Here is a 72,089-nt window from a genome sequence, read left to right on the forward strand (position 1 = left end):
TCTTCACTTATGTAAACAGTTGAATTGCAAATAGTGTCTGTTTGGCTTATGTCTTGCAGTACTGATTTTTCTGTACTTTGAATTATACTTCTGTTTTTTTCTAAAGTAAGTAGACATTTTTATAGTGTTAATGTCTGTGATCCCTAATCACAGTCTGATAATTTTCAATCATATATACTCTAGTTTCTAACTATTTTACTTTATTTGTGAACTTCTATTGAAATCTAGTTTTTGTTTTTTACTTTTTCTAGTTCATATTTTCATATCCTGCAGTTGCCACTATAGGAATATGCAAGCCAGTAATGACTACTGTTGCTTTCCAAGGCTTTCAGGGAAACAACCTATTTACGTAATAAAGTAGATCACTTACCAAATATTTCTCAGTTCCAGATGCTCTTCTTAAAATCTTGGCAATATTTAAAGTACTGAATAAATACTAAGATTCAAGACAAACAAAAGGAGGTGTACAAGACACGGGAACTAAAAGTTTATGTGTTTGCAAGAGGAGACTAGACAATTACATGAAAGAGTTGTTGAAAGCTATGACATACCTTCTGGCCTGGATATACTTTCCGTGTATCTGTACTGTGTGCTGGCAGAGGCTGGGAGAGTATTTGCATATCGTCTCTTTTACGTCCTCCCTGCATGCTTGTGTTTTGTCTCTTTTCAGACACAGGACTCTAAGGCTAGACTGACCCATTGCAGCCATAGTCGTGAGGACAGCAAGGCATGCAGCTTGTGGTTTCAGACTAAGATCTTTTTGCCTTAGGTTTATGGTGGAGTAGTTGTGGACATCAATGGAATAATTCAATAGTAATAAAATCATATGTTGCATTTGAATTTGGAAAGATTGATACTAGTATAAGTCAAAATAAAGCACTGGCTCTTTCTTTTTAGACAATGTTACAGGAATCTTATTCTGTGAATGCCTTCCACTAGCATCAGTTTCATAGTGGTCAACATCCCTAGCTGATTGCATGGGTTTTCATAAAATTAAATGCTCTTGAAGAGAGTTACATCATAACAGAACTGACAGAAGTGGTAACAAAACTTGGCAGGCTAGCTGATGTTTTCTATTCTTTCAGGAAAACACTTTCTTTTTTTATCTATCTCAAAACCTTATGTTTACTCAGTATATCCTGGTAAGGTATCTAAATTTATGAAATGTCTGAAATTGAGCTGACTGGTGCTTGTATACGCTGTTAACCTAAGATGAGTATGTTCTTTGTCTATGTACTTAGCTGAGGGCAGCTTAGAGACTTAATTCTAATGGTGATTATGTGAGACTAAGGAATTCAGATCAGAAGAAATGACTTTAAACTGCATGTGTAAAAGCTCTATACAGGGTTCTAAAATGTAAAGGTAAAAATTCTCTACTTTGCATAGGAGTAGACTCCCAGTCTGGATAAGTTTTTTCAAAGATATACCCTTCCTCTGTGATAAGCTCTGTGTTGCAAGGTTTTGTGCTCTATAAAGGATTGTTGATTGTGTTGAACTGTGAGGCTGGACGCCTTACCAGTTGGACATTCCTCTTAMGTATCTGTATTGGTTACAAAAAGGGGCACACAGAAAAGACAGCTATTTAGAAGAAATTTACTTTTTCTAGGGAAAAGTAAAGACTTTTAATCAGGAATGATTGAAATGTCTGAGCAGACTCTTGCATAGTGAAAACTGCAAAGCTGCCTAACACCAGCTAAAGAAAGATCTGCCTGGGATAAATTGCTCAGTTCCTCCTCTACATATATGGTAACATGTCTGTGCCTTGCACCATCCACATTGCCACTGTTGTTTCATTCTGTGAAGATTATCCTCTTTTTCTGTGTAGCCTATGTATTGTTTATTGTGGTACAATAAACCTAGAACCTACAGTGATGAACTGATTTGTTGAATGAATGTACGTCTGTGGATGCATATTTCACATTTGCTTCTTCCCTGTGCATAAATCGTATTTTTTTTGATTGTTTGTAGTTAAAGAAAGTGTCTTAGATTTTCTGATGCTTGCTGATGACAATTTATCCAAAAGGGCAAATTATTATGCCTGGGAGCAACACCAGTAACCACAGTCTAGTCCACCCTCTTTTGAAACAGCAGAGAAATGCTGAGGTTTTATGCTTTGTTGATAACAGCAAATGTGGTTTCAGCTAAGCTGTGGCTTAAAATGCTCTATTTATAAGACTAAAATGTAGCCAAGACACAGACTACATTGTTAGCTGTGACATGATCTGCTGGGTGTCCATATCGTTATATGGTAATAGTCTTGATATGTGAAATTCTCTGAGACTGCCAAGACCTAAGGGTGTGATTTTGTCATCTTTTCTGGATTAAAAAAGAAAGTATGGATAAACTTTTAGTTGTTTAATAAAGCATTCTTGATGCACTCCTCCTAGCTTCAAGACCATTTCTTTCCAGATTCTTACTGGTGTTTTTATTTGTTCAAGTATATGTGTTTGTGTATATATATATATCTGTGTGTATATGTATCTGTGTGTACATATATATGTGTGTACATATATAGAGATATACATATACACGCACACACATATCTATATATATATTTTCTTTTTCATTTGGCCCTGGCAGGTAGGCCTTACGTAAACAGTGAAGCTTGATGGCTTAGGTGTATTATCCAGCAGAGCGGCAAATGCAGTTTGAGTCAGTGGGAGATTGCCTGTCCTAAGTGTTTTCTGAAGGCAAACCTTTGGCAAGCTAAATACTTGGCARAAGTGAAAAAAGTCACTGGACAACAGGTTTTAAAGTGATGAAAGAAAAGCTTTTATTTAAACTAGCATGTCATGACCTTGGTGCTGACATCTCTAGTACTTTCCAGTCACTTCTAAAGAAATTCATAGAACAAAACTAAAATTACTGGGAAATCCTGGTTCTCACACAGGAACTAAACGGAGAGATTGTTTTCAGTGACAGTTGAGTTCAATGAATACAGCACATTGTAACTCAAAGTGGCAAGTCAAAACGATTTACTTAAGTGCTTTTAAAAAATATTATAGTTTTCATGTTCAGTAAGTAATCCTTTTTGGTTGTGTTTGCTGGGAAGATTAAATGGTGAAAGTTTGAAAAAAAAAACTTGGCAAGTGTTCTAAGTCACATTTCAACAAACTAAATTTCATAGTAGTTTTTCAACTCGTGCAATTGAATGAACTCATCTATCTGGCTTTAATATGTAAAAATGATTTAAAAGATACTTCTGATTGTAACTTTATCTGAAAAGTTACGATTATTTTTTTCCAGTTTCAGAATGTCAATGTGACAGCTAGTATGCTTTTAAAATACATTATTTTGGAGATATAACTAGGCCTCTTTTCCCTTTATTCTCATAGTATGTCTCTCTTAGGGCCAAAGAATGAGATCCTGGATCCCCAGGTTCTGTGAGAAGGTGAGCAGAGCCTGTTTAGTGGATGACATTTAGAAACAAAATAAGATTTCAGTAACAAGTAACTACAATCCACAGAGTTACTTGATTTTTTTTTTCTCTAATCAAAAAAGAGATCTTTAATGGCAGATGCAGTCTTGACCTGACTGTGAAAGGAATGCATATTTGTGTGGCCATCACCATGTCTCATGAAATGGTTATTTGTGCTGCACTCTTCCGTGGTAATAAGGAAAGGGAGAGAAGCACTAAAGCTTTCTTACTTCTTCCCTCCACATTGATTGCTATCAATGACTAATTGATGCAATATGGCTAGGATTGTTATTGGCATCTGAGGGATTGTACATCCAATACCCTCAAACTTGATTGATGATTTCAGTGTATCTTTTCTTTTCTTTTTCTTTCTTTCTTTCTTTCTTTTTTTCTTATTTATTTATTTATTTGTGAAATGTAGTTGCCTGTCTGCTGGAGAAATACCACCTTATTTCTCCATTCAGATGAAAAATGTTAGAATGAGTGACTGTGCGCTGTGTAATAGACTTTTTATTTTGTTGTTTGTTTTTGACTGGAAAATACATGTTTTTTGCTATTTGTGTGTAGGGAGRCAAAGTTAATGGAGACATGTTCTCCAGAGAGAGCACAAGAGATGATATGGTCTTTCACTTTTGCCTAGATGTAATTTTAATGGTATGGTAAAATGGTACTGCTTAAACATATGAAAGCATAGTGAGTAGATACACAAAAGCAAGATGCCTTTTATATCAGCATTCTTTGCTGACTGCAGCAAGGTGAAGTCAAGGTGGAAGCTTTGCTTAAATGGGATGCATGAAGCCTAAAGTAGAGCTGATGGACTGAATTTTGCTTTAATTATACCTCGGGTGGTTCCATTGAAGTCAGCAGGGAGACGGATCAAAGCAGGACTTTGCTGCTAAATAATAGGGTGCTCAAAATTGCTCATGCCATCATTCTGCAAGCTTGGTTGGAATCCTCAAGAAAAAATTAGAGTTACCGTATCTAGTACAAAAATAGCATTTTCCATGGAAAATGTTGAAAAAGTTGTTTAGAAAAAGAATTTAAAATGAAAATACTAAAATATTAAACATTTACTAAAAGATTAAATATTTCAAATGGGAACTCTGGGTTTTTGACTTGATATTTTTGGCTGAGGGTACACACATGTTCAGATGAAAAGGGACTGTGAATCATCTTCCAGCAGTATACTTTTAGAAGAAGTTAAGAGGTGGAGGGAGGGAATGAGACAGGTCATTTTGGTGCTGTTGACCTACTTGCCATGCCTCCTTCACYGTATTAGCTAGGCAATTAAAAGAGCTCTCTCCTAAGTCACTGGTGTGATGGAGCGTGCACAGAAAGTGTTGGCATGAAGCGAGGCGTGGGCAGAACACGCTGCTCTGGAGAGCCAGGCTGGGACCGGGGGCTGAGGGTCCGGGGCATTAGCTAGTGTTTCCCCATTCCCATGGAGGAAGTGATTATTTAGAGTGCTGTCCCTCCCCCCGCCGCTCCTGGCAGCGTGCTTGGCCTTCCTCGCCTTGGCCTTCACCAGGCAGAGAGAGAGGAGTGTTGCACGTGGGAGGCTAGYGCCCCTGTGAATCCAGGCGTTATTCCTGGACGGGGAGGCCGCCGGGTTTGCTAGCTCTCCAGGGAAGCAGCCTTAGGCGTTACACTTCACGGCTACCTGCAGCTCTCAGGACTCAKTCTGAAGAAGAAGGTGGGACACAGGAAAAAAAGCATCTTCCATGAAACAGCACGGAGYGTGCTTTAAGCGTATGCTTGCTTAAAGTGGGACTATGTGCTGAAGCATAGCCAAACACTGACTATCACATGGCTTCTGGATGCAGACTGGCTTGTTTACAACCARTTCGAGGCACAGAAGACTGGTTTATCTGCAACCTGCTCTGCAAACATTGCCTCAGGTACCTCTAACCTGTTATTTTCCTATTTTACTCTATGGTCTTCGTTGCTGTGTKTTAACTACCACCACTGACTAACTTTGTTAACGTCAAATGTACAGTTTGTTTTGTAAGAGTAATTCTTAGAGCAGTGTTGCACTACAACTCATTTATTTTGTAATAAAAAATGTCTTAAAACTATCTCTGCTTGCTGTAGGCCCTTATATCCAGCTATATGGTATATTTAACATGAAGACAAWTTTAATTTCGTCTTCATTGTACACAATACTGACTTAAAAGGCAGTATTCAGGTATGTATCCGTAARGCACTGAAAATTTTGGGTAATGCCRCACTCTCCTGTATATTGCTATGTGAYAGCAGATCAACAAAAGGAAACCTGATCATCCAGGGTACCTGCTTGATGGGGATTTGTTGGAACATCTTTAGAAGTTCCAACTTCAAGAAAGGCAGGTTTAGAAAAACAACTAAAGGCTTAGAAAACTAACATACAAACTATGTACCAATAATTCTCAGCTTTCCTCTGCAGCCTAAGCACTCCTTGTTCCTCCAGCCTCTGTCCTAAGAAGGCAAGAACCCGCTCTCCGTCTCTGTCTCATTAGCCATCACGTAACACCAGTGTTTCCAGCTTTGCAAGGAGTGCTTCTGTGTGCTGCAGTGTATTTTGGCCTGATGTAAATGTACGTGTCAGAGTCAGAGGCCAGGAGATGGGGCAGCTACCTTGAGAACCCAGGACAGCTTTCTCTCAGACTTCAGACTGCTGCCCTCAAGTGATACGTGCCATGGTCCATTTTCCAGGATTTATCATTGATAATAAAATATTCCAGTCCTGCCAAAGCTGCTGGCATCAAAGAAATAGATCTAAAATGGTTATGATTTTCTCAGCCTGAATGTCAAGTATTGATGGAAATCTATTCCTTTGACTTCTCCCTGAATTTTAATGGCTTTCCCAGGACTGCTTGTGTCTTGTGAGAAAGTATAGACTGAAGTTTTCCAGCATTTTGATTGTATCTACTTCTGTCTGCTAATGTGAAAAGCACCAGTTCCTAGGTCTTTCTTCACTGAGATAGAATAAATAATTGGCTAAAGCCATACTGGACAAGAATGAACTAATGATAGCAGAAATAAATCTTTTCCAAAGAGTAGTGTTTTTTATTGTAAACATTATGGTTAAAATTAATCTGGATCTAGAGAGAAGATATTTTTTCCTCTAGTGTTTTCTCCTCCTATGTAGCTGCGGCAATAAAGAACTTTGTGTTCCACCACTTCTGCTCAGATTATTAGCGTAAAATAGCAAGAACATAGCAYATTTTTATTAAATGTTATTGATGATCTCCACTGATTTATGAMTCAACTTCATTATTACACTCTGTAGGTTAAGAAGGAAGCCTTTCATTCCCAAAGCACTAACTCCTCTACAGTACTCCGGCTAAAATTGTCTCCTCAGTAAAATCAAAACTCATTTAAATTCTTTGTCCTGATTCATCAAAGCTAGCCCAGCCACAGAACTGGGCCTAGTTTCTGAGGGAAATCACCTCTCCCTGGGTAACCGTGTCTTCATAAAACAGTCGAGTTCAGCTGAGATCAGGAAGCACACCCTCGGGATGACAAAGCTGTCAAAGCCAGATGAAAGGAGACTCTCTCACTGACTCCCTTAGAACGATAGAAAAGCAGAATGACTGTGGATTGCAAACCTTTTTGAACAAGTTAAAAACTTACTTTGACATAGCTTTGCTTTGACCAGTTGATGCAAAATACTTAAGTACAGCCATCTAAGTGATCTTCTCAAGTGACTATGAATAAAGGAACATTATTGATGCCATTTTCTGTATTTAATTGCAGTAATAGAAGTACGAGTAGAAGTGAGAGAGGTGAGAGGAAAAGTTGGTCTCTTGTGTCTTGGTTTCTAAAGTAGAGGGGAGGAGAACCCTGAAGCCATGTAGCTGTTGTGAGCAATCAAGGGAAAACAGTGTCTAGGAACTGGTGATACCACAAAGTCTCTTCATCCAAGCAAATCTATTAGATTGTCCCACTATCTGTCTACTCATTTGAACAGCACTAATCTCTGTACCCTGGTTTGTGTGCCTGTCATGGCGTAAACTCTGGAAGTTTATTCAGCCTTGAATGCCGAGTGACTGCTAAAATCAATTTTATTTAAAAACTAGCACTAATCTCCTTGGCAACATCTGGAATTTTTTTGGGGTTACGTAATAAAAATATTGTTATATACTTGCTTGTTTCAGCCAAAATTCGAAGTAGTCTTGAGATACAGTTTCATGATTTATTGCTTGATGAAAAGAGTCTGAAGAGACATGATGATCACAMATAAGATGTACACACACTCTCTATAAACTAAAATCCTATACAGCATAACAGAACTTTCTTTACAAGCCTGCAATAAAATAACTCGAGGAGAGAGATACATGAACTTTCAGAACTCAATAAAGCTGGTAATATTGAAAGTTGGAGAAATCAACCATTCCTGAGGAACATATAGAGCTAGATTATACCTTGACTCATTGTGCTGTAGTTCCATTAATTTTAGTAGTAGAGTACAGCATGTAAATCAGAATGAGATTTTACCTTAACATATAGCAGAGGAAGAAAGGACAGATTTGCCATATGCCAAATTTCTCTATTCAAATAATTTATTAGACAGATAATCCAAACCTCTGGAGTAGGTGAAAATATTTCTAGATCCTCCTGGGATCTAGAAAAATCTAGATCTATACATGCTGGGATGTGTATTATAGATTACTCCTCTGATATTAACACAGTCTGAGTAAATGGTTAGGGAGACCCTCCCACAGCTGTTTCCTCTATACAGCTATTTTGAAATTCTCTTCCTGTCTCAAAACAGTGAAGAGAGAGTCTTCTGACTTAGTATTTCAAAGACCCTTCCTTCCTGCTTTCCTGCCTTGTTTTCTGCCTCTTTGTAKCTCTCTTTTCCCTTWTTCTTTTTTCTCTCCTTTTTTCTTTTTTTTTCCAATTCTAAGTTTAACTGCAATTAGAACTTTGTTCTCACAATTATATTTTATTGAAATATTGCTCTGTGTAATTGGTCATTTGAGATGGTTATTTGCACTAGCATATAAGCAAGCTAGGAAAATGTATATAATACATGAAATGACCARGAATTTTGGATAATTTTAAAATATTAATTTTTTGCTTTTTTGGATCCTTTTGCTTATGGTGAGACAAAAGAATCTTAAATTATGAATGCTAAAAATATTCAACGTGTTCATCCAGGCTTATTTTCCATTCTCCAAAACCAGCTCCCCACAGACACATTTGTATAAACAGAAGCATACTAATTAAAATTGCCAGGGAGACATGATCTATTTAGAGTCTCAAAGCACAATTTTACTTTTAGGCTTCATAATGTGATAGTGCAAAGGAGCAAAGTTTCTCTTCAAKGTGTAAATCTAATGAAGTGAAAGTTTTGGTTAAATATGTGGCATTTGGCTGCATGCTGCTCTTATCTCCACTAACATGCACCTGATTTCTTTCTTCTGTTCGTTGTTAAATCTCCAGTGGTCTTTCATGTTTTTTAAAGGACTGCAAAACTCATTAAAACTTTGCAATTGTTTATTTCCTTATGCTCTCTCATTTAACCCTCCCTTCCCAGTTCCTTCAGTTTGACGTAAAGTAACAAACATGAAACAGTTTAGCTATATTACTATCTCTAATGAAGATATTTACATGTCTATTTATTATAAACCTGTGTATTTCCACTGCCAAAGTGTATGCTTAGATCTGATGTGCCTTTTTTCACTATAATATCTTAATTTTCCAGAAGAGAATCATATAATTCTGTTTCTTCTGTTCCACAATAACGGTCATCACATTTTCCAGGATGACAGTTCCCTTATGCTTTTTTTCCTTATACCTTCTCCAAGACAYGCTGAATCAAAGTCTGCCCTTAGTGACACTTGTAAAGCTCAAAAGCTAAGTATATTTGAACCTAATTTCTTAGGTCTTTGGAGGAAGAAATTCTCCAGTATTTATATAAAGGGGCATATTCACTCCTTTAGCCTGAATATTCAAGCCAGAAAACTTAGGTTTATTACGGAGGAAAGTGTTCCCATGTTCCCTGTAATGTAGCATGTTCGTGCAGTACATGTAGACAGGTACTAGCCCAGCACTCAGGAGGGTGCCGCTGGGGAAGGAGCGTCTCAAGAACAGAAACKCTGCAGAAGTCCTACCTGTCCTACTGCAGTGGAGACCTGTACCTCCTGGGATGTGTATTACGGGTTACTCCTGTGATGTGAACACAGTCTGAGTAAATGATCTATCCAGGATATACAGATCAACCTTTCCAGGCCCAAAATCCACCTACAGGATGAAGTGCTCTGTTTGCACAGTGATGTGTAGCTTACGCTTTTTGGCTAGATCCTCTGAAGCGGGCAGAATTTTTAGGCCCTCGTCAAAAACATGTGTAACGGCCAGTTTGGGATGTGTGTGGCACTGGCTGCGAAATGGGAACTCTGAGACGAGCATCAGCCGCTTCGGTGGGTGGTAACTCAGTTGGCTGCGGGGACAGGAGGAAGCAAGAGGGAAGAGTGAATGACTAGCACATACCTATCCAAAACAAATAACTGGCTTAAAGGTTATGAACACAAACAATTGGCATTGGGAAACATGCAGGTTCAGAACATATGCTTGTGCCTGGAGCACAGGAAAGTACTTTCTCTTGGAATATTACTGCAGTAGCATTTTTTAAAATATGAATAAATTCTTTCCTGACAGTTYGGAAACTCCTGGTTTTACTCAATGTGCATATGAAACACATGGCACCACAATGCCCAGTTCACTGTGCTTTTTGATTTGAGATCTTTATTTTATGTTTTGAGATGTATATTTGTATTTTTAGTATAACTGAAGTGAACTTGATCCATTTTACCTTACAATATAGAGTCTGAAAGGATTTTTCTGAAAGGATTTATTAATAGTCTCTACCTCTCTGCACTCCTATCTGAAGTGCAGGGCAAGCCTGGAGGTAWTCCTTCAGATTATTAGACTGTGGCCACAAATCTTTGATCCCATGGTTTCACGATACTGTGACTTTGGCAGTGAAGCAGGTTTGAGGAATTTAAGGAGTTTCTGCCAATTCAGGTTGCTTTTTTCTACCTCTGCATCACTACTTTATCTCTGAGCATATATGCAATAGTGGGGCTTTGCTGTATGCCAGATCACTGGACGTGAGGGAGAAAGTCCGGAGAAGGKAAGWCTTTCCTTTGGTTGAGGAGGATAGGATTAGAGACCTCCTGGGCAGGCTAGACATCCACAAATCCATGGACCCGGATGGGATGCACCAACGGGTCCTGAGGGAGCTGGCAGATGTTGTTGCCAGGCAACTCTCCATCATCTTTGAAAGGTCCTGGAGGACTGGAGAGGTGMCTGAGGACTGGAAGAAAGCCAGTGTCACTCCAGTCTTCAAGTGCAAGAAGGAGGACCCAGGCAACTATAGGCCAGTCAGCCTCACCTCCGTCCCTGGAAAGGGGATGGAACAGCTCATTCTGGATGTCATCTCCAGACATATGGAGGGAAAGAAGGTGATCAGGAGTAGCCGGCATGGATTCACCAAGGGGAAATCCTGCTTAACCAACCTGATAGCCTTCTCTAATGGAATGACTGGCTGGGTAGATGAGGGGAGAGCAGTGGACGTTGTGTCCCTTGACTTCAGCAAGGCTTTTGACCCTGTCTCCCATGGCATCCTCGTAGAGAAGCTCAGGAAGTGTGGGTTAGACGAGTGGACAGTGAGGTGGACTGAGAACTGGCTGAAAGGCAGAGCTCAGAGGGTCGTCATCGGTGGCACAGAGTCTAGTTGGAGGCCTGTGGCTAGTGGCATCCCCCAGGGCTCAGTACTGGGTCCCATCCTGATCAACTTCTTCATCTGTGACCTGGATGAGGGGACAGAGTGCCTCCTCAGCAAGTTTGCCGATGATACCAAGCTGGGAGAAGGGGCTGACACACCCGAGGGCTGTGCTGCCATTCAGAGAGACCTGGACAGGCTGGAGAGTTGGGCAGAGAGGAACCCCCWGAGGTTCAACAAGGGCAAGTGCAGAGTCCTGCCCCTCRGGAARAATAACCCTAGGCACCAGTACAAGCTGGGGGCTGACCTTGTGGAGAGCAGCTCTGCAGAGAAGGACCTRGGAGTGCTGGTGGATGACAAGCTTACCATGAGCCAGCAATGTGCCCTTGTGGCCCAGAAGGCCAATGGTCTCCTGGTGTGCATTGGGAAGAGGGTTGCCAGCAGGCGGAGGGAGGTGTTCCTGTCCCTCTGCTCAGCCCTGGGGAGGCCTTATCTCGAGTMCTGTRTCCAGTTCTGGGCTCCCCAGTCCAAGAGAGACATGGAGCTACTGGAGAGAGTCYAGCGYAGGSCTAYGAAGATGATCAGAGGGCTGGAGCAYCTGYCCYATGAGGAACGGCTGTGAGAGCTGGGCCTSTTCAGCCTGGGGAAGAGCAGACTGAGGGGGGATCTTATCAATGTGTACAAGTACCTGAAGGGAGGAGTGGTAGGGGGACAGAGGCAAACTCTTTTCAGTTGTCCCATGTGACAGGACARGAGGYAATGGGCAGAAATTGAAGCACAGGAAGTTCCGCCTGACCGTGAGGGGGAATTTCTTCCCTGTGAGAGTGACAGAGCACTGGACCAGGTTGCCCAGAGAGGTGGTGGAGTCTCCTTCTCTGGAGATCTTCAAGGCCCGCCTGGATGCAACCCTGTCTACCATGCTGTAGGTAACCCTGCAGAGCAGGGAGGTTGGACTAGATGATCTCCAGAGATCTCTTCCAACCTTACTGATTCTATGATTCTATGATTCTACGATTCTACGTTAAAAATATCTTCATCCTCTGCAGAAAAGAGGCCTGTAAGAATTTATTGACTTGAATTACAGTAGGGATCGACAACAGGCAAAATTTCGTTGTGCTGCAGGCACAGGGGTAGGGAGGTATGATTGAGAGGTGGGAGAAGGGCAGGAGCTCCCTAAGACACTTAAAAGTTGAGCATGGTGCAGCGTGGTTTAAAGCAGTGGTTAGAGGCTAATGATGTAATTAATACTAGTCTACACAAGAGCTTGTAGGGTCATACAAAAATAATCTCTCTCCAAACCTATTCTAACTTTCTTAGAGGGAGAGCTGCACTGGGTGGCATACAATCTCTTAAGACCAAGGTCCTGTGTCCGGTGGACTCTTGCAATAACTGCTGATTGCAGCAGTCTCAGGTTAATAGAAAACTGTGACATTTTGCTTTTATTTTGATCCCGAATGAAAAATGCATTTCCAATATCTGAAAAAAGAGTATTTTCAAACTTAAAGTTTGGGATTATATTTTTACATGTCTTTAGCAGTGCACACTATGCATGTYGAGTTGAAAGAGCCTCTTATATTTCTAAAAGAAGGCAAAGCAAATATCTCCTTGATTTTGTTCTCCTTTATTCTGCCTTGTAAGTATGGAAAGGAATTAGCAGCAGAAAGTAGCGATTGCCTGATATTCCTGGTAAAGTAAGAAGTTGTTCTCATGAGCTACTTGAAAGTAGTCTGCTTTCCTATAGATTAATCCAGAAATTGATTGTCTTTGATGTTTAAGAAGATGTGAGCTCTGATTTGAAGTTTCTCCTGTGGCCAAAGCCACAGGAGGTCCCTCTTCCACGTGGATTTTCTGTTAGCTAATAAGCGCTGATATGCTGCATACCCCCTCTTAGGGTACTAACAGAGTCCCTCTCTCCCTTCCCTTGCCATTCAGTTTTAGAGAACTTGTAGGAACTCCCTCTCTTTGAGACTTTGTCCTTGTCAGCTTTGACTGAAACGAGCCTGTAGGTTCAGAAATTATTACGGATACACTTTCAGACGTGGTTCCCATTTGCTTGTTTCCATATGAAGCCAGGCAATAAATATCCGGGCTGTTCTGAGACATCTTTTACCCCCTGTGGTTCCACTGCTGCCCTGTCCCTTATAGGTACAGTTCACATCATTTTCATGCCATGTATTGGAAGTGAAAGCTCACCGTTGCAAACACAGTCACTACTGAACTTCAAGCCCTGCGTTGTGTTTGCGATTGTGCTTGTGCGCTCCCCGTGCACGGGCCGTGCAACTCGTGTCGGTGTTTCCCACGCGTTTCCCAGCAGCCAGGGCCCTACCTTGCACCTTTGCAGCCCTCGGGAGGCACTGCGCCACTCCAGTGCTGAGCAGCAACATGCCCTCCTGCTGCAGCCTAGCATTAYGGGCTGTCCCCACCAATGACCCCATATGGATCCCTCACACCACCAGAGGACCCTGTTTATTGGCTGTTCCCTGACATCTAGTTAATAGGACCTCGTAAGCTGAAGCCAGCAAAGCTGGAGATCTGCTGACTGAATATATTTCTTGCTTTGTCAGCTATTTTTCTTCCACAGATAACATTTTGTAAATACAGACTCCTGGTTTGGCTAGGCAAATTAAGAGCAGAAGTGACATCCGGAGTCTGTTGAAGTTAATGGCAAAATTCCCACTGATTTCAGTAGAGCCTGGATGGTACTGCAAGTGCTTCTTTCTCTAACTTGTGTTGCTACCTTCCATTTTGTCAGCAGATGGCAATATCTACTTTTCATCGGAACTTCAGAAAAGTTTTGTGCAGAAAACACAAACTCTTTTTATTCAAATAGATGCTTCTACTTTGCAGAGCATATTCTGACTGGGAGCTAGGTAAGTTCTCATTCCAAATCTCTTAACATTTAAGTGCTTACTCAGTCATCAATATATTATTGAAAGCACAACTTTAAAAGCCTATTGCTGGATGATAGTTCCTTTCCACAGCTTTCAATTACATGCAGGAACTCATACAACGCAAAACCAGAATATATAAATTCATTTGTGTATATCTTATTTTCTACTGTGAACCGTAGACCTTAGTTAATATGCCAGTACACAAACTTCAAACTTGCATGTTCCAGCATCTAGACTTAACATGACTTATTAAAATTTCATAAATCTTGTAAACAACTGCTATGAACTGTAGATATTACAGACCTCAAGAAAAAAATACTAGTATTTCCATGCCTGTTGTTAAGTGTTTTCCTGGCCTATTAGCTCCAAGCAATCTAATGTCCTTTCCTTGTGGAACAGTTGGCCAATAATATACCCAAGGTCAGCCAGTCCTTGAGCTCTCTGCTGTGTAAGTGCCAGTCTTGCAAAGCAGAYCTGTGTGAGGCTATTTCACTATTGACATCCCCTTTCCCTGCCCCATTCTGAGACCTCTTTTGCATACCATATTGTAGAGCAGTGCATGGTTTAATGTGAAAATGAATGAATACTGATTTGTTTGCCTAAGCTCAGTGGGAAATTTGAATTTCTCTTTGAAATCATGAGAGAAATATATAAGTCTTTTCACAACAGGTATTTTAGCCTGACAGTCTGAGGGACACAGCAAACTAAAATACCTTGTTGCTTGCTGTCTATTAGCAGTGACAATAAAAGATATTGTTCATTGTCTAACTGTCATTTACTCTGTAGTATTAATACCTAGAATCTGCTATTTAAATACAGTCAATATTCCGAAAGCTTGAGGAAATTTGATGARGATAATTAGGAAATTAAGTTAGGTTACAGCTAAGTTAAACAATTCCACTAAGGGCATGCAGTCCACTAGAGCAAATGAACCTGCACAGGTTCATTAAGTCTGTTGGTTGAAAACAGAATATGAAACATTATTTTTGTTCAGTTAAAAAAGTAGTGGTGGCCTTCTGGAGTCTATGTACTTATAGGAACAGCAGAAGAAAAAAATGCAGGTCACTCCATTTTCAAATGTAATTTCAGTCTTTCGAAAAGAGTTGCTATTTTTAAGAATCTCGTCTACTTTGTTTATGACCTGCCTCATCTCTCTACCTACCTCTGGATGTATTTATGCACTACTCATTATGATATCTCAGTGCCTTATCCCCTGGCAGGCTTTGTAATCYGAGTTTGCTGCAGGCAGGCAGCCTAAGGTTTCCATGCAGAAGCTGAGTCACCCGGGCTTGGACTGAAATAMCCGAGTGCCATTAGCGATGGAAGCCTGCAGATGCATGGGGCACTGCGTCACCCTTGAGTCCTGTGATCTGTGCTGGGAGCTGCTTTGCAATTTYCATGTTGTCCCTTAGGTAATTGATCCAGGTGTTTGGATAACACGGTGACAACTTCTGTGAAGACAGATAAGTAGGAATGTTTGCTGACTTAAAAGGAGTGGAATATTGAGGCCTTGAAGTATTGCTGTTCTGAGGCAGCACTTGAGCAAATGTTTTAAATGTGTATACATTTTGGTGAGGGAGGTTGTGCAGTCTCTGTTCAGTTTGGCCAGAGGGATTGTGTAGACTCCATCACTGGAGGTTTTCAAGACGCAACTGGATAAAACCCTGAGCAACCTGGCCTGGTCTCACAGCTGACCCTGCTTTGAGTAGTAGGTTGGACTAGAGATTTCACAAGGTCCCTTCCTGCCCGAGCAGTTCTGTGGTCTTGCACATGTACTGCCATGTCTCCGTGAGGCTTGAACTTGGTCAAAGCCCTGTTGTGCCTCAGTCCTGGCCCTAAGAATAACACTTTTGCAAGTACTGTCCATTTTCAAGGTGTGTTTCAGAAAACAATTGACCTTCAGGAGCTCTGTGAGCTATTATCTTGTATTACTCCACATAAACTGTGGAGAAGGTGACTCTTGCTGAAGGTCCCCGGGCGAGGCAAGTGCTGAAACTAGAATTTGGTAATGGAGCTGGAGAAGCAACTCTTTTCTTACCCCATTTTATTTCCTGTTTTGGACTAGAGTGAAATCAGGACATTTCAAAAGAAAGATAAAGAGAGACACTTTTCAAAGAACCAGAAATAATTAATAACCAATTGGGCAGGTCACTTCTGGGACATAGGAGAGACCAAGTTAGGATCCCTGGTCCAATGAGGCACATACAGATCTCTTGACTTCTGAGCGTTCCCAGATTGTCTAGTCTTTTTTTAGCGGTGACCAGAAGTTTCTGCAGGGAAGGGAAAAACAACTTTGCTTTTTTTTTTTTTTTTTTTTTTTTTTTCCTCTGAAAACAATATAATTCAATTAAAAATTTCCCTTATAATTAGTTTGGCTTTTTGTTAGAATATGTCCTTTATTACATTCCATACCACTTTTACTTGGGAGAAACCAGCTCTTAATCATGAGCTGAGAGCATTAGACAGCATAGTCTCTTTCACCAGAAATGGCATTGCTTGAACTAGGTGTCACATGTAGGTGGAAATCACGGTTCATTTGAACTAGCAACTCTGGTTGTCAGTAAATGAAATCCAGACACCAGAGAGTTTAGCAGATTCAGCATTCAGGTGAATTAATATCCCTTAAACTCAAGTCTTGCTCTATTTCTGGTTTGCCTACAGACATTTAATGCAGTAATCACTCCCTCTAAGAGTGAAAGACAAAACATCCCTTTTCTGATTGGAGCGATTTGCCTGTAATGCAAAACAGAACAACCTCAAGACAACTGCTCTTGTCTTTTACACATTTCTTTTTAATTTCCTTTTGAATGTACTCTTTGGTGCAGAATATTTCCTTAAAAATACATAAAAATCACATCTAGTCATCCTTTTCCAGCAATTTGTTCATGCAGTTATACTGTCTTGGTAGTAGATCACATTCAAAATCTAACTGCAGGGTCTTTTCCTGAGGCAGTGTCAGGTTCTACAAAGGGGTTTCAGGTGAGTTTGAACTAAATGAGCGCTAAATGGTCACAGATTTCTCTCYCATATTTGGGCCTAAGAAAGGCAAAATGGGTTATAATGAAAGAGGCTCACTAGGAATCGATTCGGGTGGATTCCCCTGATGCCATGCATTGATAAATGTTTGCTATGGTACCAAAGGGAAAAATACTGGCTTCCTGAAGGAATTTTTAAGACAGAACACATAGCAACAGTCACCAGTACTGGTAAAGGAAGTATCAGAAGAGAGAATCAAGTATTAGTCATGGGACTCATCTGTTTCTTACTTTCATTAATGCTTTCTTCCCAACACAATGACTGCCCAGAGTTAGGGGGCTCTGTTAATACAAAAGGACTGGGATAGTATATGGAAGTGAGAACTGAAATAAGAGGAATGGGATGAAATTCAGTAGTCCAAAATGCAGTGTCATAATAGTATACAAATTTTCCTCACCTAAAGTTTATCATTTTAAAATGCCTGAGGAGGAGAAAGATCCAGGCATACTACTTGGATATCTTGTCTTCTAATCTGATGAATCTATGAAAAAAAAAGAAATCTGTGATGCATCCAAAGGAGTGTTTCCAGTGGAGATAGSGAATATTCTGGAAGAACTGAATACTGGAAGGGAATGTGATTGCTCTCTATAACTGTGTGGTAATAGGTGTCCGTGACTGGTTCAAACTGCTGCTGTAGGCATCGTTTCCTATGGAAACGCTATCATTTGAAAACTCAAGCTTCATGCTTTTGCAGAAAGCTCACTAGAGTCAGAGGTCTGTGAAAAGGGGACAGATTTGCTCAGGGTTTTGCTACCTATTCTCTTTCTGGAGCCTGTTCAGGAAACTTTGGAAGATGAACCATGCAGAGTTTCATGAAAATTCTTCTCCCACAGGAGTGGAACAGTTTGACTAAGCCTCAGGTTCATTAACTTTTGGGTGACCTTTTCACAGTAGATACATGGCTGTTGCAGAAGCAGGTAATGAAATGCTAATAATTTTGCAAACCTAGAAAACATTCCATAAATGTGGCCAGAGGCAACAATGTGAAATCTGAAAAAATAGGTTTTTTTTAACTTAGTTCAGAAAACAAAGCTGAATGCAAAGACAAATCAAATTGTGCTAGATGATGAATATGATTTAAAGAGTACCGGTGCTGTTAGAGCTTTGTTTTGTACTTAGCATGGGGACAGAGTATTTTCATTAAACGGATGAATAATAAACGGATTAACCTGTCAGCGAGGCGAATGGCATACTATGCTCAAATTCTACAGCTATTTTGGGAAAGGTGACAAATAAGTGAGTGGTGATTAGGATTTTTTTTTTAACCCCCTTTCCCCCTCTCCAAAAGATCCAGTGTAACTGCAAGCAGAAAAGATAGACGTTTGCAGGAAGGTGGGAGTAACTGTGGATGTATATATTATTTTTTAATGGGAGCACTTGCTTGTAAGTAGGAGGTGACATCTTCAGTAACCTAGAATTCCAGGAACACAAGAACAGGAACATGCAGTGCTACAGAGCATCTGATTATATCCTTATCAGGAAGAGCCCCACAGATCTCTTCTCTTTGACAGGGCTTGCTGACGCTGTGCATCTAGCAAGGCACACCAATGATTAGTGTAGCCCAAAACTTACAAATCCAAGGTATGTCTATTTATTCTTGTGGCCAGCAATATGCAACAGAACCATCAGCAAATTTACATTTTCCATSTGTTTGAGCCCAGTGAACCAGAAGTCATTAAAATACATTAAATATGATGTAAAGCGCATTTTTAGCTGTCCTGTTTTAAGTAGAATAATTATTTTAATTTAAAGAAGTGGTATCTCCAAGGTATTCTTTGTTTGCAATGGGTCTGGGAAAGGGTTGAAAAATTCTAGTCTGACTCATGTACATTTTTATATGCAACTTCTTAGGAATTAAAGGAAAGAAATACATCTGCTATCCTCTACTCCTATAACAAGAAGTTTTAAAGAGCTCTCTTCCATCAGTGAAATTCCATTTAGGGCATCGTAAGTAAGTGTGAAGGTTTTATGGGTTTAGGATTCTCCTGTAGAATTCGGAGGTCTGCTCTGAAATTTGGTGGAATGATACACAGGTCCTTGGGGAATGGATCTTTTGCTGTAAATTCTGCAGATTTATCATAATAGAACAGTGTTTCCACTGCAGTGAAAGGAAACTCTGATAGCCTGATTATTATCATTCAGGTCACAATCATCAAAATACTAAAATTTCTACTTTTAAAAATTAATAAAAAATGTGCAACTATAGTCAGAGGTGGGTCTGAGACATTGTCTCTGACCTCTGGGGAGCCTTTGGCTGAGGCTGTGTTGATCAGCCTTCTCACCACAGGTTTTCAAGCAGGAAAGAATGCATTTAATGTGGAAGAGAGAGGAAAAGGGATTACAAAAATCCCAGTGAGCCATCCTAGATTTCACATTAGTTCATTTAGTTTACTTGTCCTGAGTGACTCTGTGGGCAATGGCTAAGAAATGTTATAAGTGTCACCTTTTGTGACCAGACCATTTTTGGTTTTTATTTGTAGCTGAATTCGTTATAGAATGAGCTATATGGTGGTAATTGGCCCTTTAAAAAACTTTCCCTGAAGTGTTCCTCTCCTAGGAACATTTTGGGTTGAATTGGTTACAACGTGTTAGCAACCTTAAAAGCGGAACTTGCAGCTTCCACTATATCCTTCACAAGCTTTTTTCGTGTTATACTGAAGGCTCATAAGTTTTATAGCCTCCTAATTCAGAGTTCTAAATTGCTGTGTAAGAATATTGAAAACAAATTGAACCGCATTCAATCCCTGTGTGAATGTTCTCAGCCCTAATTTAAGTGCCTTGAATTTTCTTGGCAAAGTACAGCAAGGGTAAGTCAACATAGATGAATTCAATAAATCCAAGCCCCTCTGCCTTCACAAGTGGGCTGTATGGCAACGTTAGCCGCTCGGGCATTGATYGCACTGCTCTAAGCTTTGTCAAGATGCTTTGTGGATCAGAGCTGGTTCATGTTCACTCAGTTCAAGCATGGGCAGAGAATTTCAGGGACTCCATGGTAAACATGGGCCAAGCACCTGCTTTAGGCTATGTTTGTGCAGTTTGTTAAGCTCTGGTTTGGACCCTGGGCTTTGGTCCAGCAACCTTACTGAARCAGTTATTGCATCCTCAGACACAGGTCTCAGCTGGGAGGAGATTGGTATCTAATATATGATTCAGGCATAACTTTGAGTATGCTAGAAAACTAACTCTTTCCTGACATGCTGATGCACATTTCTAGGTCTGAAATTTGGTGTTTGCTTTTGTTCTTTCTTTTTCTTTAAGTTTTGAAACCAATTTTTCATTGCAGCCAAGGAGAGCTTTTAATGAAACAAAATTAAATTCTGACTGCTGAGTCACTTGCCAGATTGGACCCTAAGCGGGGATCTTGTCTTTAGTACAACAGTATGCAGGTTTTCAACATTTTAAAAATATTTTGATTGTTTTAGAAAAATAATGCCTAGTTATAACAACAATGAGCTCCTTTAGAAATACACTTCATTAAACCTGAAAATTTTAAGAAAAATATATACAAGAGATGTTAATAGGCTATGTCCTACAAGGGTGTTCTATAGATGTTTTGTGATGACATATAAGATGGTCCATTTTTGCATGGGGGCAAAAGGACTCACATTTTTAGGACATACCTGGAGATAATCACAACCCTGTTAATGTCAGGGCAGGAAGGTGGAATTGAACTGGGCATAGATGAGTGACTAGAGAATAGAAACTCATTAAAGGCAGTGATGTCCTAATGGACAGGAATTAAAGAGGGCAGAAGAAAATTAGTGGGTGGCTGTATAAAAGAAAATCCTACTTGGAAGAGGATTGTGGAGCTCTGCTTTTATAAAGAGGTTGGGCTTTTACCAGTCTTTTTTGTAGCAAAGAATGAGGAGAATTTGCTTTTTTATTTGCTTAATGGGATCATATCACGGTGAGACTAGAGAAAGTAAGGTTTATTTTCCACTTGAAAGTTTTCTCTTCACAGCTGAAAATCCATGTTGTAGCTCTCTGCTTYGTTTCCTCACCCTCTGATCCTCCTGCTCCAGATTGCATCCTTGTTGCCTGTCTAAAACTAGAATTAAGCACAAATAATGTTAGAGAGAATGGAATTTTGCTCTGCAGTAAACTTACACAGGCATTGCCAGATGGCTTTTACAGTCCAGTTTGGCCCACGAGCGTTTGCTCGTGTGAGTGCATGTGTGTATTTAAAAAAAACAAAACCAAAATCTAGTAGCTGCTGGTAACCGGACCATCTGGTAGCTGTTCTCTCCAGTATAATGTCATTTACTTTTTTGCTTTTCAAGCAGGTCTGTTTTTAAATGGCTTATTTTAATCACCAGAAACCACATATGTGCCAGTCAGTCGTCTAGTAGTTCGCAGCACTCGTCCCTCTRTGCAGCCTCCTTCTGTCAGCTGGGGTTTTCCCCAAGATGCCACTCACACTGATACCAACTTTGTCTTTTCCCCTAGGCATCTTCCAGTTTTGCATATGTGGTACATTCTTTCTAGCAGAAAGCAGTTTCTGTCTCTGTCGTTTCCTCTTTGAAAAGAAAATGTCTATTCCTTCCTAAACACAAATATCTTTTAGCAACAATTGTTTGGTCTCATTCTTTCTTAGGATGGGATCTGATCTCATCTACCCCGGTAAGTGCTTTAAAAATTTAAACAATGACACACATGTTTCTCATAGCTTTCCCTACGTGCAGCTGAACCAGTTACAGACCGYGCAAGTCTCCAAAGCAGGTGCACAGAGAATCATCCCTAACTGCTTTTATTGGTGGGGAAAAACGTTTCAGTAAGCAGATCAGGAGAAAGGCATAAATGGCCGTTGGCTAGAGAGTTTCTCCCATATCACCCTTGAGCAAGCTCAAGCTCGAGCACCTGAGGTTTCAGTAATGCTATCGTTTAACTGCTTGTGCTCTTCCCTAATAGATTTAACAGCATTCAGGGTCTTGCAAGGAACGCCTAAAGTCAGTATGCTTTCCTGTCTGATCAGACTATATGCTCTAGCTTCTTCACGTGTCACACATGCATTTAGTGTCTGCGAGACTTTGCTAAGTCATACTTCCCGTCGGTGGAAGAAAGCTTCCAGAATGGGGCTTCTACTGGGAGCATTTCTTTTTGACTTTCCCAGATACAGACAGGGAAGAGGACTCTCAAATTAGATACCTGCTGTATGTCTTTGGATGCCTTAGATCGTTACTCTTATTTCTAAACAGCACAGCAGATTTCAGATTCTGCTTATTCTTGAAAAAATACACCATTGCAGGAAATTTTGTTAACAGGGCTCAGGATATATTTTCTTCTTCCTTTCAGTCTACCTGTAATTTTTATTAGCAAAATACTGTGAAAGGCTTGTGAACATGGCTGTACCTTTGGTATACTCTCACCCTGCAGTATCCCTGCAGTCACGGCACCGGGCTGTGTGATGCAGAGGTTGTAATGCGCAGTGTAGCTCCTAGGATCTGCTGTCTTGATTTAACAACTCYGCATTACTAGCTTACCCATAGGCAAGTGTGGGCTATATCAGCCACCCCGGTTTACCTTTCTTAAACTATATGATTTCTAAAAGTAAACAGGAWGGATGATTGTTTGAAGTAGAAAACCAAGAATTTGGAAACCTTCATTTTTAGACAGTCTCTGTAGGATAGCAGGTAATAATAATCTGAATTTGATACTCTGCTAATATTTTCTCCATTGTAACATATATAATTTCATGTTAATATATTATATGAGTTCTTTAGTTTAGTCAAGGGAAACTGTGTGCCATTTTGACATTTATTCACATAAAATACTTTTCATAACACATATTTTTAATTTTTATTTCCTCTCAAAAGCTAGCATTATTGTCAATATTCTAGTATTGCAAGAAAAACTGAAATACATGATTGCAGTTCCATATTTTATTTTAAACCATGTAATGTTTTATCTTTCTGTGTGAAGACAAAGTTCATGTTGAATGAATATAAGATTAGATAATTATAAGTTGAAAAATATATCCTAGGATGGAACTATATGAAGTAATTTTTATAAGCAAGCTTCTTAACAACAGCTCTCACTGTTATTAAAATACCATGGCATTACTATGAAATAGAAATGCATTTTTTTCTTACTATTCACAGCATTGTCCAAGACAATCAACTGCTATCAAGAATTTGAATTGCCGACATATTGTATTTATCACACTGAACCATTATTTAAGCTGAAAATTATAGCTGATTCATTTAGGAAAAGGATTCATGAAAGTTTTCATTTATGAAAAATATTCTAGCTGTAATTCTGAAGAAATGTGTGTAGGCTGATGCATTTGCTGGTATCTGGAAGAAATCGATGAGTGCAGGTCCATTGCTTTGTATATGTATATATGTGTGTTGTCTAGCAATTACATGTACATCTCTTTCATCAAAATGTAGTCCTCATTTTAGATGAGATAAYCACTGGTGTAAGAAGCTACCATTCTAAAAATATGCTTCTACTGCTTTTGTGGTATTTATGAGCAAATTACCCATAGTGTATGGCCTTAAATTATTGTTAATAATAGTCTCAATAGGTGAAATCTAATTTTCAACATCTACTGTGGTAGACAGAACTTGAAGGAGAAAGTTGAAGTTCTTCACTATGTATTTTTGCAAAGCATGGATGTATGCAGAAAAAAGTAAAAAGAATCAAATTTGGATCTTAAATACAGACTGTTACATAAAGTTACAGTTCTCAAATGAAATAAAAGATGCTGAAATAATAATTATAGCAGTATATGTTCATCAAAAATAACTTTTTTCCAGAACTCAGAAATGAAAGCAATATTTGGCTGTTATATTGTGTCTGCTATTTCCCTAATGCTGAAAGTTTCATTTACATACACTCAATCCAGAATAAATGCAGCATTATATCACAAATTATCTCTGAGAAATATATATGAAGCATTATATCTGATGCTAGTTGCCAAAAAGAGATAATAAACTGTAAAAAATTGGGTTCTCTTAAAAAAACCCAGCAGTGTGAGCATGCATTGTATACAATATTTAACAGCAAAAGCCTTGAGGACTAAATCTGAGACCTAACAGCAGGCCCCACAAGACTTGTTCACTTGGAGAGTCCCTGAAGGATTAATTCTCTTTTCCATCCTGTTTAACAATATTTACAGCCACAGAAGCTGGTTAGACCATAGACACCTGTTAGACAATAAACACCTGTCTATTATCTAATCAGCCTCAATGGGTCTATTGTCTAACCAGCCTCCGTGGCTGTAAATGTGCCAGCCATATGTAGATGTCAAAAAGCTCTAATGAGCTCTTGCGTATCAACATAGTGGTAAATAATGCTTTCYGCCATCTCCAGTTATCTTGAGGACCATAGCTCATCCTCAAGATCGTTGGCCAGTTCCCMATGACTCATACCTTTCTCCATTTTTATGTAGATAGGGGCAATCCAATGAGCCTCTGCAGAATGGCTTGGCACTGTGGACGTTCCAGCAAGCATAGAAAGGAGCAATGTCCTGCCACAGCAACACCATCTGCCATGACCCCATATAGTCTATATCTTTTCTCTTTCCCAATCCAATCTATAGAGTTCCAAATAAAATTCAAGGCTTTAGATCTCATATTCCAGGTTTCCAGTGGCTGAGATTCAGTTTACGTGTAATGTTTCGATAAATACTGTACTCAAGTATTCTACTTCTCTGGCAAAACAAAGCTTTCCACAGATAAAKGTTAAGTTTGGCTATGTTGGATATAGAGTTTTTCTTGATAGGCTAAGATTAGGCTGAACACCCACAGAAAGTGAAGATCAACYCAAGCCTATTATCTTCTACCTCAGTGCAAGTCTTTCTTCTTGTCTTCTCTAAGGGACATAACAACATTTAGAGATGATGTATATAAAGTCCTACCAAAATGTAACACTGAACACATACACAATATGTGTGCACAGTATTTCAGGGGATGGAGTGAGAGAGCAAATGGTCTGTGACTCCCTCACCTAGGACACTTCYGCTTGGAGCTCACCTAGAACTGTGTGTGCAGTACGGTCCCAGTCCTTCTTGCAGCAGGACTGGAGGGAGATGGCAAAGGACAACGAATAATAAGCAGCATATGAAAAATCTGTCTTAAGATAAGTCTGTTAACATTTCAGTATGTTGCTGGGGTCTGTAATCCCCCTCTCTTTTCAATTTATGGCACCCTCTTTCACTTTAATCTCAGACCTCTTACTCCTGTCAGACTTTTAGTGCATACTCTCATTTTCCCACCATATTCCCGTGTTTATATAGATCCATGTTTCTAGATTGGCTCCCCCTTCTCTCTCACTGGGACACGCTCATGTCCCTTTTTAACATCATGTTCCTTCCAGTCTTGCTTCCACTTCTGTTTCCCCAAGTTCTGCTTCTCCCACCCATGCTTTGTGGGAGGGAACCCTCTCGGTTCCTCATTTACTCTGCCTTCCTAAACTGGGGTGCTCCTGCATTCTCCCCACCCTGTGTCCCCTTCTAGGGGTGTGTGTCCCTGCAAAGCAAACAGAAGCCCRGTGTATTGCTTATATCAGAAAACATATGAGAAGAACAATAAACTACTGAGGGAAGAGTTAGAAAATAGTGTGCATTACCTGCTCCCTAGAACTGGCCCTGTACGGCTCTTGGCACACCCSCAGTATAGTGGTAATTCCTCCGATAGCTAAATTACTCTGTATTTACAATGGAGTTTCTATTACAACCCRGTTTGCTAACCCGTTGTTAGCCTTCATGTGGAAAAGGTTTCGTTTTCAGATGATAAAAAGAAGATACAACAATTTATAACATTTCCATAATGAGRTATCATTCTGTTCCATGCCTTGAGGCAGTTTAAAAGAGGCAGACTATCAATTCTCTTCTGGGAAAATCCTATAGATATTAGTTCAGGGTTTTGTGTAACCATTTTACATAGTCTTTTGAGATTTTTTTTCACTGCTGAATCCCTTGCAGGTTTGTGAGGACCAGGCTTTGCCCAGTTTGCACCTTTCTATAGTCTTTTCATCAGCATAAAGAAATGAAAAAAAYCTAGCCCAAAAGAAGTATAAAAGGAAGCTTCCTTTATCCCTTTGTATATAAAAAATACTCTGCTTTAGAAATCTCTTAGTTTTAATCATGCAAGAAAGGGTTGTTCTACCTCAACAGTCACATCCCTATTTCATCCATTCTATGGATGGTTAGAACAAGGGGAGCTGAAATCAAGCAGTTCTTCCAGTGAATTACAAGAATGTCTGTTCTGAGCCAGCAAGCTATAAAAATGAGCAAAATGATATAAAAACCTATTAGAGGTAGCAAGAGATAATGATGATAATATCCATAATGTACTGTTTCTGCCACTTCATTCYGCTTTAGAGACTATTGTTGAGAATGATCTGCCTCACCAGGTTCCTGGCTACTCTGCTTCTTGCGTGACTGCAGAGACTTGCATTCGTTCAGTGTACCGTTCACTGACCAGACACAGTAAATCATAACTGCTCTGTTGAACCCAAGATGGCACATGCTGTAGGTAGATGGTACAATGCTATTTATTTCATACRGCATCTGCCAGACAAAGGATCAAAGAGATTAACTGATAGTGGGTCCAGTCCAGGTGCAGACCTACAGAGCTCTGTATTGTTTGCATCCCCAGAGGAGAAAACGTCCTCTTAAAGCTATTTTGCGTCTTTCCTTAAGTGCTAGAGCCAATTACCTACCTACCTGATTGTTTCATGGTTGATATTTTCTAAGGATCTCAGCTTCTTAGAAGTTGGGCTTCTGTTTCTTTTCATGAACAATATGCATATGTGTGTTGTGTAGCCTATATATGGTGATTATTGCAAATGAGAGAAGTTTTACATACGATTTTACACTGATATGATGTGGACAGTAATACCATAATCCAGGTAGGTGTAGCACTTAACGCAGAATGTCCAATGCAGTAAAGATAGTGCATATAAGCAGTAAAACCAAAAAGTGTTAAGCTTTTTCTGCARACACTGTAGTCAATCCATATACCAGAAATTTGTATTTTCCAGAATTTCCAGATAGCCTCAGCTACCACAGCTAATTGAATTTGCCAGGCATTTCAGGAAACTCTTCTTTTTCTGCCTAGGCTTGTGGTAGTCCAACTTCTTTTTTTTTTTTGGGGGGGGGGGCAGATATCTTTGGAGAAGAGGAGACTGCACAGTCTAAAGATCCCATCAGACTGACAGCTCTGAAATGGAACTGAACAGGGCAGCAGAGGCTCACTGAAATATCACCCAGCTTCCAATCAAGGAAAGGGAAGAAATAAAGGAGAGTCTCCCACTTCTGCCCAACTTTTCTCAAAGGCAAACTTTGGTAATTAACTGTAAAGCAAAAAGATCTTCAAGCTCACTTGATCTCTTTGCCTACTGGATATGAAACCGCTATAGCTGTTAGGTAAAAGGCTGTTAGGACATGGAGGTTTTGAGAGATCAAGAGCTCAGTGGCAGCACTGTACCTACTGAAAGGGCTGGATTAGGGAGCTGAACAAGTACTGAAGTTCTCTAAGAGGTCATGAAGGTCCTAACTTTCTTTACTAAGATAAATTGGTTAGCTAAACTGAGATTACAGAAGACAGCTCCAAAAGAATGATTTTTATATGCTCAGAATGCTTTTTCAGCCCACATTTTGTTGTTTATTGTATGTCAGAAGAAATCCAATAGTTTTGTCTCACATGTTTGTAAAACCAAGTACAATATTGGTTAAATTTCTGTTTCGCAATAGCTAGTGTAGTAACTTTTGAAGCAATTTATAAGCAAGAGTCTGTAAGTGACTATACACATTTTTGTTGGTGCGTTTTTTCTCCCAGCTACCCTACATCATGCAGATAGTTCCATGGCTAAGCTCATAAATCCTACAGAGATTTGGGAGAATTTAAAAGAAACCTGGAATGGCCCGAGATGGAATGGCTTGTAATAGGCCATCCTTCMTCTACCCATTTAACTACCCTTGGAGGTCCCAAGTAGGGATTGCTTCTCAGGTCTTAGAGACGCTGGCAACTTCAGAGCCAGCGAAAGGCTGCTGGAACTTGGCTATAGGATTTTAACAGTATGAACTGAAAGACAACATGCAATGTTCTTGTACAGCTTCTGGAAGAGAACTGAACTGTGTGTGCCCAACACTGCGGAAAGAGGAATCGGCCTGCCTGCACCCACAAGTAAGTTTTATCCTTGCCTTGGCAATCAGCAGACATGAATCTTAATCCTGCCTTTTTTTGGTATTAGCCTACAGGCTGCATACATATATTTACCATAAATGCATCATTTCTGTTCTCTGTGCCTCTGCTTGCTGTACTTTCTGTTGGCTGTTACATATATTCCTATATGTCTACAGTTTTTTCTCTCCAACGTGGCTATTTCAAAACTGACACTGTATTTGTGTAGAAGCTACTGTAATATATTAATTAAAAAAATGTAATCAGCATTAAAAGCTATTTGCCCTTCACAGGAGTTCCATCTGAAAGACAGAGGGAGAGGGTGTGTTCAGGCTGTGGTGTTGTTTGGGGGTATTGTTTTGTAAGTGTCATTGTAAGTGTTATTAAGATACGTATCATTAAATTCTGGATTCACCTCCTTTAATTACCCAGCTAAAAGGACTCACACCTAAACTACTAATCTAAGTTGTGTTTGAATTGCAATATATAGCCCTGCAGTGCACTCCGCTGTCCTGTCCTCAGCTGTCTGCATCCCAGCCTCATCTTGGGGTGACACCTGAGTGCTGGCTGTCCCTCTGGGTGCGCTGGCTGTTTCTGAAGGAGACCCTGGGCCCATGGGCTGGGAAGGAGCCACAGGAGCTCCAGTAGTTCTCCAGGCAGACCATAGGGTGACCAGGACTAAAGGACATGCCATGGATTGTAGCTGTCTTGCAGCACAGACRTGCCCAAAGTTGGCTGCTCTCAAAGAGAGAAAGAAACATCTCCAAACCATGAATCATCCGATCTTAAGGCATGTATCTGAGCTGCATGGGATAAATTGTCCCCTGGAAGTGTCTTTGTACTGACAATTGAGAAACATAGGTCCCTTTGAACAGGCACCTAAATTTCAGGCAGCTGAAATTAGATGAGGTGAAACCCAGCCCAGCTGACCAGATGTAYTGTTTTTAATGGCCCACTGAGAGAATAAGAGAGACAAGTGTGAAATGTGTGACTCTGGTTTGATTTTGCTATTGATTTTTATTGCCAGTGGCTGTTCTCCAAGTGTCCTAGCTTGATGCTTTGGGTCTTTTTCTGAGAAATTGGTTATATAAGCAGCAGAGATTTGAACATATTTCCCTTGATAGCCAATGTGAATGATCCAATCAGTATGCTGTCTGCTGTGTTTCGGGTACTTCTTGTCAGGACCCTGTAGGGCCTCACCAGTGAGAGAAACAGGGAAACTTAATGTGTGAATCCTGCTGRGAATTAGGTATGAGTTATATGCTGAGCTCTTCATTTCTCAGCACAGTTTTTTGCTTAGAAGCAAAATGCTACACGCCTTGGGGAGGTTATTGAGAGCAGCTRAAAGGCTTCAGGACTAGGTAGGAACTTTCAAAATTTGTTCTGGGTGTATACAGCTCTCAACGGATGTTGCCCTCAGCTGCTTTCTGGGAAGCTCCTCTTCTTTTCAATGGCCAGTTATTGTCGGTCTCTTGGGTTTCTGCCCCTTTCCTGTGTAACACCTGCTATTACTACCTTCTCCCATATCAGGCATGTAGGAATTTGTTGGAGTCCTTATAACTTTTTTATACGTTTTGTCACCTGAGAATGAGGACTGACGCTGTCTTTTACTACTTACAATCTGAGGCAATAAATCAAGTCCACTGTCACACAAAACAATCCTCTTGGTTTTGTCGCTGTCTGCTTTGTAGTTCAGCTCTGACTGGATGTTATTTCTGACATTATACCAAGTGCAACAATTAGATGCTTGCTACACTGGTAATATTTTAGGATGTAAAAATATCAATCGCTGTAGCCCTGGATGACTATTAGCCAGCATGTTCAATGTGGAAAGCACAAATGACAACCTATTAGGGTGGAAAGTAGCTGCTAGATAGTAAGCACCACGTTTTATCGCAGGAGAGGCCAGCTGCTAAAAGATATGCAGACACATATCAACCTGTAAAACTACCCTCAGTCTGAGAGGATGATCTGATAAAATGTGGATATTAGAACTGCCATCAGTTGCTCTCCTGCTTGCTAAAGGTATTTCAAAAATCAAATCACCATATCTGTGACCTGTGGGTAGCTTCTGGTACTCTGTTTCCCCATGCTAGTCTAGTAATGTCTGCAGGATACAGCAACATAATGCCATGGTGTCTTCAGCTATTTTTGACACAATTCTTTAATACTGGGAGCGCACACTATTTCCTTTGGTGTGGCTTGTGGGGCACTGAACAGTTGCAGTGCTTGCCAACATATAATATCCTACAGAACAGAGGAAACAATTTAATAAAAATGCAGTCTACACATATGTGTTTTCTTTGTCTGATTGAATTATAGATTAGATATACCAGTGTATCTATTACAAGCTGGGTGCTCCTTTTGTGTGTTCTTTTTTATCAAACATCTATGGAACAAGATTAATATTTTTAGCTGCTCTTTTATTTTATTTTAGAAGAAATGAGTCCTTTCAACACTATTTCTTGTAGAATCACACTGCCTAATTTCCCATGTTTGAAGTGACCTTTTCCCCTACTCCTCTTTAAATGAAATTACTGCAAATTCATTATTCATAGCATCAAGACACAGACCCAATTGTAGAAAGTCGTGGGGCTTCTTTCCTTGAAAGTCTTTTGAAAACCTCAGGCTTAGCTTAAATATATCAGTATCTCATGACAGTATCGGCAACGTAGTCCTAGAAAAGTATAGTGTAGGATAATTTGGGAATTTGGGGCATGCTATCCTTTATGGAAATATTTTTGTGACTAAGGCGATGCCTTTTTCCTCTGCCATGGCAAGTTGTTGMTTAAAGTTTCTGGAAGCTGCACACACTAGATAATCAACTAGCATTAAAATACTTTACCATAAAGATGATAGTTTGCTGGCATGTATGTGGTTTTTGCAATGACCACCTTTTTTTTGCTGGGAATAATTGTAGAGATTAATGCTTGTTTTCTGTATAGCTCCTAAGAAGATCCAAACAGTGATTTCAAATGATGAAATATCATGCATTAAACTGAAATACAGATATATTAATGTTCTTTAGGTCTCGTTTTCAAACAAATACATTCAGAGCTGTTTGTTTCATACTGTACACTGATGAAAAGGAAATCTCACAAATTTTAGGATTTAGCTCAGGGGCTTGGTTCAGATGAACAACCACAGTCTTTGGATGAGTGGTAGGCGAGCTTGTTTTCTTTTAATTTGTTTTCATCTCATAAGGAATACTGGGCACGTGAATTTTTGACTCAGACCACGTCCACTCTTCTGATAAGATGCTGTGATAAATAAAGGGGAAATAAATCCCCCAACTCTTAGAAATTAAAGCTGTATACTAACGCAACATCTACAACTTTCTTGTATGTGTGTATATATATATGTATACATATACACACACATATATGTCTGTTTTTAACARAGAGAGGAAAAAAAGATTTTCTTGGAGGGTTTTGATGAAAAGTGAAAGAAAGTGCTCCAGATTTTTGGCCAGTATAGAAAGAAAATGTGTCTTTATTCCTTCTTGTAATTATGAAGTCAAGACTGTCTCGTACTTGACTGTTTAAGCTACATATTTGGGTTGTCTGAAGTACTGAGGTTTTGGTTCACTTGCTAAGCCAAAATTAAAAAAAAGATCTCTATGGCTCAGACTAAATTAGATGACCCACATCCTGGGTGAGTGATCTAACCCTGAGGTATCAGTGGAAGCAGGGGCACCACAGCTTYAGCAGGCCTTCAGAAATCCTTTCTAAGATTTTTCTGCCTTGCAGGTCTGGATCAGTGTTGCAAACAGTTTGGCAATAACTGAAACCACAATTGTTTGTGAATTTAGTACTAGCTTGAATTTTCACTTAGTTCTGTTACATACTGTAAGTGCAGGTAACTGGATCTTTGTAACAAAAACGTAAAACTGTTTTTTTTTCTTTGTTGCCTAACGTGATGGGTCTATGATAATTGTCACTCTTCTTACTTGTAATGTACACAAAGCCAGTAATATTATAATACAAAAAGAGTTAAAACTGTTGTTGAGTGCCAAAGAAGTGACTGCTCATTTTTAATAAGCCATCTGTTTCATTTAGAAATTGGCTGTTTATAAATTTCTTTTAATCTGTAAAATATTGGCTACTTCTAGTAATATTGAGAAAAAACACAGGATCCAACTAATAAACTCTGTTCTCTTTCCCCTGTGAAAAAAATCACAGTAGAACAAAAATWACCCAGTGAGATATCATATTAAATATTTGCTTCCAGGTGAAACTATTAGGGAATTGGAGAAGGTGAGTGAGCAGGGGATGGGACAGCCCCTTTACCACCCTGGTGGAAAGCTGTCATGGTTGGGGAAAGTTTCAGAAAGAGAAGGAGAAGGAAATGGGAGACTGAATGATTGTGGTGATGGTATATATTTCCCAAGACACTAAAGGAAGATTGAGTACACAGTGTATTCGTACAATGAGATTTAAAACACATTAGTGGTTTTTTAAAAAAGGCATTGGTACTGAAATAGCTATAAAAGTCTATTCTTATCATATCATTTCAGGTGGCAGGGAAGACRCAGTAGAAGATCATATTTCAGCAGTTAACAGCTGAGTTTCCATGAGATGCTTGCTTGGGAAAGTGTACTGACTGTGGGTTTTGGAGACCCTTGGTTTGCGTGGATTGTGCACAAAGGAGAGAGAGAGGCTGCTGGACAAAACAAGAATATTGTTTAAAAGCCAGTACTGAAAGAGCTAGGAAGCAGAGAGAGGCCACAAACACGATCCGGTGGCTGACACTGAAGTGCCGTGATGCGAGAAGCTGCGAACAGATTGAACTCCTTGTCAAAGGGAAAGCTGAGAGATGGCTTGAAGTGAGGTTGCTTAACACATAACAAAAAAAGCAATGCGGTTCTTCAGCAAGAGTCTTGCTGAGGATTTTTCAATCTTGCTGAGAAAGGCATAACAAGATGGCTGCAAATTGAAGTTAGATAAAATGAATGCTGAAAGAAAATGCAGTTTCTTAGCAGGGAGAAAAAGAATAATTTATCAAGGAGTGTGGTAAATTCAGCATCTCTTGATGTGTTTATGGCAAAAGTAAGGCACATCTTTTAGGAGAATATTTAATCAAGCACACAGAAGAAGTTATACAACTTGCTTGTGCGAGGGGTTAGGCTGGATGTTTGTGATTATTTTTTCTTAGCTTGGGAGCCAGTGAATATACGAAGTTCCCCATTTATTTTCTTCCATGTAAAGTGAACAAAAACTTCCATATTGTCCCAGTGTATTCATTGCTACTGCCATTCTACATTAAGAAATGCCTATAATCAAATCTCATTATTCACAGTTTCTGACAGTYGTCTGCAGTGGCCAGAATTTCTTCCCTTCGGTACATATTTGACAAGAAATAGTCTATTTGGGACCGTGTATGGGTGGCAATTATTTGCCCTCAGAAGTCAGTGTCATTCTCGGAGGCTGGCTGTGTGCTCCATCCCCAGGCTCAGCCTGACGGCCAGTTCCGGGGCCGGTCGGCCCGGCCTTCCCGTGGAGCAGCGGCGCGGCGCTCCCGCTCCGGCTCCCGCCTTGCGCCTTGCCGTGCATCCCGCCTCCTGCCCGAGCCGGGCTGCCCTGCCTGCCCAGGGCACCCGCAGTGTCCCGGCAGCGCGGCACTGGGCGCACGGACGGATGAGACTCCCCAGAGACGGACCCGCGTTGGCGCGGTCGTATCTTGGTGCAGCCATCGCSTCCCACCCGTTTGCAGCGTGAAGCACGCTGCGATCACCCGGCCACCCTTTGCCAAGTARTTCGTGGCTCTTGCAGGGTCGTAGGAGAGAGGCAGCACGCCAGCCTGCCCGGGCACCTTAGTCTCTCGAGGGCTGAAGCGCTTTATACAAGTCCGAGTTAGTAGGCAAAGGGTAAATGTTGCTGCTTTGCGACATAGGAAGGCAAGTTAGATGATCTATTTGTCTGTTCTTACCGAAGCTCTATCAAGTGACTAGAAAATCATAACCTTATCAGGGGTATAACTGCCCCATGAAAGAATATGCAATTCTAGGTCTCTTACAAAATTACTTAAGACGCAGAAAAACTTACAAAAAGTAGATTATTCTGTTAAACACTATAGATTTTTAAAGTACCTTCAATAAAATCCTATTGGTTTCATTCTTAAGTGGAGTTTTCCCTAAAGAAACAGATATTTTATCATGATATTTGCACTGGACTTTAAAAAATTGCAGTTTTAATGTGCCCATTTCCTTTTGTCATTCAAAAAGTCAGAAAGCAACCCAATTAAGACATTAGACATTCTGACTTTACTATCCAAACAAATTCACTTGGCTAGCAGAGAATTTGGAATCTAGATTTTACTGGCAGCCAGTAGATTTGTAATCAAATTCAAAATAAGCAGGATATTGGTTTGAGAAAAATAAGGACAAAATAATTTGCTCATGACTCTGTACAATTTGTGCCTTTGTATCTTCTGAAGTGAAGGTGTTTTCGTTTGTTTTTAAGGAAACCTATGATAACCCTGCTATGCTGTTCTGTTGTGGGAAAAGTGGGAAAATTTAGTTATTGCAATACTTCTGTAGACAGCAAGAAATCAGACAGTACAGAGAAAAAAAAAGATTTTGAATGTACGTTAATTTAGAAGTACTGTTGTTATGGACACATTAATTTAAATACTTTCCACAATTCAATTGATTTCTGTGTTGAATGTAGATCTTAATAAATCATGTAGGTTACTGTAGTCCATTAAATGAGATCTAGAATGTAGCCAACTTAATGTTCTCACAGGAACATTGGATGGAATCTTGGCCCCTTGAAGCCAATGGGAGTTGTGCCACTGGCTTCAGCAGCTCCAGGTTTTTCACATCAGTTTTGAATATGCGTGACTAGTGTGCCTGATTTTCAACCTTAATGTTTGGTTTTGCACTTACATTGGGAAAGAACATTTTAAATCCTATCAGGAAGGAAGCCAATGCATGTTCTTAAACCTTTGGTATTATTTCCTTTGGAAGAACTAGACAGAGAATAATATATTTTTTCTTTATCTGATGGCAACATGCTGTACTGAAATGAAAAGCATCAACCTGAATTCAATTTTATGTTTTATATGTGTGTGTGCTTACGTGTGTGTCTGTGTGTATACTACTGATATTATTTCATATCAAATTCAAATACAATTAAATGTGGGAGACGATCACAATAAGATTTTTTCGTGTCAACCTTTGCCCATTAGAAATTGAAGGTTGGTAAAAAGCCTCCCACTTTTTCAGTTCATAATTGGTAAGTGTCTGGAAATTCACTGCAGATGGTATATACCCTATTCTCCTCTCATTTGCCCTGTTCTGTCTTCATCAATTTAGGTCGTAGTAAATCCTGATTATCCAGCTGTGAAAGCAGGAGCAGGACCAGTATTTTTGGCAACTGGCTCTCATTCCATAGACAAATACTCAGCACGAAGGAGCAGTTTGTGGCCCTAATATAATCTGCTTGAGGTTTGCCACTTACTTCACAGGAATCAGGATGTCACCAAAAAGTGGGGTTCTTCCACAGTTAGCTCTATGTTTGCCTGTGCTGACTGACTGATAAAATAGCACAGAGAAACACAGAAAATCAAAAAAGCCATCACTTGCCAATTATAAAGCAATCTGATGTACTTAGTGTTTGCAACTTTTGCAGAAGTAGGTTTTGATTATGTGATTTTTTACTACTACTGCAACTTCTGTTAGGGAAGAATAGTGAAATCTATGCCTAGCACACCAGAGGCAAAGTCCTGATATAACAAAATAGAACAGCAGATTTAATTTCCATTTTGTGTGAGAGATATTTAGTATCTTTGCTAAGCTGTAATATGGCACTATGCTGAAATCCATAAATGCATAACTTCCCTAAACTGCAAATTTATTTATACTGAACTTGCTAGGTTTCCATAAAATTGCACTAGAAGCTTTGTGGCACCAGAACTCTACATAAATGCAATTTGCAGGTTTGTCACTTTTTCAGCTATATTTTCCATCCTTCTCATCTTTGTGTTATGGAGAGATACTGACTTTGTGGAGTCACTGCAGAAAGTTATAAATGATGTATGAAATGAGAAATCTTTGCTCAGAGCACAGAACTTAATCTATGCTATTTGCTGTGAAAGTCAGCTCAACTGCAAGGAGAAAAGCCCACCAAATCCAGAAGCTACAGGCTAAGAAAACCAAAGCCCACTCTAAGTATTTTTTTCACTTACTTTGTACCTAGGATAAGTAAGGGCATGGTATTGTAGGCTACAGAAGGGCATGAGAAGGGCAGGCGTTCAGAGCATAGCTCTGAGCAGGGATACCTCTGCACAGGCTGTGGAGTGAGGAAAAGGGAAAGCAAGACCGTCTGCTGCTGAGGGAGAAACTTCTGTGCCTGCACTCAGACGTGAAGGGGTGATACAGGGGCAGCGACTGAGCTGCAGAAGAGAGAACCGGCTTAATTCAGTACCATACATGCACACTTTCTTCCAGTCAGATAATTTTCTTGTTGACTCCAATGGGAGCAGAACTGCACTTTGACATAGCAGCTATTTTCATTATGTAAGTCTATTCCTGCTGCCTCCTGTGGCACTGCTTTGTCTCGTGTCAGAAAACCTGATCATGGGAGGACGTCATTGCAGGGCCACTAATAAACAATTTTATAAAAAAAAAACCCTAAGATTTCCCAAGTGCTTAAAGCTGCTTTATCTCCCAAATTAAGTAATGGGCACTGTCCTTTTGTCAGACTGCTGGCCAGCAGAACCTACCTTAACTCATGCCACCTTGGGCTAGGGCTGACAAAGCAGCATGTGCGTAAGCCACAGCAATTACTGTCATCCTGTAGGATCTAGTCTCTTGGAAAAATAGGTGCTGGAAGAAGGAAAAATACTCCTGGAAAGATTCAGTGATTTCCCTTTCCTCCTGCACTGTAGATTTTTTTTTGACTCCTACATAAAAAGTCTGCATTTTTGAATTTAGGCCAGAGAAGTTTCTGTTGGTCAGGCAAATCTATCTACAGAAGAAGGTACTTACTGTGGGAGAATGTTTTTTGTATTTGTCACCTAAAGCACTGTTTTCCAAGAAAACTACTTCTGCAGAAAGGTAAATTAGCCCTATCTATGAATAGGAAGAATCAGTTGCTGCACAATACCTAGGACAAGCAGTGTGCAAATAACTGATTCCTAAGAAACAAGCATCTCTGCCGAACAGTTGTAATGGAGAATGCAATATACAGGTAACAGCAAGCCTTGGCTTACTATTTGTTTCCCTTGCCCTTTCTACCCAAGAGCGGACTTACTGTCCATTGTGATTAGATGCTAAGGACAGCAAGGGAAACCTGGGAAAACGGCTCTTGTAATCCCAGGGTCATACCCAGGCAAGAAAACAGAGCAGTGATCTAATGGTCTGAGGCAGAAATGGTCAAATTCTAATTCTGACTTTGGTAATTAATCCTTCTGTGAAGTCTTCTCTGCTAGTGTCCCCAGTACTTACCTCCTTACCTCACAGGGCAAGCTGAATATTAATTGTAATTGTTCTTGCTTATTAGCAACCAAATAAAACAGTGAAAGTTGCATGAGGAATATCAGCAGCAACTTGCCTGGAGCCATCTGGTGAGCTTCCTATCCTCTTCACCATCAGCTCTGGCTTTGGCATCTGCTTGGACCCTCTTTGGGGAGGCAGGGATGGTTGTCTGTGGCTGTAGGCTTCATCTTGTAGACACTATGCATCATGGTGCAGGACCGAGTCCTGGAGAATGAAGTGTTTAAATGTACGCACAGGGTCAACTTGAGAAGAGCAGAATTTATTTGCAGGACAGCTGGCCTGCAGTTGGCCTGCAGCACACAGAGCTGCTGCTTATATCCTACGTAAAATAGATGACTTGGCTCTTGGCAAGTGCCACAGGTATTGCTAAAGAGGTGTTTCTTAGCTCATCCATCTCTTGCAAGGTGCAAAGTAACTGTGGCAGTTATATAAAGAGTTTGGGGAAAAAATAGAGAGACACATGAGTAATGGGGTAGTAAAACTCAGTTCAGTTACTTGGCGCTTGCAAACTCACAGCCACGTCCTGCAGCCTTAACTTGGGAAAAAAACATCCGGAAAATCAAAGGGAGTTTTAGCTTATAGAGACTCTTGCCTGGGCTGCCAGCTTTTACTGGGGATAGGTGTTAAGCAGTGAAGTTCCGTTTCTTTGCTTATGTGGATTGTGACTAGGGGCAAATATCTCCTCTTGGTGTCATAACTGATACAAAATTAATCAGAAACTTAATTTAACAGCCAGATTAATCTGTCACGTTGTGAACAGCTTATGAAATGCTGAGAAAAACTATAATCAACTGCTAAAGCACAACTTGGGGAACTGAAAGGGTTTATAAATAATCACTGCAATAAACTGTTCCCTGTAGTGAGGCACTCTCTTCTTATGTCTAGTATGTCCCTTTTGGCTTACCCACTGCATTGCCAAGCATGAATTATGGTCAAATAAATTTAGGATGAATATGACAATCCTAACTAAGTTTCCAAAAATGTGGAGGACATGATCCTGTGAGAGAGCAAGTGTGATATATTCAATTCTGCGAGAATACTCTGATTTCAGCAGTAGTTCAGTAGAGAATTTCTCAGAATAAATATATTGACAACATCACTCTCTTAATAAGTACATATATATTCTGTTTAGAATACTATGTATCATTATGCAAATATAATGAAGAATAATCATCGTAGAACTGAATTTGCTTCCTTCTTATTTTTTTAAATAGTTTACACTGCAGTTAATGCAATCACATTTTAAATTGTATCGGTTGTATCAGGTCTGGGGAAAATCCAGCTTCAGGCAAGCACAGTGTTACATAATCTTGTTCTTTAAGTTTACTGACTCTTCCAGTTACTTAGAATCTTAGCCCAATCTTGATTTCATTTCCAATGTGATATCGTTCATGTCTCATTACAACCACAACATTAGCACCAGTTCTATGTTTTACTTTGTTATCTCTTTCTCATGTTTGTCCTCAGATATTTTTCCAGCTAGTTAGCTCTCCAGTCACTTGTTTGCTAAGAGTGGACTCTTTTAGCCCCTATTGTAAAATTTTAACAGATGATGAAAGACAGGATGTAACTGTGCCTTGGAAGAAGTAGAAAAAAACCCGTCAGTAAGACCTAGAATGGGGAAGGAAGTGAAGCCAGAGGAGCAGGCCTATGGCAAGGCCTTTCTTAAACAGCACCAGCGGAGCTGCCGGAGGGAGGGTGCAGAGGCTGGAGCTGCAGCCGCATCAGTCCCCTCTCGCTACTCACACTGCATCGGCACTAAAGCAGAGTAAAAACCTGACAGCCGCATGGGGAGGAGAAGGATGACCAAACCAAAACAACTAAGCCCGATCAGAAGACATAAAAAAGGCGCAAGGAGGAGCTCCCTAGGCAGGAAGAAAATGAAGCTTTAGGGAGAGAAAGAGAAAGGAATGCGAGTAGGGCAAGATGCCAGCCGCAGGCAGAAAAAGAACTCATTGCAGTGTCTGCAAAAAAGAGCAGTGCAATCTCCCCAAAGAACCAGCATTCAAACAGCGCTCTGGGCTTCCTTGGCGTGGTCAGAGGGACACTTCCTGATGGGTGAACGGTCACTGCTGAGATGAAAACGCCGGTTCCCTCAAGACTGCCCGTGGTTGCTTGCAGCCTGTTTGTGTTCTTCGGGGGAGTGCTGAATGCATTCTCCATTCCGGTCTTCTTTCAGCATTGCTTCTGAGCTTTACCTCCTAGACTTTTCTTGACCTCCTACGTACTTTGCCTTACACTCTGGTTTCTTAACTAATCTTATTTATTGATGTATCTCTTTTTTTTGAGAATAGGGTCTGTATGCTTTTTATAGCTGTGCACACCAATCTTACATTTCATAGTGCGTACTGCATTAACAGTTGTTAACTTTAGATGCCGCTGTCTGTTTGGCAAATTACAATAATTTTTTTCTTGATTCGTTCTAATAGCCAGAGTGATTAAAATATGGAGGTAAAATGTGTCCCAAGTTTCAGTGCAAGGCAGATATATACATGCTGTGGATAAAGACCAATAATGTTTCCAGTGTTTGCTTGGACTTTTCTTTTTACATTAGAAAAATTTGATTTCAAGCACAGGAAGGGAACTGATTGCCATAAAAGCACAGAAGTATTTAGAGTATGTTCCTCTTATAAATAAAGCTGTTTTGTCAAATAATGTAAGGCATGGCATGTTGCATTGTTCTGTTCCTTTCATAATCTATGATGCCATACAGCCTTAAAAAAATAAGACTATTAAATGGATTTCAGCAAGATAATTGGCATTCACACATATATTGATTAAATAAATGAAAAAAACATGCACAGTTCTGTCAATCTTTGCATATGTGTAAGATTACAGTGGTGATGATTCTATGTCAGCAAAAAAAAGTCTATAGGAATTTCTAATGAAGCCAAAGCCAGTTCATTAATATACATATGTTTGAAATTGCAGCCCTAACAATTGAGTTCCCTGCACTGAACACTATAATATATATTGTCATGAGCTATATGCCCTCAGATCATTTCTGTGAATTACAAGAAAATTATGGACTGGAGAACATTTTATTATTGTGCGTTTCATCCAGAAATACAGCCTTTCACTGATGAAAATTGAAAACAGTGAAAATTAAAATGTAAATGCATTTATCAAAAGAAGAAGAAAAAACTGAACCCTGGGCTTTAACTGCTTTAGGATTTTACTCCTTCAAAAAGCAATTTTGCTATCTACATCTCAAAAGCATAAGTAGTCAGACTCTGCAATATCCATTTGGATTCTTACTAACAAGTGAGTGGCTGTTTGTTGCTGGGGGTCCAAAGGTTTGTTTTTGTAAGACAGCACTGAAAACTGTCGAGGGAGACGGGGGGAAGAGAGAGAGAGACAGGCAGACAGAGAGAGAGAGAGATTATTATTTTGTGTTTCTCTTCTTCCCATTCCATTAAACATGTTCTTAGTGTTTTTTACAGATCAGTTCTACACTAGATAGGATGTGAATTACTTGTGTCTTTGTAGGGAAAAAAGAAACGACAGAAAAGAAGCAATATACAAAATAAGCTTATTTACAATGAAATCTAGCATTTAATAAACTGAATAAAATGCCTATTTTAAGTTCATCGCTGATGGTTTATTTTTTCCCCTTAGCTTCAGGAAAAAGAATATTGCTTTTTAGTTGGCATCCTGACTTGACTGATGAGATGTTAACAGTTCCTAAGAAGAGGAAAATCCGTATGCCAAAGCTGATTGTGGGCTCAATTTCCTCCAGAGGAAGAGTGTTGGATGAAGCATGGAAACAGGTAAGCTATGCAGCAAACTGAAACAACATGTGTCACTAGTGCCATTCAGTTGTACAAAGGAACTAGAGGTTGATTGTATTATCTGAATAGAGACTGTGCCCATTTGTGCAGTCTTTAATATATACACAGTCAGACTAGCTGACTCCTTGTAGCTAAAATCCATCCAAATCTTCGGCAAGTGACACAGGTAGAGAATAGATATATTGTTTGTATAGCATTTCCAGCATTCTTATAATCTTTTTCTGTCTTTCTTAATATTTGAAAAATACTTTTTCCTGATGGAGATTTTCCGAATTTATCCATGCTAGAATATAGTGCTAGGCCCTCCGGGTTCATGTGGCAAAACGTGCCTCTCAGCTTGGCGTGGTAACAGGACTTCCTGATGAAGCGCCCACCCTTGTGCAAATACCAAAGATGTACTGGAGGAAAGATGGTCCCTACTCTTTCTTCCTTTCCCCTTTGCTGTCCTACACAGATCAGTGGTGGCTCTCACTACGTACCTGGCTGCAAGTGTTGTAGGAAATGGTCAAGGAGGGGCTTTGTGAGCTGTGCTGTCTCTTCCAGGCCTTCTGTTCCTTCTAGTCTGACACCCAGGTCCTCCTGCGGCAGAAGACAAGGAAGAGGATTGGGTGATTACTCAGACCGATGCTACAAGGACCATGTTCCTGGTTATAACCTCTGAGTGATACTATGACACAGGTAATACCTCCATGTGATTAGACAGGAAATCCTGTGCTGGACAATTTTTATAACTTTAGAGACACTTTGATCAGCCCCTTATAATAGTTGTTTTTATCCGTTGACTTCCACAGGCTTAAATTATCCTCCATCACTGCTGTGAAGAAGGCCAGATGCTGATTTTGATTTACCCTCCCGCTATAATGTGGTGAAAAGGGGAAGCTGGCCTTGGATGAAGAGAAGGTGGCCTTGGATGGGGAATGGTATTGAACAGAGTGAATTCATTTATGTTTCTCCAGCTTCCTCCTCAGTGTCCTTGAGTAAGTCATTAACATAGGCCCACTAATTTCAGATGCCACTTTATTTCCTGTACTTAGCTTGGAAGTATTCAAACTGGGCATCCAAAATAGAGTAGGCTTTTTGAAGCTTTGGTTTCACCTAGCTGGAAGGTAATTTTCCTTTCTCCTTGGTGTAGTTAAATAAGATTGAAATTCTAAAGTAATGAACATAAGAAAAAGACACAGCATTATACAAAGCAGAATGGCTATCATAGAGAAATTGCCACTGCCCAAAATTTATTGCCATTTAGGATATCAAATACTGAAATGGCTGAGAATTTTCTGGGTTAATATGTGAAAGAAAATATCTCCTCAACTGAGCAGGTTTCTAAATTAATAGCTATTTATGTTAAAAATGTTCATGGCTTTTTTTCAGAATGAAAGCAGAAAATTTAGTTTCATTTTCTTTCTTTAAAATAATTTATTCAAAATTATTGTGACTTTTTTGTAGAAAAAATCCTTATCATTAATTCTATTTGCATACCTAATATTTCTTTTTACTTTGAAAGGATAATGACTTCAATACTTCAGATGTTTCAGATTGTGGAATATCTGGAGCTATCAAAACATACAATAAATACAGCAGTCACAATCAGAAACATTTTGCTTTAGCATTTAAGCAATTATTTCTATAAAATCATTGATATTCTTAGGATTTAACAGGCATGCTTGGCAAATTTATTTACATCTTCCCAATGTTTTATGCATTTTCTGTTCCAGCTTCATCTTTGCTATTTCTGTTCCCCTTTCTTGAACTTATGATTAATATTTTTTTAGACAGCAAAACAATACATTTTAGATCAACAGTTACACAAAGTCATAGCATTTTTGAGAAATAAAATAAGTCAATAAAATATCAGTATTCACATTTTCTCCCTATGCAAGTGAGCTTGTAGGCAAAAGCAATGCTCAGACTAAAATAATAACTGCCCAAGCAGGAAAGAAAAATGGGGCAAGAAATAGGTGTTTACAGAAAATTTCAGTTACTACCTGGATACAAATGATAAACAGGACAAAAGAACTAATGGCATGGATTTAATGGTTCAAGTTTCTCTTCTGCAGTTCATCTCTTCATTAATGGCCCATGAAAACTGAAGACCAGGAGATTTGGACCAAAGAACTGACAAAGACTAAACCAAGCATTACCTCTTGAAAGATTGTATCACTGATGCTTTAAATTAAAACTTTATTGCCATTGTAAAATATCTGAGTTACCCAGGGAAAATAAAATACAGGATTTACAGAAAGTGGTCATTTTTTCAGTTAAAAAAGAAATGTCCTTCCTGCTTAGGAGTTGTGTGAAGTGGAGTCATCTGTAGGCCTTCCTCAGCTTCTGTGGCCAAAGACTCTTCAATCGTTTTCATTCACATCTATTTTCTTGTTTCTTTTGTAACACATGAAGCAAGCTTTGAGTCACATCCTAGGTCCCTACTCTAACAGTATAGAGCTAGAACCATTTTTCTAGGGAATTAAGACAATCTTTTTCCAACTTGTCTAGGACAAAGATGATGTTCCTCCTGCATCCTACATATAACATCCTTGCCATGGGAAAAGTACCCTCTGCCTCAGACAGATCCCAGCTACATTTTTTTTGCATCTGAAATGCAAATATCTTGCAATTCAAATATCAGCATGAGTCTCAGTGGTTTTGGCCAGTGGTTTTTAAATGGTAACTTAAACAAGTAATGAGTGGCTTAGTGAATAGGAATATTAATGGTTTGGTGTTTGGGAATGGGAGGACCCAAGCAGGTATCCATAGACAGAATCAACTGCCCATTCAACAACCAAATATACAAAATACATTACAGAAGGAAACAGTTTAATGAAGAAAGATTCTGAAGCTTGGACCTCCATGTGACCCATGACCTACGATAATACAGCTCCAACTTTGAAGTGTTCGTGTGCAAGGGAAATGCCTTAATAAATTCCAGATGCTATGGCACAACTTAGCTCCAAAGAACTACTTTAGCTGAATAAAATTGCCTGCCCTGGCACAAAACCGCAAGACCTACTGTTTCTGAATAACAGCAGTACTTTTAGCAAAGAAATTTGTTTACCTGTAATATCCAGGCARCTTGAGAAACAGCCAATTCTCTGCTGATAGCGAGGAATCTTCATTCCTTCTACTACTTCTACATACCTCTTCTACTAGGGTGGTTTCCAGGACACAGTGTAAGGGACTCATCCAAAAAAGACATAGGTGTCAAAGATGGAATATAGTCCCAGTTAAGGTGCATATATATTGAAAACCTTAATTTTGAAGTTCTTTACTCAGCCCTGATTTACTCAGGGATGGACTTAAACTCCATTCTGATAGTATACTTCATTTTACTTTACAGTGAAAACTGGATCACTTGTTCAGAATCTTAGAGACTTCACGTCAGTTTCCTGCCCTTCTGGAGATGATTCAACCCCAAATCTCCTGTTTTTCTCACAGAAGAGAGGCCCAGACATTATGATATAGGCAACAGGAGACAGAGTGGAGTAAGAGGAGGCAGAGAGCATCTATTCTCACTACAAATGGAGCTGTTCCACTGTGCAAAAACTTCTTAAAAAATTCAATAGATCAAAGGATGACCGAGAGGAAATATAGTCATACATAGTGTATAATCTAGTACTTTGTGCCTTCCCCTGGCAGAAGGACATCTGCATACCATCCCTGTTCCTGCACCTACCTACATGCTTTTCTATGAAAAAATTATTGGACAAAATAATAAAAAAAAATCTAGACTTATATTATTTGTTTTCACTTTCTGTTTAATTGGATTGTCTGTAATCTATCTGTGTAGGAGGAGCCCTTATCAGAAGTATGAAGCTTTTCTTGCTGAATGGAAAGATGGAAATGTTCTCAGAAAGTTGTTGTATCAGTTGCATGAGCTAGGTTCCAAACTGACCCGATAATCCCACAAAACAAAAAGCTGCTTATAAAATAGATCTCAATTGCACAGAAAGCAAAAATTCAAAAGCAGTTGTTTTTATCAGTGGCGAGAGCTTCCACGGATCTTTGCTACTCTCTACAGAGGAAGAAAGTGTATTCAGCCTGAGAGATTACCCAGTAGTTTATACAAAATACAGACCTTCTCAGAAAAAACTCAGAAGGATAATAATACGTAAAATCCTTCCTTCCCATTTCTGTCTTGGTCTGTATCTAGCTGAAGCCTAATTGCACAAACACCCTGGCAAATGCAGCTGAGAAATTCAGGTCTCAGTGCCTTACTAGTTTTGTGCAAAGTTTTTATTCGGGTTCTGCTCTGATTCTTAAATTTGAGCCTCCTGTGCTTTACTGATGTGCATGTGCAGCTGGACAATTCCCAATATTGTGAAAAGCAGTATGCAGAGCTTTTCATGAGGTTAGAAAATGAATTCAGAATTTAACAAACCATTGTTTATCTCATTATACCCATCTTCAGAGAGCCAAGAGCAACCTACGCAACGCCACAGTTCTGGGGATTAATTCACAGCTGATGAAAACAGATTGTTCTTAAAAGCAAAAGCTCTATTGTTCAAATGTTCTGTCTTGAGTCTTGATACACTATGTTACCCACTGCCCGTAGGAGTCACAAGACCTTAGATGATGCCATTGCCAATCTCGCCTCAGTGAGCACAGTGCCCATTATGCCTTGCTAACAAATTTACTTAAAGGAGCATTCACTAGTTGGCTGGTACTTTTTTTTCCATTTTGTCAAATAGATGAATGTCATGGGAGCCAAGGGCAGATGAAGGTTTGAAATATTACAAGCAGAAGCCTCTTGCTAAGATAATATAAAACCAATTTTTGCTAACATATCTCTGAGGAGGGAATAGGCTGGAGATTATCATGAGGATTTTTTTTTCCCTAGCTTTAAAATTTTGTTAAGATACAACCCCCCGAAAAAAGATATATATATATATAAAATCAAGCCTATCAAACAACTTAGTGCTGAAACTTCAGTCTTTCATAGGACAATGCTGTTTGAAATTGCCACATCATTCAGTTTAAAGTGATTTGCATACCAAATGCAAAAAAATGATTAACTGGAAACTTCTCCCTCACCCCCCACTGAGACATATGGTAAGACAGCAACAGAAATGATGGATGTAGTGGATGATTGCTTGAACCAGTGTGTGAGAGACTATGCTAGGAATAATTCATATAAAGACAGTCTTAACTAAAAGACATATTAAAAACAACATCTTGACAGGTTTAATATCTCACATGATATACATAATCCATGACTTCTAAGGCATGTGGTTATCTCAAAACATGATATTTCAGTAGAACTTCAATTTCATAAAAAGATCTCAGGAGAAGCTTGATCTAATGTTAAATCAACCTTTCATAAAATAAAGGGAACTTACAGTCATTCTGAGGTACGACACAACCTGGTCTTTATCTGATACTGCTTCAAATCGATAGTGATTCACTCATGAAACTGGAATAACAACGATACAAAATATGTAAATGTGATCTGGTAAACAGCATAATAAGGCATTTTGGATGAAAAAGATTTTCATATAAACAAGGGATTTACTAGTTTGCTGTGTTGAGAACCCACTGATGCCAAAATGTTTCCATATGGGTTTATTTTCCCACATGTAGCATCTACAATGCAGCAAGCATATTCCACATGTATTTCTTTCACTTCTCTTTTGTCAAAGGGTACATTTTACAATACTGAAAGTGACAAAAAATTAAGCTAGAAGTTTATCAAATACTGGCATTGTTCAGCACTTGTGCTTACCTTTTATGTGAAGAGCATTGATTAAATGACAAAATGGCATCATGATTATTGTAAAAGATATGAAACGATGAAAAAAACTTACACTTTCTGCAGAAACACTTAGCGTAATGGATGTTGATCAGGTGGGAGCATCTATTTTCTTCAAATGAGCTAGTATCATGAACCGAAAAGTACAGATGCTTGTGGATTTATTGCGTTCCCCTCTGAAAAGCCTGTTGATTCTAATGAGCAACATTTTTATCCTTCCATAAATTAGGCGAGAGCTGAGATTTACATTCTGATGAAAGCCTAAGATACATTCCTGCAAACTAAGATAGCCATAACATAAGCCCTGCAGCAATATTCAAAATGCCCGGGTCTTTTTTATTGCTGTTTATCCATGAACAATAGTCTTGAAGTAAGAATATAGATCATAAAATGGCAAATAAAAAGATTATTTCCTATCTATAATATGTCTTTCTATCCAGCAAGTAAGTCCCAACTTCCTGTCTGTTCTTTTGAAATGGTGATTTTTCTGTCAATGGCCATCTTGCCAGTAGCTTCTTATTAATACCTTATAATCCTTTTCTCTGAAGGCTTCCAACATCTCGTAAGAAGCATGTATTTCTGCACACTAGAAGTTAGACACAGCAGCAGAAGGGAACATAGTTTTAGTGGCTCCAAAGAAGACAGTTTGATGGCCAACAGACACAGCTTTCGAAGATGATTTGACTTATCTGTAAATCAGCCCTTAACCTAAACTAATTGCTGGAAAAAATATGCAAAACTCCAAAGAGTAATAGATAATAATGATAATGGAATGGCAGCAGACAATTCAGAAAACTGAACAAATCAATATCAACCAGAAGTGAAATAGTAGCAAACTAATCACATATTGTGATTACTGGAGTCTATAGCATGCTCACTGTGATATGAAGGAATAGTTAAAATATTTGGCATCACAAACTTTGCTAAAATCACTTTTCCACTCATACAAGAGATGAAAATTGTTTCCATCCTGTCCTCAGAGGGAACTTAGACATTCAGAAATTAAATATTGGAATCAAATACCATTTGAGAACCTAATTCAGTCAAACTATCTTTTTGATGTTTCCCTTGGAACTTATTATACAAGAATCCTTGTGTGCTACAGGAGCCCAGTGTATGAGAAAAATAAAGGTATGAAGAAGCCCAGATTCTCAGTTACTGTATAGCTTTTGCTTGAAGTCCATGGAATAAATCACTTACATTACCAAAATGTCTGGCTCTAATTAGCTGCAGAGCAACCTGGGGAGATGATTATGTTGCAGGCAGAGGCAAGCATAGAAAAAGAATAAAAAAACCCATGGAAAGTAAAGAAGAAAATATTAGTTTGTTAGCTGGAACTTCTTAGGAGGAGAACCCCAATGACAATCACACTTTAGTTCATAGATTGGGGGGATATACAAATCTAAGATTAGTCAAAAGTTTGTTCATCTTTGAATTTCACCTTTAAAACAACAAAGGTCATTACTTCTTCCATATGAAATAAATTGAAAGGTATTCAGATCGGTAACATTTCTACTCCACTGTGCAAATTTTGATAAGTTTTTTCTCCTCCTGAACTGTGCAAAATGACATGTGGGACCAGTAATGAATTTTAATTCTTTCCAAGTTATCTTGCTGAGCACATGAGCAAACTGCAGCTCTTATAAACCAAGGAGTAATAACTCAAAGCAAAAAAAGAGAGTCAATTCTTTTACAGGGACTCCATTACATTTCTGAGTAGGACTTCAGTAAGCTGAGATGGCCCATTCTTTCACAGACACATTGTTCTATGTTTTAGGCAATTCAACATATCAATCAATTTATATTGACTCAAATAAAATGGAAAACAGAAGCTAAGTCAGCACCATCTAAGCAGTAAGTAAGCACCTTTCCATTTTGTTTCTGTTTCACGTGAGGCAGAAACAAACAGAAAGAAGTTAAGAAGTAACAAAAAATGGAGTGAGAGGAAAGAGGTCTGTGTTTAATGCACTCAGTAATAGGCTGAAGCCAGAAGATCTCTGTGGATGCAGAGGATGTATTTCTCTGAAATTAGAAAGGTTTGAAAACAATGCTTTGGTTTTCCAGCAGTCCCGCAGGATGGGATACAGAGCTGAGATACATCAATAAAAATTGAATTAGATTTACAGCTCTGCCCTATTACCTAATTATAGCATGCTTGGAGATGTATGGTAATTTATCAATAAAGAGAGACCTATTGAATATGTTAGTCATAGGCTTCACACTGAAGACAATTTTCATTAATCAAACAACCAGATAGTTACTGTCACTGGTTTACTTTTAAAGGAAGGTAAAGTAAGTTTCTTCCACAGAGCTAGTTTGGCTCAGTCCCCAGCCAGAATATATATGAGGTGGGAAAAAAAAAATCTTTATTTATATGCAAGCCACGTTTGCAACTTGTGTTAGTCTAGTGACTCTAGCGAGTTTACAGCAGACTGGAAGTTAGCTTTCCATGTTATATTCTGTATAATGTGAACAACACCAAACCTTCACAGAAAAAGTGTTCTGGAAGTTGCAAATCAAACAGCTAGATGCTTAGGGAGGGTAGAACAAAGACTATCCAGGTATCTTTACTTCTGTCCCTTTGTGTATGTGCTTTATGATACAACCTATAATTACATCACTGTATAGAAGGAAGTGCTGTGTGAGGAGAGTATATGACCATATAGTTCCTACTTACATGCCTCAGTAGGCAAGAGGTAGTTTTTCTGGGCAAACTTAAATTGTGGCACTTTCTGAGTGCCTAATTTTGCCATCAGCTTTCTATTTAAATGTTATTGAATCCCTTTAAAGATTTTTTTCTGTGAACTGAGGACACAAGAGTACAGTCAGTACAGCCAGACACAATGTAGTGCTGCATACCCTCTCTACTATGTGATACGGATTGTGCATTGCACCTGTCAGGGCTCCCTTCCCTTTAATTTCCCCAGAAATTCGACTTTCAGCAGCCTTTCTTGTCACTGTCCTGTAGGCTAGCCAGTATGCACCTGGACTTCACCTCTTGTCTCTCTGCCACAACGTTCCTCCAGATTATTATTTTACTTTGACGGTAGGAATCGCTGAACACATGGTCTGTGCCAAGGATAGAGAACGCCAAAACTGAAAGGTGGTAGTGCAGCTGCTGCAAAAAGTGAATGTAGGGATGATATTGTGGAGATTAAATTGTTTGGGACACAAAATTTACAATTGTAATGAGGATTTGTCTGTTGATTGTTGTCATATCATCCATCAGCTATTCCTAGCCTTAGGCAATGGCCATGCTGTTAGCCTGTTAATAACTTCAGTCTGCTTCCTTCTACTTTAGTTCATTGCTTTATTTTGCTTCAGTAAATTTCAGTGCCTAAAAAAATGAAGTTAAAAATGGATGTGAAGCTTTTATTTGTGGGTACTTTATACATCGAGATTCCCCTGCGGATGTGCAAAATATCAACAGTTAATTTATTTTCTTCTTACTGAACTTGAATTATATAAGGCTTGACTGAAAAGAAGAATAATTTGTTCCTCTTCAAACTGTCACTTTTTTTTAAGTCTGAAAAAGTGTTTCTTTCTCAGCTTCCTAGTATATGAAGCACAACACACTCCATGTTCTTCAGATCCAGCCTTGTCATTTGCTTCCAGAGCAAAAGCTTCCAAATCCTGGGACCTTCCCGGTTTCTGAATTTTCCTTCTAATTTGTCTGTGAATGCAAACCTAACATCCCACCATCTCTTCAATTGCTCATGCTCAGTGCAGCACTCTCTCTAAAACTGACAAGCTTAGTCAACTGGCAGTTCCTGTGTACGTAACCGGTCAGATCAGAGTGTTCGCTCAGTGCATGGGAAGCTCCTGAGAAGGACACCCAGCTCTGTCTCCTGTGTCAGGCTCAGGTTTGGAGAGCAGTAGCGAGGATGGCTGAGAGTCAGCACTGGAGATGAAGAAATCTCTCTCTACCCTCATCTTTTGAAGCTACATAAAATAGTTAAACTTTCATTAGGTTGTGAATAGAAAGGCTGTACCAGCATGGTCAGAGGTGCTCACATAAGGGAGAGGAATCCTGGCTACCTGTTTCTATTTCAAAAGCTTTTTTTGGGGGGGTATTTCTTATGCAATGGTCACAAACATACTACCAGTCTTGCAGCAAGGGTTGGAATGGAAAACCCCTTTAGTTTGCTTTGTTCATTTATTTTGCAATAGTAGGATCTCTTTAAGGTGTGCATCTGAACAATTTTTTGATTACAACTTGATTCATTTTTATTCTTTTATCATCATCTGATGGAGAAAAATAGTTGAGTAACTAAATGTAAATTTTTTTCTTGAAGATGGCATTTGCTCGGGACAAGTCAATAGCACTATGAGGTATGACTCTATAGTTACACAGATAGTTTTACATTTTTTAGTTCCTGTTCTTTCCTTCAACATTTATAGCTGAAAACATTTTCCCAATGGCTCTAACAGAATGATTATTCTGCTTCTCCATTAGCCACAATCATATTATTCTTCTATTGGAAAACTCTGTATATTTTGCAAGTTTTAAAATTCCAGCCTGTGGAAAGTTGGGCTATTATCCATCTGCAGTGCTTTTGAATTCTGGAGTTGGAAGATACCTTATCAAGTGAGGTGATTATTGTCTAATATTTTATTTTCAGCTGGAGAACCGTAAACACTCATCAGTAATGACTAATATATAATGTTAGAGTCCTAAACACCAATTTCTTCCACAGAGTTCACAAAGCATCACTAAAAGTAAGAGAAATGAAAAGAAATCTCTCCAGATTGTTTCTTCGTTTCAGATGCTCAGTATATCCTAGTTTTGCTGTTCTATACCCTCTTGGATAAGGTCCATCTCCATTTCTCTTTTATGTGTTAACTATGTTGTTTGTTCCTAATAAACAGTAACCAGAATTGCAACAGCTATTTAAAAATCTGCAAATTTGTGAATACATACTGCTATACATGGTCTCTAATTTCATCTTTCAGAATTGGTGTGTGAAGTAATGGAAGCTACAGAAACCTAGCAAAGTTAGGCTATTTATTCAGGACACTAAATATAAAAGCAGAGTCTGAAATTCAGGCATTCTTTTCTTGAAAGACTTATGGCTAGTTTTAAAAGTTTGGCCTTAGCATGTAAAATTTATTTGTGAAGTTTTGCATTTTGCTCATCCTTCTAAGGCATCTCCATCTACTTACAAGCACTGATCAAAGTAAATCCACTCCTATTAAAACAAAAATGTTCTTTTTGTCTTGCTCCTAGAGCTTTTGTATTGCTAATTACTAAGCAAATGAATCAAAGCTGAAGGAGAACAGTGGATGTAAGACATTTCCTGGCGTAATCTTTTTGCTTTTGAAAGTGCTTGGTCATTCTGTTTTGGAAAACTAATCGAGAATAGAATGGCTTGATCTTTTCAGAATAGAACATTTTGATTTCATGTTTTGATTGTTTTTCACACTCATTATTTTAATTTAATGAAATATCAAGCAATAAAAAGTTACGGTAAACTAGAATTAGTAGTTCTAASGGACTGATACACCAATATCACCAAGGGACCCAACAGCTTTCTATCTTGTGTCTGACAGTAGCTATATCAGGTATCCAGGAAACACTTTGGGACATTTTCTCAGAACATTTTCGCAGCTTCTAGCAGTTTCCCTCTCAGAGACTTCCTGAGGCAGAGCTGGTATCTCTCTGTGGATTCTTTTTCCATGAATGTATCCAATCACATTTTGCACTCGCATGAACTTTTAGCATCCACAACATCTGCAGTAAATTAAACTCTAGATAAAATGGTTTAATTTTAATTCTAAAAGGACCTTTCCATTCAATTTTCTTTCTGAATTTAATTTCTCTTATCTTTTTGTTTTTCATTCCATCTTGGATTAGGATTCTTTAAATTAAGTTCTGTACAAGAGAAATCCAGAGCATGCTCAGCTCTATTTATGAGATTATATTATTTTATTGAAGGAAAAAATAGGTAGTCTTACAATTATAGATAATTTGCTGTAATGCTCTTATTTTGTAGCAATCAATGGGAAAAAAGAAGGAATAAATTAATAGTCAGAAAAAATCCTGTRTTATAATCCATATAATAGAGCAAATGGGAGAGAATTAATGGTCAAGTTTGCCATAATTTTACTGTTTCCTTATTTTAAAGCATTATTGTTTGTAACCTGAATGTTACATTAATGTGAATTTTCATAGTCTAGTAACTTATATAACTCAAAATTTAATATGCTAGATTTTACACCTGCCTAACAACCTCAATCTACACTGATATGAAGAGTTTCAAAAAGGGGCAAAGCTTGTATTAAGTTCTAATGAGCAGCACTTCTGCCGCTCTTCTCTGTTCAGAGAAGTCCCAAGCTGTTTCAAACTCCTCAGTCTGAATGTGAAGCTGAAAGCTGAAAGTGAACCCAGCAAAGCTTTCTTTAAATTGCTGACATTTCCTGATTCTTGAAGGAGCAGCCTTCTATGATTTCATAATTTTCTCTCCAAAGTCAGAAAAGAATTGGAAAGGCATAAAAATATGAAAATAACAAAAAGTAAATTTAACTATAGGTTTGTTTCTAGGGCAAATCTTCAGAGAATTTGTATTTTGTCCCAATGGTTCTGTCTCCACAGTAGAGCTGACATGCAGATGCGTTGGTTACTCCATGCAATGAAAATTCTTAACATGCCTTGAACATTGGCTGATAATGACAAATAAACAGCTCCAGTTCAAAATCTAGCTTTTTTTTTTTTTTTGGCACAGGACAGGGATTGAATTTGAATTTCAACATATGCTAAGGAGAAAATGTCCATCAGGACATACTAGAATGACACATTGCCTGCTGAGATTAAATGATTCAGTGAAGACCTGTAAACTGTGATTCAAAGAGACACAAGATTATCTGTGTAATCACTCAAATTTAAAGAAACAGCAGGACCATTTTTTTTGGTACTGTTGGCTTCTCCCCCAAAATACATGTATTGTCCTGTCAGCAAGAACTGTCTCTTTTTGTTACTCTTCTTATGGCAGAAATGCATATCTGTCACTGCAATAATACAGCAGAAAGCAGATATCAGCCTTTTTACACTGATGTCATGTTTGTCCAACCACTTTGTCCTTAAAACCTATAATCTTGAAATGAGTGACAGTATCAAAAACCTTGGGGAATTCTATCATTATTGAGGCAAGAATTTGATTTTTGTCCAGTCCATTTGCTCCATCTATTTATTTGTTGCACAGCTGAGCAGCATACTGGTCTAGGTTGCACACAACAGAGCTAGATTCATCCATAATAYGCAAGCCAAGGGTACATTTGGGAGGCAGATACCCCATCAGCTGACTTGCAGCCTATCATCTGCTCTTGAAGGGACTAGTAGCGCAGTAGAATGTAGCAAATACCCTTGAACTTCCCATGCAATGTTGCTATTAAGTGCAGGGTATGACAACACGGAATGAGTATGTAAAATACTGTGTTCACAGTAGTTGGCATTTTAATGCAAAAATGTTTTAGCCCAGTGTCAATCTGAAACTGGGAATAACATAAAAGCCATGAAATCTTTCTGTGACAGATGTTGGGTACAGGGTGCAGAACCTCAAGTGAGTTCACATCAACATTTTAGTGTCTTCATGGCTCCCAGGGATCTTAACAGATGGATTTCAACCTCAGTCAAATATTTTATCACAATCATGCACATTTGATCCTTAGTTCATGTTTATATCTTTTTCTTTCATATGAATTAATGGAGCACTTTCATTGTCTGCCACTATAACACAGCCTGCAGCTCCATAGATTAGCCTTTGTATACACTGAATTAGCTCTAGATAATCTAATCAAGGAGGTTAGATTTTTATATGATATTTGTCATTGTGGTCTCTGAGACCCTCCAAGCAGATCTATGTTTTTCTGCAATGTCCTCTCTAATGATACTCCCATTATATTCCAAGATCTGCAGTTGGTTTGTGTCCAGTAATTGTGCTGGAGCTGCAGTATATGTATTTTTGCTATAGCATTTGACCTGCAGTGACCTAGGAGATTTTTTTTTCTCATATTATTGTCATGCCTGCTTTCTTTTGGGCTCTTTTGCAATGGTAATCACTTTTATCCAAATCGTGTGTCTCTCAGCAACACTGTCTCCTGGGCTTACTGTATTCAACATTCTAAAATGTGGGAAAATCTGTGTGTTTTTCTACATCTCTCTTGTGTAGCTAGGAGAAATATAGATTAGGTTTTGGTTTCACACCTGTCTGTTATTGTGACTCTGTTGGACAGTGGTGTAATAAAGCAAGTGAAGGGCTGGAGATTTTAATTTCCCTTCATCTGTCTTGAGACAAATATAAGGGATTCCAGGCATTTCAAGAGCCTGAAGATCCTCTATACCATTCTCTGCTGCTTTCTCCTAGCTTCTTTCGAAAAGACTCAAGATCATCTCCATTCAGGAAATCCCACCTAGCTTATTTGAGATTCTTCCTGTTTTACAGTTGCACCACAGTCTGGTCTATAGTGACGTGGTAAGGCTCTAAGGCGCTGCACAAGGACACAAGATGTGCTGTGCCACACCACCAACTTGTTAAAGTTCTTCTTTAGGTACATAGATCCACCATTTACATGTAGCTAATGATGGCTGCTAACTGCCATCTAACCCACAGGATGSAAAACTTGTTGTGTGGCTGAAATTCTGTTCACCAGGCCCTCAAAACTGCACCTGCTAGTGAAATGCACAGAGCTATATTTCAAAGTTGCAATCCTGAGGCCCTAAAATTGTTTTTTTTTTGGAATAGCTGTTCCCACACACTTTTTAACAATGTGCCCTGAGCTATCAGAGCTATTCTCCATGGGTATTCCTCCTATTGGAGGTGTTCTGCTAGATTTGATTTGATTCTGTTCGATTCTATGTTAAATCATTACTGGTCTGACTGAGTCTATACCCTAGTCTAAGCACACTGAGATCTAGGAAGCTGAGGTCTAAGTCCCTGATAAATATTTAATATTATATGCACAATGAATAGCTCYCACAGGAGAGATCCCCAGCAAAAAAGTGACAAAAATAAAATCATCCCAAAATGTGATTTGAATCTAGTCCTCTGACACTGCAAGGATGCCCTAACTAGATTATTAGATGCTGAGATGTGGAACCTCCCTTTCTTTTCTTTTTGCAAATGGGATTGAAAGAGTTAGTTCTAGGTTCATGGATCATAATCCCAGGCAAAAAAGAGGGAACCTCCACATCTCTCATTAACCAAATGAGCATTTTGCTCTTTCCCTCTATATTTTACTTCTGGCTGCTGGAGATGACTCCCTGTTTGGTAAGTGTCTGACAATGCATATGTCTCCCATGCAGCAGTGACCAGAACTCAGAACTGAGAAGTCCTTTGGGTAGCACATCACCCAAAGGCTGGGCATAGCAAAGCACAGAAACTGCAGAAAACTTGGGGAACTCTGCTTCCATTTTTGTTCAGGAAAATCCTGAGAAATTTGCCAAAATACTGAGTAAAGTAGAAGTGAAGACTTCAGGATTTGGTCCCTTATCAGAGTCCGGCAACCAGTATGTATCAACAAAAAGATGGAATTAAAGAAATCCCTTCTTAATGTGACAGGGAGAACATATGGGAGATGTCTTCTACCAAACACTGCACTAACTTATGAGCATTTATTTGGATATTTGTATTCATATTTAATAACTTAAAAGATACCTATCATGGAATCTAGGTGTATTTTCACATTACAAATAGCACAGCAAAGCTCACAGAAATTTAAGCGCTGCGAGAAGATCTCTTGCCAGTCACTGCTGGAGTTCCATCCCATCCTTCATCTGCAGGGTACTCCCACTCTGTCCTCATCAAGCCCAGCTAATCTGCAACACACCTAGAAAGAAAGGGTGCCTGGACTATTTCAGAGCAATATGGGAGCAAATGACAGAATTTTAGAGCAGTCACACAGTCTCTTGTAAGGACCATGCTAATCACTTGCTGCTAGGCACTTGGCTTGCATGGAGAGCAAAGCTTCTTAGGATGTTAAAAGACAAGGACCAGCTCTTTAGCTCAAGGTAGCCTGATAAGTAGCATGAGAAATAGACACCTGTCTATTTAGTGCATTTCATGGTACATTTATCATAGCAGGAAACAAATGAAATAGTGTGATGTTTTCACGTATGTCTACATTCATGTTTAAGTTTGGCTCAAAAAAGTGTTTTTGAAATTATTTTCCCAGTTGTTCCTACTTCATACACTTTCATTAGCATCACAGAGCAGCCTCGAGGCATAAAAATGAATTCCTTTCAAATGAACCTAAACTGGAAGGTGCTCTCCAGAATCATCTCTAGCACACTCACATGCTAGCAATGAACCTACCAGGATTAGACTAGTGTCTGCTTAAGGGAAACACCCAGAAACATATTTTGCACCTCAGCACCAGACACTTTGATCTGTGGCACCTCTTCTGCTGTGCTCATAAAGTTATTTCAGACTTCATCTTTCTCCAAACAGCCAGTTCCCTCACTAAGCTCCTTGTGCTACTGTGTGTATAGGGGCATTATTAGCAGCATGGATTTACTGAGGAAGCTGAGGGCACTATCACCTTGCTGGTATCATCTGCTGAAATAGGGATCATTCTTTCAGTCTCATACGGTGACAGTGATAATGGAACTGTGATTTTTCCTTCCCTAGCTCAATTTCCCTGTACACAGTACCAACCATGTAACAGCCCTTCTGGAAAGGGGTCTGCTGTGGTAGCAAGTTTGTTCATGCTCAGAATTGTCATCTTTTCAAAATTCAACTCCACCTGCTATTTGCTGTCTGGCCACATTCAGTAGCCAGGGCTACTGGCTGACTACATCCTATGTGAACTTGATGTCATCCTTTTTGTGTTAAGTTTGCGTGCTTTCAATCAACCTCTTATTTCTGAACTTCTTTTCAAGAAGAAAGGGACAAGATAAGAAGGAGCAACTTAATTGTATGGACTTTTTTTTTTTTTTTGCTTTTATATAGTGCAGGTATTGAATGACTAAAGTTTCATCTTGAAGTGCTGAAACAAATGAGATAGATAGATATATAGAGAGCTATTTAGCTATCAGGCACTCTTAAGGGTCATGGAATAATTAATGCATAACCTGACTATAATTAGAATTTTGAGTTATTCTATTGATATATTTTTTCTTTGTATATTGCAAAAGTTAAAAAGAGGAAAAAAACCCTTCTTTTTTGTTGTAGAGTAGCTACATAGCTACATGCACAGAAGTGTCTTTGTGAAGCCAGGGAATTTTCTGATCAATCCTAACATGATATGCCATTGACGTAACTAAAGACCATGAATGCAAGATGACATCTGGCTGATAATAGCAGAATTTATATTAAATTAGAAGAATATGCATATTAAGAATAATATGTTGAAGACTCCTTAATCAGACTTTTGTTCAATAGACACACAATTCTGTGATTCAACCATTTGAATAAGCAATGAAAAGTGGGTTAAAAAAATAAATTAGAATGAAGATTTTCTTCACTTGCTACTGACACATAAAATTGCAAAGTAGCAAATATTGTATTATCATAGATCTTTCAACAGACTACATCAATTTTGGAACAATTGCTGACTATTACGCTTGGGCTGCATTCAAGAGGGGACAATATTTTAGAACCTGGTTATCTCTCCTAACTTGCTGTTTATCTCAGTGAGTAAAATAGATGTAATAATTAGAGAATTAAGCTTTGCTTGCTCAGTCATGAAGTGCACAAATTCACTTGCTGTTTCATATTTATTTTCCAGCTGGAGGAGTTTAATTTATTTTGCTTTCTGCTGAGCCTACACCTGACCGACCAAAGCAGTTTCACTAGGGTCTCACTGATCTCTGCCATTTAACTCAAATAACTCTTCCTATTGCTTTGCAAAGCAAACAGCTTTCCTCTGAGGCTTGTGCCAGATTTGTTTATATAYAGCCAATAGGAGGCAGTGGAGTGGCCAGTAGTTGCCATCCCTGTTGACCCCTGAATCTGATAGCACATCCATTGCTTGTGCATTCCTTCTACCTGCCAAAGGTAGGAGAACCATGAAGAGAAACCTTGTACTGATGCCTGCGGCTGGTTTGAATTCAATAACTTGTAAATCTTGTTCGTATCCCTTTAGCACCACAATTTCTGCTTGTCAGATGCACAGGTCACAGTCATTCTGCTTTAAAAACCYGAAAGCATTGTTTCCAACAAGCAGAAATAATAATATATCATTGAGTGGTACTGAAGAACAATAATAATGTGTTCTCTTTTATTATTATTTCCTATCTGAATCCAGATGTTTTCTGTGGTCCCTGCAGGCAAAATGCCGTCTCTGAGAAAGTCCCTGCTGGCTGTCACAGTGCAATGTTATCTTGTGAATGGCTCCTTAAATATCTGCAAGGTCAGAGAGATTAAATGTTCTCCCGGGAAACTCAGGAAAAGTAGAATGTCAGCATCACCTTTTGTCCAAGTGAAAAGTTAAATGACATTTCCAGTGTTATTGATTAGAACATCTCTTGAGTGTCAAAACAGAACGGTGATTTCAATAACTGCAATGAAACGCAAAAGTTGAAGCAGAGATTGCAAGAGTATACAGTATTTCATTTCAGAAGAAATTCAAAACTGTGAATCAGGAAATCTCTTTTCTCATAGTGGGCTCATACTTGGGGAGCCAGATCTTTCTTTTTATCTCCATTTGCACAGGTGAAATTGTGGACTGAGGAAACCATGGAGAATGCTACCACTCTTTTCTCATGTGACGTATCTTCTTACTTGTTTCCCAGGCAATGGTGCTGTGGCAGGGCACTTCATCTAGCATGCTCCTGTGCTGCCCACTSCATTGACATAAATGGCACTCCTAGGTGTGTATGAAAGTCAGCCTCTTTTTAGACACCTTCATCTTATTTCAGTTCTTAAAGTAAGTCAAGTCACTTCCAATCCCCCAAAGTTGGATCTCTGGCTGTTAAGAGAACTTCTATTACATTACAGTATAGACTTCTGAATATTGTCTACTAAAGCTCCTTTTACTGACTCAAGATTATATATAGAAAGAAGGTAATTTTCTTTCGCTTGATTGTTTAGTATATAATTGTTTCATCTCATACATTTCATACAGAGTGTCCCTACAACATTTCTTGCATTAGATACAGCACCAAAGTGAAGAATAACCAAAGAAGGTAGAAATGAGGCGACAAGGAGAATGGACAGTGGACAAGTTTTGACCCGGTATAAACTAGCAGTCAGCTGCATGGAAACCAACGAAGCTATCCTGACTCCTGTTGCAGATTCTCCAGCCAAAGACCTGACCTACTATTTTTTTTTTTTTCTGAGGAGATCAGAAAAGTGTTGAAATAGGGAGTTATAAACTCTGTTTAAACTTGCAGAGCTGCAAAGGAGAATGTTCTGGCACCAGAGATGGTTGGGGTTTTGCCTATTCACAGCCACTATTCACTATTCACAGTCAAGATGACAGTGCAAGAGTGTTAAAAGAGTACTAGAGAATAATAGTCAGTCAGTAAAAAGGTGCTGAAACAAATCTAGAGAGTGCGTTATTTTAAAATTGTTTTATCCTATAATTAACACAAATATGTCTTAATCACTTTGAAATACTTTGGATATCCTGCAATTCTGAGGCACTAAAATCGAAACAAACCCATTTAACAATACAAAGAAATTGTGTGCACATTCTGATTTTTTATAAATTAATTTGTCCTCACTTTTAAGAAAGTAAATAGTAAAATAATCTTATTTAATGTTCTGGTTTTCTGAATCCTTGCATGATTGGTAGATGATCTGTGCACCTCACATTCTTCAGTTTCAAGATTATCTCCAAGTTCAGCTCCCAGGCTCTCATTTGAACTTCTGTTGTCCTTCCTGACTTTAGTCTGCATACTCAGATGGTCATTTAGAGTCTTCTGATTGCAGCCTAAGAAAGAGAAAGGAAAGAAGGTTTATCTTTAGCTTAGCCTTTCTGTAAACCCATATTGTTCCTTTGCTATTACAGAAAGAAATTTGGGTTGTAAAAGTCTGCATTACATTGATCCTCTACTGGGGTTCAGGGACATAATGAGTTTTATTTGACACTTTATTTTACACTTCCACCAATGTAAATGAGAAGGATGTGCATTAAGGCTATCAAAGAGGCAGCTGCACCGTTATATAAGTGTAAGTGAAATAATAAGACCTCTTTCCTCTCCTGCAGCAGTAACTTTTCCTCATTGCTTTAGTCCCCTCTCCGTTGGTGAGTTAAGGGGGAAAATGATTTGTTGCACAAAAATAATTTTTCACATGCTTGTATGCATATCTGGCAAAATTCAGTCTAGCAAACTATCAGGGTGATTACTTAAATCTTATGCAAGGATCACTGCAGCAGAGGGATGTGTTCTTGCCAAAAGCAAAAGCTTGGGAACAAATAGAGAAGGGAACGGACAGCCTGGCAAGATGCCATTTTTTATCCTCCTTGGTTTTCTAGGACTTTAGTAGTAAGGTAGGGTCTTTCCCCCCCCCCTTTTTTTTTAAAGAAACCTAAATATACAATTTATGACATGCAAGTCACTGTCCTGAGAAAAGTTGATTGCGAATGTTCTGTTTTGCTAGAGAGGCTATTAGCAGGTAGCAGAACGGAGGGACTGCACAATTGCACACGGGTAGTGGCCAGCCTTGTTGACTGGCAATGACAGATACAGCCTTTCAGCTCTAAGTTTACTGATGGTATTTAAAACAGAAACGGGTCTCACACATTTTTCAGTCTCTCAACTTTCAGAAAGTTTGAAATCTGAATGTAGTTCCATGGCTGAATTAATCCTTACAGGCAGGGTACACTCTCTGAGGTTAGGATCATACTGAACAGATACTGAAATATATGGCAGAAGGCCAGTTCCTGAGGGTTTGCTTAGACACTTGGGGCCTGTATGTTTTATCAGTACTGAAATATAAATAATGATATTGCATTTTTGCTTTAGAAATTTCTGCATGGAACCCTTAATGATTTTAGTACTGCAGAGTCAGAGGCTAAGGAAATATATGAGTATGGACCCATGCCAACTGTTTTACATCACATCATATCCTAATACTTGTAACAATATGAAAATGCAAGGTAAGTTTTTTTTTTTTTTTTTTTTTTTTTTTTTTGGAAGCCATCCAGTGTAAGAGTCATCTCTCCTAAGTTTAGCTATCAAAAACTCATGCATCTAGTTTCAGTCAGTCATCTCATCAATGGAGAGGGAAAGGCGCTCACAGGCAGCAATTCATCTAATTCTAAAATAGGGGCCTGAGATAAGTGACCTGAATCACCCTCTAGAGGGATCTATCTGACAAAAGACAGAGCACAGACAAGTAGTGTAGACAAAAGGCTTAATTTCAGCTCTCTGAAGTTAGGGTAGACAAATCTATTCAGAGTGATTGATGATCAAAAATACTGAATGCATATAGAAAATACAGCTGGACTTGGATGTTACTCTGTATAAGGACAATTTGAGATTACTGTGGAAGCTAGTAAGAACTGAAGAACCAACATGCTGTATATGCATCATGAAAAGCTTCCTGACTGCTCTGGCACTTTGGAATATCTTATTGCCCCTGACTAAGCTAGGTACTACAATGGAAAATAGAAAAAAAATGCCTGCATAACCTTTTGATGCAGAAGAGAGTGGAAAGAATTCCAAAACAAAACTAGAAAGAGAAACTTCTTCAGACAGTCTAAAAATAAACACTGATACCAAGGGACTCACTGCTACCAGGTCTTGCTAGACCAAAAACATAAGATGTTTCACAGAGTGATGAGATTAATTCATGGAGGTTCAACCAATCGTTACACAGAGCCAGATGTAGTGCAATTCCATTACCAATGTCCAGCTCAAGAAGTCCCTGAAACCTAGAAGGTGTAAAGGGGAAAGACTTACTTTAAACATTCCCTGTTTTCTGCCCTCTACCCTAACCGCTGACTGTGGTTAGAAACAGGCTATTGGAGTCGGTGGACTTTTCCTGTGTTCCTCTACAACTATTCTCATGTCCTTAGACTAGACCCCAGTGGATCATCCATATCAGCAAAGGGTGTGTCCACAGAGCCTCACCCTCCAAGGAGTTTGCAMGTGCATATGGACAATGATGTCAAGACATTATCACACAATAATAGCAGTTCACAGAAGGATGATGCAGAAAAAGGGTTTTGGCGGTTTACATAAATGCTTCATTTGGGTAACTTTTTGCAGATACTGATGGGAGTCACAAAACATGTTTAAGGTCTCTTCTTCTGTTGGCAAATTATTGCTGTGTTTGCAGCAAGGCTCTTGTATAATCATCATAGGTCATCTGTACTGTAGTCTCTCATGCTGGCATATCTTGGATTTGTAATGGTGGGTTGTGGCAATACAGGAGATCTATCTCATTCAAAGATTTCATATCACAGGGCATGCTCTGAATTTCTCAATATACCTTTGTAGYCATTAGCTTTTCCAAGCATTTATTTTCTTGTTGTTCTGTTTATTCAGCATATCAGAGGATTTTTTAGCAATATGCATTGGCATTTGATTTGAAAGGTAGATTTTCTCTGTTTTCAGAAATAGAATTCCCCTTTTGGTAAATATCAATGCTTGAGATAAAATGCTTTTGTCAGATCTTCATAAACAACGAAGCCAATGAAACTTTAATTGGATTATTCCTCTGATTTGTCATTACCTGCTATTTTTCTTTTTCCTCAAAAGAATGTTAATTTGTGCTTGGGGAAAACAACCTATTTTAAAATCCAATCTTCCTTCTCACAAAATATCCATTTTCTATGAATAGCACTATTTATTGATTCTTCTTCTTTAACTGAGGCTTATGAATTAAAGTGGTATTTGTGAAGTAGAGTGGTGAATATGCTTCTCTTAAATAAGATTAGTTAGGCAAGTTATTTCTTCTACTAAGTCTAATCACAATAATTTTATATAATTATTTCTTACAAAATGGTCCTCCATATACTCAAAGACTGACCACACAGTTTCATTCAGTTCTTCTTACTTTTATTGTGCTGTGAAATGACAAATTAGAAAAGATTAAAAGCAATGCATTCAAGAACAACTGCATAGACTTTATTCTTTTCCAAGTTACTTTTTGACTAGATTTCTTTCACTGACTGATCAGCCATATGTGGAGCCATCTCAAGAGGGTCAACATGTGAGAACTAGGAAGTAAATAGAACAGGGCCTGATAAAAGCAGCTGGAGCAGCCAGAAGAATACCTGTATATCCATGCAATTTATGTAATGTAGCCACCTTTTCTAAAACATGAAATTGTGATTTGAAAAATGTTCATAAAGGTACAGACTTTGAAACCCTTATGCACAAATTTATAAGGATATGTAGATGCCCAGGGCTGTACCTCAATGGWTATTTAACTCCTACTGAAATCAATCATTATCTACAGGAATTCTGATCCAGTAAAATATTTTGCCACCTAACTCCCCCTTACTATTAGATATTGAGGCTTATCTGCATTTAAAGGTGTATGAACAGTTTTAAAAGTGTAGCTCCTGTGAGGTGCAAAGACACTGAGAGCACCACGGCAGACAAGCCACCCAATGAGGGGCTTGGTACAGCGCTTGGGGTGAAATGAGCTCAGAGAGAGCCGTGTACCCACCATGTGCCAGCATTGGTGCTTCTCTGACAGGTGCTCACTCAGTGAGCAGAAAATTTCCTTTTTGCATATATGTGTGGGCAGCAGCTGGATTAGTCTTCTGCTGGCTGAGAGAGCTGAATTGACTCTCTGGAAGATCAGATGTCTCACTAGGGAATGAGACAAGTATAAGAAGCGGTTAAAAGTAGAGTTTAGGAGCATTCAGAAAAGTAGAGTTTAGGAGCATTCAGGTAACTGTGGCAATTTAAACCACTGTGAACTCACTTAGTGAGTTGGGGACTGGATCTCAGCTTGGCTTTAGAAATTTATTGTCTTTTTTTTTTTCCACATAGCTTTGTGTCTTCAGTGCAAAGCTATTCTCCCTGACCACACATGGATGTCTGCTTTGTGACATGAGGAAACTGGGTGCCTCTCTGCTGCCTGCAAAGACAGCCCTGCGCGACTAGCTCAGGTACAGACACCTGTTGTAGATGTCTGCATTTTGTCAAATGAATCCAATCCTGAAGTCTGACTCTGTGTTAGGTGGCTAAAGTCATCACTTGGATCATCTCCACAAACACTAGTCATGTACCGTAATGAGGATAATACAGATTTCAGGATAAAATAACCTGATAAGGTGAATAATATATGCAGGACTTGGCTTTCATTTGCACTAAGATCATTTTACATTACACAAGTGTTAATAGAGGTGCCTTACATATCTATTAAATGCAGATTAATCACAGTTTAAAGCAGTCTTACATGGCCTAGGTGATGTATGGTGGATTTAATGTAAAGGAGAGTTAGGAACATGCCACTCTCTTGCTCATCTTTTAAGAGCAACATGTTTCATATGGCAGCCTGCCTTGATGAACCTGATTAGAGCATATCTCTGCACCTCTGCTTAATCTAAACCATGACTCAAACCACTAGAAAGCTGGAGCGTTTACTCACTGTCTAGGATGAGCAAGTTAAAGAACGACCATTATCTTAAAATGTTGGATAAGGGGGAGGAAACTGTGTAAGGCCGAGCAGCTCAGATACTTTTCTTCAACCTGTAGCTGTAGTGAGAAGCAAAATCAGGTAATGACAAGAAACAGCTGCTAGAGACCTTGAACTATACCATGTTAAGAGTTGTTGGCTCAAAGACATATCTGGAGAACAAAAGCTAGAATATGTATACAATGCGTAACGAGAAATGCGTAATGGTTTCCCTCTTTTCCCCAAATTTGGGTAGGCTTTATAGTTACTAAAAATAAGAAAACCAGGATAAACTGTGACAATGTGATCTGTAACTGAAGCCTGTAAGTGGAAAATGACTAGCATTAAATTATAATTGTACAAAGGCTTATTTATTACCACTGACTACATTAAAAATCTGCAGTGCACACAGAAGCCAAACTTCAGATCTTGTCATGCTTAATAAAATATTGAATTAAGCAGTAGTGAAACTACCTGCCATATCTAAAAGATAGTCTCAATGCCCTTTCGATGCTTTATTTTAAGACCAAGTACAAAAGGTTCTCACCTTACCGTAATTAACTTTTTATCATTAAGATTCAGAAAAATTGAATTGTGTTGGACACAGGTCATCATAATGAGAATTTAATGGATCTGTATTACTATGCAAGCTAAGCTTTGAATATGTGCTAAATGCATTACATTACCATTGACCTATGCAAATTTCCATCTCTGAGACTCTTTTTCTTCACTGCTGCTGCATTAAGACCCCCCCTCTTTTTCCTCATCTCCTTAAACAATGATTTCCTCATTTTCATATTAATTGCATCAGTTAACTGAGATAATGCTCCTGCTGAAATGAGCAATAGGATGAATCACTGAAATGGTGCAGTTATTCTTTTTGCTTAACCAATTTCACAGGACCTTCACAAAGAACTGCCTTAATTTGACTTTATATAATTGCTTATCATTAGGCACAGCAGCCCCATGAAGTACCTTTATTTATTTAAGTCTCATCTCTGATTGATGGAAAATTAGTCACTTGCATATCTRAGGAACACAGATTGTTCTGCTACCAGGCAACTTCGTTGTAGAATACCCTGGAGAACTTCAAAACAAGCAACTGCTAATGCATTCTGAATATAAAATATGGGGAAACACAGTGCAATAGCTAATGACATCCAAGAGTTTCTGTAGTACAACCATGATGTCACAAAACTGCTCTACCTGCTACTCACTAAATTTCTTACGTGAAAGAGAGAGATGTTCCAGAACAGATTATGTATCTAGTTGTAGCCATAGATATATTATGCATGTTTTTMACACTGATGATGCCTGTCTGTCAGCCAGTGCGAGCACTGAAGGTTATAACATTCCTCCTTTTAAAATTAACAAAGCACATTACATGTCAGGTCTTGAAATTCAGTCAGAAAGCTTTAATCCTCTTCTCATTTTTAATATTCTTAAAGTATTTATTCAGGACAGCTCAAAAGGAATATTCACGCTTTTCTTTTTTGTAAGGAAAAGGGTGTGTGTGTGGGAATTAAAATTTCTAAGGAAAATTATGCTGTTATCGTCAACTGACATACTCAGAAGGAATCTAGAAAGGATGCCACCTCCAGCATAAAAGGAGCCATAGCATATTATCCTATCATGGGATTTGAGCTGAAGGATTGCCTCCAGGTCTCCTGGAAGCACACTGTGTACTTTTGTCCCTGTGGGTGAGACTACCTGTCACTGAACTAGATATCAGTAGTCATTAAATGCATATAGTCATAATATTGCTCTTTCCAGACATCAATACTGTGATTCATTTTTCTCCTTATATTTACTCCTACCCTAATTTTACACACAAGTCTATCATCTCCCCAGCAGAAGCCACAGTTAACCTTTCCAGTCTTGCTGATGTGTTGTGGCTCTCTAACAGTACAGCAGCTGAATGACCCCACCAATTTATGCCTCAAATCATCTTCAGCCACTGGTGCTTGATTCAGGAGAAAACTGCTAATGAGCTGAAAGCAGCAGCAAAGACTTATATTGACTACTTTTTTTAACGTGCTGTGTTTGGAGCTGTATCAAATTCAAACAGTAGACTATATTACCTCAAGGGGCTTACAGTCAGAAATATTAATCCTGGAAAAAAGGCTGTTTTCAGTTGTTTGGAAGGGTTACATTTTGGTTTAATTCTGTTCCTATTGAAATCCCAGGTAAATGGAGAGCATTTTTGTTTTCTCTTATTTTGTTTTCCTATATTAACACTACCTATGATGCAGACAGGCAGGACAGTGTATCCTTGCCCTATCCTTAGCAACATCCGTAAGTTTACACAAAGGTTCAYGTGAATTAGTTTGTCTATGCTGGCAAGACTGAGGCCCAAGATACTAGTTTTTCATATTAGCAACAAAATATAACTTTTTATAAGAAAGTTTCTATTAGAAAATTTCTATAGCAACTTTCTAAACATTGCATGATGTTGAATTACATGTTTGCAAGCTCTCATGCTGCAATACAAAACAGGACATGCATTGAAAAACCCAGAGGAAAAATATCTGTCTTCATTGAACTGATTTCAAAGTTCTGAGTAACCTGCGATCTTAGTTCATCAGAAGTTGGCAAACCCTTGGTTCTGGCCAGGAAAAGGTGCATTTCAGAAATAATGCCAAGAAAAATACCTCACATGCTTTACCCAAATGCTATATCATTCAAAGTTTATTTAAAGTGAATAAAATTTTTCCTTATTATTTGGCATATTATTTTATCCTGTGTCACTAGTGGTCTCATACATCAGAAATATAAAATCAAATGCACTGTCAGCATAATCACATCATGGGAGTCAGTCTAAGGCCATGGATGGACATGTGTACGCTTTGTACGAAAAGAATGTAATTATAAACATTTCCAATGGGTCTTAATGCTAGTTAAGCAGCCTGCATGCTAGCTGCCAGGGAATACTATACAAGTGTTTATCTTTCTTATGAGTTTTCATAGCTCATCTTTGCTTGTAAAACAATTTGGTGCAAGAAATTAGGAGAGCATTGCCCACACAGAGCACAAAACATGGAGCTACACCAAGAAACAAGTGTTTGCAATCAGGAGATATCATAGTCTTAGGTATGCTTAAGTATCCTATCGTACACCGTCATTTATCTGTAGCTGCTTATTTTAGTCTAAAATGGCTAAAATTAATAAAGTTGCAGGAATACAGACACTATTCCCCACAAACCCTTAACAGCAGCAATAATGACTGTGTTAAATCAGACCTCATTGCAATGTAATGAAGCCTGACTGACATATTGCAGGTATGATACTAAGTAATTTCATAAATTATTAAACTGTAATTGAAAGTAATAATGCAGATTACTTTTTGACATGCTTTAAAAAAGACCTTGGCTTGAAAATAAGGACTGTAGCATGGCTTATTGGAAATAATGATCAATACTTTAAGAATAGCCAAAAGTTCTAAGTTAAAATTAGAACAGAATAAAATTTGAATTTTCTGCTACTTGAGCAGCTCTTGACATCTCAGCTTCTATTTTGCCTTTAAGTAAAGAACAACAACAAAATATCTTAACCTCATACAATGGGGATCTCTAATAATTTTGGATCAGAAATGTTTAAATCCTGATGGAAAACTGAAAATGTACTTTTCCTAGAGAATTTTTGATTTTAGAGACACCAGTTTTTCTCACTTATGGCCACCTCAAATGAGCCAGTTGCACTTTAAAATCTTACTACTGTATGAACCGTACCATTTTACGCCTCAGGACATCTTGTGCTTCCCACTTCAGCCTAGTAAAAGGGTCTTTGCCATTACACTTGTTTATTTATGCTCATGCCTTATGAAACCAGCCATACCCCTGGCACTTCTGCTCACTTAATTATATTTACTCTACACCTAGTGACTTGATGCATTTGATACAGAACAGCCCAATGGTCAGGGTACCCAAGTAGATGTAGGATGCCATGTGTTATGTCTCTGCTTCCACTGAAGTGAATTTTTGCCATCAGAAGATGGAGTTCTACTTTCTAGCAGTAGACTGTGAGCTGAAACCACTGTCCTCCTAATTACATGGAGACCTACCGCATTAAAAAAAAAAAAAAGTCATCCCTCTGAAGACACAAAAAATATTGCCTATTCTAATGCAATCATGCTTCACAGTTTCCTGCTCAGTTTATTGGATTTCTTAAAGTGAAGCACTTTCAGTTCAAGGACATCTTCATCTTTAGTTCTTGTTTATTTTTCTTGTCACTGGTCTATTGCTCTCCAGAGGAACATTAAACATCTCAATGGCATGGCTTATACATGAAATATACAGTTGGTTCAGCACAGAGGGCTTCATTTTAGGTCTCATATTAGTGGGTCCCTTGTGGGCTGATATTATGCCATTTTTGTCCTTAGATCTTCTGGGGAAAGCTATCATCCAGTAAATTGCCTTAGTCAGATAAACATTACCAGATAGATCTCTTCCTGCCTCTCTTAGAAATGGGCTCTGCAGAAAGAAAGGTCATTGTTCATTCTGTTTCACTTTATCCTGCTCAATTGTTTCTCACTGTATCGAGGCACAGACAGTTAGTTTTTACCAAGGTGAACTTAGGAAATAATAGTAACATAAACACACAGCTTAAGTGAACCAAAATATCCAATGGTTCAGGGAGAGTGCATTGACTCTTCCAGGAAATTTCTTCATTCACTTTAATTCTGCCCTGAGTTCACAAGTGTATAAACCTTTTCCACCTTTTTACTTTTCTACCTTCACACTTTGAAGCCCATAGAAGAACAGATTTGCAACGTCTCCATGAAAATGTCTTGAAACTAGCTTCAATTCACATCTGCCAACGGGTCAATCCTATTCAATTTTCTTTCATAGTAACAAAAAGGGTACAAGGTTCCACAAAGACAAAGATAAAGCAAATAGAGTTACCATCAGCTCCTAACTGGGACTCACTCAGTAGTTTGCCTGCCTGGATGTCCATAAACAGGATAGTAACCACTAGCATTAGAAATATCATGACTGAGTTTCTTTCACCCAGGAATGGGTAAGAGGGAGTGGGGGCACCATTTTCTCTCTGCATTCTAGCTCTACCATCACCTCCTCATACCTCTTCTGCTGCTTATTTCCTTCCCTGCTATTCAGGCTTACACAAGATCCCTCTCTATGGCATAGTTTAAAAGGCTCCCTGCTCATCTTGCATATCTATCCCAAAATTACAAATTCTTCAGGATGGCATGGTGCTTAAAAAGTTAAGACCACTGCTAGTTCCTGGACTGTAATGATATAAGTCACTCCTGTACTTCCCACTCAAAATCAGAGCTTTTGTCATGAAATTCCCTATGGACACATTTTGTTGATGTGACATTTGAGATTAAATCAGCATCAGCCAAGGCCTTGTTAAAATAGCTGACGAGCAGTTGCCTTTATGGTAGCCCTTATTTTAGTTTTATTCATTTATATTGGAGTAAAAAGCCATACATTCAAATGTGTCTAAATGTAATTTGGATTGGGATCAGTTTAACCCAGAGACTATGCATGCCAGACTGATGCTTTAACACAATAAGCGTGTCATACAAGGAATGCCCTACCTCCGGATATCTCAAGTAAAGCTTGAGATCATGGAGTGTATTGGAATAACAGATGGTGTCACCAAGAGATAGCCACTAAGTGCTTGTCCAAATGAGATAAATCTTACATTGGTAATGTTTGTGATTGCTAATAAGAAGAATCACAAAGACTTCAGACCAGACCTTGAGTATGTGATCAATGTGGACTCTTTCTTAGGGGGCATGAAACTCTTCACTAGAAGATGGTGCAGACAACTAAAAAATAGCCCATGTACATTTATTTTTGTGTGTGTGTGTATTCTACTACTTTTCATTGGGAGCCATAAATGTGCACATTTTTTACTCAACGTGTGACATCCCTTTTGTTGGTGAAGTCATTGCCTGCCTTGCACTCATCCTCAGCTGCCAGCTCTCAATCAAATGTGCATCAGCCTGGCCTTGTTGCTTCCTGCTGCAAGGGTCCTCTTCCATAATATCTGAAATGCTAGTTAGCTCTAAAATAGCCCCTTTTCTCTGTTTTACTAAATAAGACCATTTAACACTTCTGGTTTTGCATTTTATGTAGTCCAGGAATTTCATTTGGGAAAAYCTTCATTATTTTTCTTACCCTTTCCAATAGTAGAAACACCTCATATTTCTACGTCTATAGTTTATTGGACCTGTTTTCCTCAGACTTGTAACTTCTCGGTTTAGAAAGTCAAGCCCTTCAGAAAATGCCTGCTGCACATTTTCAGATCTATTTCAGATCATATGCAGGAGCTCCAGTTGATCTAGGATGCTGCAAAGGTCCTTACCACAGCAAATTGAGCTCTATTTG

General features: G+C 38.9%; 1 long non-coding RNA gene across 2 annotated transcripts; it reads left to right on the forward strand.

Moving 5' to 3' along the window:
• The first annotated feature begins 13,951 nt into the window (after window positions 1-13,951).
• On the forward strand, window positions 13,952-45,201 carry LOC146596227 (uncharacterized). Of its 2 annotated transcripts, none has more exons than XR_014895782.1 (5): window positions 13,952-13,996; window positions 28,115-28,185; window positions 41,300-41,451; window positions 42,264-42,449; window positions 44,807-45,201. It is a non-coding gene; the product is annotated as an uncharacterized LOC146596227 (long non-coding RNA). The 2 variants fall into 2 exon arrangements; XR_014895783.1 differs by lacking the exon at window positions 44,807-45,201 and adding an exon at window positions 43,530-43,698.
• The last annotated feature ends 26,888 nt before the right edge of the window (window positions 45,202-72,089 follow it).

This window comes from Rhea americana, unplaced genomic scaffold, assembly GCF_003343005.1.
Source record: "Rhea americana isolate MKP2758 unplaced genomic scaffold, rheAme1 scaffold_205, whole genome shotgun sequence".
Taxonomy (NCBI): Eukaryota; Metazoa; Chordata; class Aves; order Rheiformes; family Rheidae; genus Rhea; species Rhea americana.